The sequence below is a fragment of the Epinephelus lanceolatus genome, chromosome 13 (genome assembly GCF_041903045.1).
Source record: "Epinephelus lanceolatus isolate andai-2023 chromosome 13, ASM4190304v1, whole genome shotgun sequence".
Lineage (NCBI taxonomy): Eukaryota > Metazoa > Chordata > Actinopteri > Perciformes > Serranidae > Epinephelus > Epinephelus lanceolatus.
Genome location: NC_135746.1, coordinates 14818983 through 14891071, shown reverse-complemented (window position 1 = coordinate 14891071; position 72089 = coordinate 14818983). Strand labels below are relative to the sequence as shown.

The window sequence follows — 72089 nt, the reverse complement described above, 5'->3', positions numbered from 1 at the left end:
CTCATCTCATTTTAGATCCCATGTCCTGTCAAGTTTCCCTCCCTTGTGATTATTGCCCTGCCCTAATGTGTTTCACCTGTGTCTCGTTGTCACCCTTGTCTTTGTTTATTAAAGTCCCCGTCTTCCTCTCCATTGTGAGATCATCTTTACCTTTGAGTGAGAGTTTGAGTGTGTTTTTGACAGTTTTTTTTGCCTCTTGACCACCCTTTTTGCCTGTCTGCGTTTCTGATCACCCTTGTACTGACCTGAACCTGATTAAAGATCCTAAACTTTTATCTGAGTCTGAATCTTATATCTGAGCTTTGTCAGTCCCTCTCCAGTTTGCTTCTGTGTTTTTTCTAAACTTAACCGCAACCGTTTCACAACATTTATCACGTGTTGCAATGTGTTTCAGCTTTGAGGTCTGTGCAGGTGTGACAATTCGTTGGTACTTTACAGCCTGGGATGAAAACAGGTTGGTCAATCACTGCTCAGGAACTGTGGTCAAACTCGGCAGTGCTGATCAATTATGAATCAAGATTCTGTGACTGCATTGCCCATATTTCACCTCAGATGTTTTCACAAACATATTTTAGTGTACTGTTTAGCTGTAAAATGAGAGTTTGTGACCACGCCACCATATTGGAAACTATAACGACAAAATGAAGCACTGCAGGCACTGTAGGACATGCAGTCACAGAATCTTGATTCCTACCCAGATAACACACATACATCTGGCCGACGTCGGCCCAATGTATCAAGTTTAGATCATTAAGACGTAGCATGGAGAGCGTTTGCTCATTGCCAAGATGTCGCTGAGACGTCGGCCTTTAATTGAAAATGACCACCATGCCACGTTCAAACGATCAATAAAAAACTGCACTCAGTGGGCGCTCCTTCATTAATATTCATGCTTCATGCAATGCTTCGCTAACTACAACCTTTATTCATTTAGGTCGGACCTTTCAAACTACAAATATTTCACCATTCAATGTGAGAAATTAATGTTAACATTCAAAAATAGCTGACTGTTACCCTATTTCGTGTGTAAGTGTGCACAATGAAGAGACAAAAGTCAATTTGACAAACTTTGACAAATTTCCACAAAAAATATCTGATGGCCAGTCCACTTCTCCTGGCAGCCTGCAAGAGACAGAAAAGACGATGAGCACGTAACTTCAAGAAACAAATCCCAACTTCACCACTGTATTTTTTTTTTTTTAGCATTTCAGCTGTCTTTTAGCCAGATTGAAGGCTTTGGGTCCGTCATTCTGCTTAAATTAGTGTTGAAAATGTTAAATAACGGGACCCTGCGTTAACTCCGTTAACTGTTCACAGCAGCTCAACAATCAGTCCTTCATCTCGGAAAAACCTGTAGCCACCGGGTCAGTTTATTTTGCAGAGGAGGAGACCTCGACTGATAAATTGCCCATAAAATCACATTAACAACATACCGAAGGCATCCTTAAACTTCACTATTTGACCTCCGCGCTCCTCTCTGCGCCTGTCACCCACACTTGAGCACCCGTTCTGGGATACACAGTGTCAGCCCACCCTGCCTGACCTCCGTAGTCCTCTCCGCTCTTCTCACCCACACTTGAGCACCCGTCCAGGGCCCCGGAGGTCAGGCCGGGGGGCCGCGGTACCACGGGTGGCAGCTCCGGGCACTTCCACTTTAACCCAAAAGGAGTGCTCACGACAACCAGATGAGCAGATAACGTCAACTAGGGAAAATAAAATGAAAACACCACAGTTGTAGCCTGTTAGCTAACATGAGCTAAACCGCTAAACTAAGTTAGCCATCAGCTAACGAAAAATAACGTTAGCTGGTGGGGACATGTGCTATATACACCCAGTTGTGCCTCGCCACTCACCAGAAACCTCTTTTAACATTCACAGAAGAAACAACATAGCTATTTTCTGCCAATTTATTCCAATTAGCTTACCTGAAACCAACTGCGATGAGATGCTGTGTCCTGTGAGCTCAGTTCCAAACAAACACCGCAGAGATGAAATTCCGCCTTCAGTGGCGACTTCCGTATGTGGGCAGACATTCTACGGCACTGGGCCGACCAAAAGCTGACGTAACAGAGACGTTTGATGAGCTGGGACAAAAGAGTATTAAATTTAAAGATATCCGCCCATGTGGCTGACGCTTGTCAGACGTTATAAATTCAAGGCCGATGTGTCGTCCTCAGGCCGACGTCGGCCAGATGTATGTGTGCTATCTGGGTATTTGATCAGTGCTGCCTAGTTTGACAGTTTGACCGCAGTTCGTCAGCAATGATTGACAGCAGCATTAGAGACTCCTCGGTTCTGATTGATTGTGCTCATTCATGTGTGGTAATACTATGAGGAGGCAGAGGAACATTATATTTTTATATGTAGTAATGGTTTCAGGAAACAAGACAAACTCATTTTCATAAATGTTACTAACTGTAGATTTAAAGTAATACAGGCATGCACTGTTCGAAAGTAATACGAAAAGTAACAAACCAGAATTTGCACATATCTGATGTAATAATGAGCCACGTAACCCACGAATCAGGGAAAGCTGCGATGACGTGACCCCTAGGAGACTGGTGTTGTGAACTCTGTGAAACCAAGTGAGCTTTAGTTTTCTTAAGGAACATTATCACTATGTTTCTTAACCTAAATCTAACCTACATAACTTTACAGTAAGTAACATAATTTGTAGGGCGCAAACTTGTTAGATATCGTACGAATTGTTGTATGAAGATACGCTGACAGAAGAGGGTTTATCCCATAATTTAGTTCATCCTTGACCTATAGTGACATTACAAGGGCATAATCATCTCAAACACACACACACACTGCAGGGGAGCCAAGTGTAACCAAACCCACAATGATGTCATGTGTTCAGTAGCTGGTGAAGTGACTCGGCGGAGGAGATGACCTCATTTCCTGTGTGGTTTCTATTTAATAAAAAAGAAGAAGTTTTAGGGACTTTTTCTGTTGGCCTCACTGTTGTCATTCAGATTAAAATTATACAAAAACAACATGACACATGCATCAGGCACTGAGAAATTGTGCAAAAGCAAAGATACAGTGTGTGAGCTGTCTTTGTGTTAAACTGTAACAGTGTGTTCCTGTGAGGCACGTTACTGAACATAAAGAGAAGTGTCTGAAAAATGGCATTCATGCATATGTCAGGGCTGTACCCTACAGAACATCATTAGATTGGATGCCATGAATGTATTCTATGCATGTCATGAAAAATAACACCCAAAGCTATCTTGTCTTGTAAGCAATGGCTTTTTTCAAAATCATTATCCACACCAAGCTGGTTCACACACAACATATCAGCATTGGAAAAAAAAGCCATTTGCCTGGTTTCAGCAGCATTCACGCTGTAACCTTCATGGCTCATTTTGTTCCTTGAATGATTTCGTTCATTGTTTGTCTGCTGAGTCTCTCTGAATAAGCATGGCGCCCCACCCCTCCCTGCCAGCGCCACCGCCACGTCTGGTAGCACAACTGGTGAGGGATCAAAAGAAGTCGTGTAAACAACCCATGAAAAGGGTTATGTTACGGATGACACCATCACTTAATTACAGTGTCTTTTACGCAAAGTCGAGTCTTGCTTGTTGCCACAGAGGGATGGATACACAGCCGTGGATCCAGATGATGCCTGCTGTTACTGGGCTGCATATGATTTCATAGTGAGGTCAGTAAAATGTTTAAGGGAGGATTAAACAAGCACAGATCTCAATTGTTGTGCATACTGTAGCTCATCACAAAACCTCTGAGTGAATACAAGAGCCTGCCATCTATTTAACCTCCTTTGATGTCTGTAAGTCCAAGATTTAAGTCATAAGTATGGTTTAAATACTGAAGGAGGATTTGGAGCCTTGAGGTCACATGCATTATATGACCTTTGACCTTCTTTGTGTGATTGTCGCCCATGGCACAGGATGAGGTCAGTAACCCTGGGACCCGTTTGGTTTCTGCACAAACCAAACAACTTCTGAATTCCTAAGAGCTGTTTCTTACTCATATTGACCAAAAGTAAGCACAAGCAAACACTGATGTAACTGGATGGCCATTAATGACTGGATGACTCAAAGGGCCAAGCAGGCACTGACCCAGGAGCCCAAAATGTCAGGGGCCCCCTGACCTTCACCTGCAAAATGTCCCTCAAGTTAACACATAATGACCAAAGAGAGAGACAAAGAGAAAAGAGTGACTACAAAGAGACACAAAACAAGCACAAGGAGACACAAGTAAAGAAAGGGGGAAAAACAACCACAATAAAAAACATTAAAAAAAACAGTAACATGTAGAAATATTAGCGCACTTACGCACAATGACAAGAACCTTATGAGAGCCTTTAAGTCAGGCAAAGCGACCACTTCACGTAGGTTCAACTCTTTTTGAAGGTCATTCCAAGTGAGAGGAGCAGAGCACATAAAAGCTTTCAGTAGGAACAAACAACAAAACTGTGTCTTGAGATCTCAGACTATAGGTGACATTAGCTCTCTGTTCAATCAAAGTACAAATGTACGAAGGGAGTTCACCCAGTATGGCTCTATATATGAACAAATACCAGTGACTGAGCCTACGAAAGGTCAATGAAGGCCAACCAGCCCTGGAATAAAGTGTACCATGATGAAATGGGGCTAAAAACCCCACAAAGAGACACAAAATGACCAAATAAGACACAAAATCACCACAAAGAGACACAAAAAAGACAAAAAGCGACTATTAGGAGACTCAAAACAACCACAAAGAGACACAAAACAACCACAAGGTGAAACACAATGACTAAACAGAGACATACAATAACCACAAAGAGACAAAAAAGTACAACACAACTAACAAATGACCAAGAAGACACAAAATCATCTAAAAGAGACACAAAAGAGACATAAAGCGACTATTAAGAGACCCAAAACAACCACAAGAAAATATAAAATAACCACAAAGAGACACAAAATTACCACAAACAGAAACAAAATAACTACAAAGAGTCACAAAACGACTGAAAAAGACACAAAATTACCTCTGAGACACAAAACAACTGTTACGGGGCACAAAATAACCACAAAGAGACACAAAATGTCTTCAAAGAGACATAATATGACTACAAGAGACACAAAACAATCACAAGAAGATACAAAATTACCACAAAGAGACACCAAACAACCACAAAGAGACATTAAATGACCACAAAGAGACATCAAATGACAAAGAAGACACAAAATTACCACAGAGACATAAAAGAGACATAAAGTGACTACAAAGAGACTCAAAACGATCACAAGAAGATACAAAACAACCACAAAGAGACATTAAATGACTACAAAGAGACACAAAATTACAATACAGAGACATTAAATGACCAAGAAGTCACAAAATTACCACAAAGAGACACAAAACAACCCCAAAGAGACATTAAATGACTACAAACAGACATAAAATGACTACAAAAGAGACACATAACGATCACAAGAAGATACAAAACAACCACAAAGAGACACAAAACAACCCCAAAGAGACATTAAATGACTACAAACAGACATAAAATGACTACAAAAGAGACACATAACGATCACAAGAAGATACAAAACAACCACAAAGAGACACAAAACAACCTCAAAGAAACATTAAATGACTACAAAGAGACATAAAATGACTACAAAAGAGACACAAAACAACAAGGAGACACAACATAGCTACTAAATGGGGATAAATGACCACAAAGAGACATAAAATGACTATAAAGAGACACTAAATTACAACACAGACACACTAAGTGACCATGAAGACACAAAATTACCACAAAGAGACACAAAAGAGACATAAAGCAACTATTAAGAGACTCAAAACAACCACAGGAAGATATAAACTAGCCACAAAGAGACGCAAAACAACCACAAAGAGACATAAATGACCACAAAAGAAAATATACAGATTTCCTCAAAGAGACACAGAATAACTACAAAGAGATGCAAAACAACAACAAAAAAGATGCCAAACCACCATATAATCTGTGTGTCATGCTCTAATGGAGGTGGTGGGGCCTTTTACATGCTCTTGCCAAGGGGCCCATTGTCTCACAATCTGCCCGTGATCATACAATAGTGTAAATGACAAGCTATTGTCTTTGTATTTCCATCAGACACTGTTGTGAGGAAGTGAGAGTGAGAGTGGCACGAGGTTGATATCTGTCTTCTCATCTAACTCTTGTCAAGAAAGCGAATAAGCATATTTCGTACAATGTTGAAATATTCCTTTAACTCAAGATCCACTTATTTTTCCTTCTTTCCAGGCATCAGCGGAGTTAAGTTTGTTTTGTCACACTGCTGTTTACAAGTTCAAGACTGAACCCAATTTTTTAAGAACTGTTTTTTCCTGGCATACCCTGATTGCTGGGACAGTGATGGCTTAGTTGTAGTAGTTAAAACAGAAACAGTCTGTTTTGATGATTTCCACCAGTTTAATCAAAATAAAGTGTAAACTAACAAGGCTGCACAGCCAGCAAATTACCCGGCTGTCATCATTCCTGAGGTGGATTTCCCCTCATCAGGCTGACAACAGGCAGCAGGAATGCTGTGGTGAATTGCTTCAGGCCCTTTGCATCTCTGACGCTCATTGTTGTCCATCTGGGCTGTGGCCTTTCCTGCCAATGTGTGCACACGGGTGATGTTTATGAACTGCAGGTGGCTCCTGAGGGGTCACAGAGGCCCCAGAGGGAGACCGCAGAAGAGCCGCTTAGGGGATGACATCACTTAATCCTGACGTGGTGACGCCTCGATCAACACAGGAGCGGAGGCTGTGTGCTCTGAAATGTGTGTGTGTGTGCGTGAATGTGTGTGGGAGGTGATCCTGATGTCATTGTTTGCCTCTGCTGCTGCCCCAATGTCCTGTCCGCCCACCTAAGAGAAGGGCGAAAGTTTTTGGAGCTATTTCTGTCTGCCCGCATGCCTCTCCCATGACTTTCAACTGAGCAAATACTCACTTCCCCCGCTAAATCAGGACAAAAACTTCAAAGCTACTGCTAAAAAAAATATTAAATCCCAGTCTGACAACCTGTAGGGCTTTTCAGGAAAGAGAAGTCAGCTTGTGGATGTTGTGGTGGTCTTTAATGTCCGCTCTGGTCAGATGAGGTTCACTTCTGGGAATGTAGCTGCCCTGTAAGAACTTAAGGACTAAAATTATAACACTAAAAATAACACAAGTAATTATATTCAAGACATGCGAAGGATTATGAATGAAAGACCAGCTATTTTGGGGGTTGCTAATGAACACTATGAGAAAAGCTGACTTTCTGGTATAAGATGGCAAACAACAACTGTTTTAATGAGACACTTACAGCAGGTACTGTAACAGCTTCTTTGCAACCACTTGACTATTATGAGGCACAAAATTCAAATGAAGGGCGGGAAGTGATATATCCATATGCTGCGTGGATTGAATATAGAGGAAAATGACTACATGAAAGAGTTAGATGAATCTGCAGGCAGCAGGTATCGTCAGAAAATTGAAACTCATGTTGAATGTTTATCTATACAAAACAAAGTAAAGTGACTTTTCCCACAATGTTGCACAGCGTGGGTGAGCCTGGTCTCACTCCAAAGTCGTTGAAATCTGGCACTTAGGTAGTGAATTGCTGTGTCAGAGACCAACAAAAAAGGCATCCTATAACGTCAGCATGATACGCAACTGATTGCCACTAAAGTTCAGCGATGCTCGGTGGCATCAGGGGGAAACACGGCGGGACAAGGACAAAAGTTAAAGCAGCGAATGTCCAAGTGGGGCAGGCGGAAGTGGTGGTGGACCTTCACCAAACCCTGTTCTTTTTTCTGAAACCCAACCACATGCGTTAGTTGTTGCAATTTGCGGTGTTGTACCGTTGTAGTGCTTTTATTTTGAAAGAGACTTTATGTAAACGGTAAATTGCCTGTGAAAACAGAAGTGTATTTTGAAAGAAGACAATGCATGTAACAGCCAGAACCTGACACGGCATCCCAGAACATCAACAACCAATGCACCCTGGGTACCTTTCACGTCTAATCTGGATGTGGAGAGTCCATGACCAAACGTTGATATGTGACGAGGTCGGAGTGAGAATGTGTTGAACATTACTAATGTTACATGGTGAGCCCGTAAAAGTCTTGTGGTCTTTGACTATTCTGTGTGCAGTTGGGTCTAGGCTGACCGAACGTCCTCTTTTGTCCGGACATGTCCACTTTTCACGTCCCGTCCGGGGCGTCCGGGGGGTTTTTATAAACTGATGATAATGTCCGGTTTTCCGTGTGTTTGTGTGTGTGTGTGTGTGTGTGTGTGTGTTAGAATGCGGCACGGGCCGCATATTTCTGTCCGAACCCGAACCGAGCCCGACATTATTTAATGACCAAAGCACTGAGTTTGTGTCACACAGTTGTTACGGTTACAGGCCGGGCGTGCTCAGCGGAGAGGGAGACCTCCGCGTTTGAGACGGGAGCGGGAGGTGGGAGGTCCGATGCTTCCAGCGAGAGGAGAGGGAGAAATATAACAAAATAAGATAAAATAGGAAAAACCTGTCTCCCTCTTTTATTTTATTTTCAGCGTTTAATCAAGGCGGAGGCGGGCGGCTGGAGGTCCGAGACTTCCAGCGAGGGGAGAGGTAGAAACAAACAGCCAATGTGTGTCTGTGTGTGTTATGTTCAGGTGTTGTCACGTAAATAACAGAGCCCAAGCAATAAACAGGACAGACAATAGGATTTTATTTATTTTTACACTACATTTTCACTGAAAGCTGACCGAATCCGACCCGAGCCCGAATACAATTTATAGCTACATTTTTGACCAAACCCGGCCAACCCGTCAGGTACCGTCGGGCTCGGATCGCCACACTCTAGTGTGTGTGTATGTGTCCGCTATCTGGGCCTATCTGAATCTCTGTCTTTGAGAGATATTATTTTTTAACATAACTGAATTTTCTATCCATACATATAAATTTTAAATATATTAAAATTATAAGGCATCTTTGAGTAAACTGCGAGTATCATTTAAGTAGGCTATGTCGTGGCCGGCCGAGTGTCCTCTTTTTTGGAAATCAAAATATGGTCACCCTAGTTGGGTCCACAGATGAAATGACCGCCATCTTGTTTTTGTCCAGGTGAGTAAATGTGCTAGAGTTTTACTGTTTCTCATCTCATGACATGGATGCACCGCTGTCAGGCTAATGCTACTGTCACAGCTCAAGTTTCTTAGGTTGTGTTTTTTTATTTCATTCATTCATGTTGTTTCCTGTTTTACTTTGAAACTCACATGTTGTTTCAGATCACTTCACTTCCTGCCCCTGTATGTTTTCCACCTGTGTCTGATTGTCTGTACCGCCCTGATTAGCCTCACCTCTGTCTCCTTATCCTTCCCCTCACCTGAGTATTTAGTGTGTGTCTTGTTTTCTCTCAGTGCCAGTTCATCTTAGCTCTTTGTGTGTCTAGTGCGCCAGCATTTTGTTTCCCTGTGTCCTTCTCTTGGTTTTTTTGGATTTAGCCTGTTGATGGACTCTGCCTCATCCCTTTTGGATTTGTTTTCCTCCACTGACTGTCCTTCTGTGTAACTAACCTACCTTTAAACAGTAAAGACTGTGTTATTTTACCTGAACTGTTTCCAGAGTTGCATGTGAAAACAGCATGTGATCTTACTGGTTAGAGCTGAGATAACTGCTGTGTCTGAAATCTCATACTATGCACTACATACCTAGAATGTTGGTATGCCCATTTATTTTCTTCACACCAAAAAACTCTCACGCGTGTATGAGCCCCCCTAAAACAGCAGAACATCACCCTAAAACTTTCTCTGCCCCACGGCAACTCAAGAGACACACAATATAGAACATTCTGTATGCAATTCATGTAATACTGGTCTCATACTAAGGATGTACTAAAATATCCCACATGTTGTTTAAGCGAATTAAGTAGCATGTTAGTATGGAATTTTGGATGCAACAGTGACTTTCCTGGAGTCTCTGCTGGTTCCCTGGCCATCTCACAATGATGACAAGACTCCAGGAAGTTACTGCAGCCAAAAAATAAAAAGCATTTAAACTTTAAGCTGTTTAATTTAATGTCTGCAGCCTGCATTAATAAACTCAGTGTTGGACCTCTCGTGGAGCTGCAAAGCATCTCAATCAAAATCTTTTTACTAACATTTTATTCATTTATTGACAGTATAAACATTTACAACTGCAGACCTCATGGCTTATTCTATGCTGAGAAACTCACAACCCCTCGTTAATGACCGCCTCGTAAGCCATCAAGTCTGCTGTTAATAATGTTTACAAGTCATTGAAAAAAAGGTTGTGGCTTTCTCACTTTCTAATAACCATGAAGATGAATTAAAGGGACAATAAAAGAGGAGGAGGAGGAGACACCACTTAAAGGAGCAGTGTGTAGGATTTAAAGGGATATATTGGGAGAAACGGAACGTAATAAATCCTAATTCTTGGTGTCATAGATTCAACAAGGTGCTGGAAACATTCCTCAGAGATTTCGGTCCATATTGACATGATAGCATCACACAGTTGCTGCAGATTTGTTGGCTGCACATCCATGATGTGAATCCCCCGTTCCACCACATCCCAAAGATGCTCTACTGGACTGAGATCTGGTGACTGTGGAGGCCATTGGAGTACAGTGACCTCATTATCATGTTCAAGAAACCAGTTTGAGATGATTTGAGCTTTGTGACATGGTGCGTTATCCTGCTGGAAGTAGCCATCAGAAGATGGGTACACTGTGGTCATAAAGGGATGGACACGGTCAGCAACAATACTCAGGTAGGCTGTGGTGTTTAAACCATGCTCAGTTGGTACTAAGGGGCCCAAAGTGTGCCAAGAAAATCTCCCCCACACCATTACACCACCACCACCAGCCTGAACCGTTGATACAAGGCAGGATGGATCCATGCTTTCATGTTATTTACACCAAATTCTGACCCTACCATCTGAATGTGGCAGCAGAAATCCAGACTCATCAGACCAGGCAACGTTTTTCCAATCTTCTATTGTCCAGTTTTAGTGAGCCTGTGTGAATTGTAGCCTCAGTTTCCTGTTGTTAGCTGACAGGAGTGGCACCTGGTGTGGTCTTCTGCTGCTGTAGCCCATCTGCTTCAAGGTTGGACGTGTTGTTGGTTCAGAGATGGTCTTCTGCAGACCTTGGTTGTAACCAGTGGTCATTTGAGTTACTGTTGCCTTTCTATCATCTTGAACCAGTCTGGCTATTCTCCTCTGACCTCTGGCATCAACAAGGCATTTTCACCCAGAGAACTGCTGCTCACTGGATATTTTCTCTTTCAGGGACCATCCTCTGTAAACCCCAGACATGGTTGTGTGTGAAAATCCCAGTAGATCAGCAGGTTCTGAAATACTCAGACCAGCCTGTCTGGCACCAACAACCATGCCACATTCAAAGTCACTTAAATCACCTTTCTTCCCTGTTATGATAGTCGGTTTGAACTCCAGCTGGTTGTCTTGACCATGTCTACATGCCTAAATGTTTTGAGTTGCTGCCATGTGATCGGCTAGTTAGCCAAGCAGCCCTCCACAATGAGCAGTGATGTAAAAACACATATTTTTCAGTGTCTTCACTAGTTTAAATCACCAGGTCCGTTTGTTTTGGAGAGGAGGAGACCTCTGTGGATAATTGGGCACCTGGTAAAAACTTCCTGTGTAACATTCTGGATTTTGTTATGATATTTCCTGTTTTATTTTGAAGTACTAACCTCTTGTGTCATTGCAGTTTCCTGTGTTTTCCCGCCTTTCATCAACCACACCTGCTGCCACTTACTCACCTGCCCCTGATTATCCTCTTAGCCATCCCTGTGTTTATAAACCCACCAGCTCCTCATGTCTTTGCCAGATTATCTTTGTTCCTTTGTGTCATGGCTTTCTAGCAGTCTCTGTGTTTGATTCCCTGGATTTTATGAACTTTGCCTGTTTTTTGCCTACTCCCTGTTTTGAACATCTGATCCAAAAACATTAATAAGGGATTTAATAATCATAAGTAAAGCCAGTAGTTATTAGAGAGCCGCACCATTTTTTTACTGACTTGAATTGATTACCTGGAAAGTTTCCCCAGCAGCTCTGCAACTTATTAATGAGGAACTAAGTACGGGAACCCTGAGAGCATTTAGTATTACTGTAGTGACACCTCAGGTGCTGGAGAATGTCTCTGCATCTTAATTAGTGTTTCTACTATCCATCCAGTGAGGGGAAACTGTGTCGCAAACAGCCCGGGGGTGATAGAAACAAGCCCACTCCTGTACAGACATTGATGCGTGTCTAATGAGTCCATCAGCCTGGCAGCACGGTGTCCTGGGAGACCCTCGGTTCATGATTACCAGTGTATCACAGATGAATGTTCCTAGATTGAGAATGCCATCTGTCATTACATCTGAGTGTATGTTTTACCAAACAGGAGTGCGTGGTAATTCATGTGCAAGTGCACCTGTTTGTTGTTTTGGCAAATTAAAACAACTTCCCATCACATGGCGCAGCTCTTTCATTTCCTCCATATTCTCCACACGTCAAACCTGAGTGTGTGTGTGTGAGTGTGTGTGTGTGATAGACAAGGTTCAGTGCCCTTAAAGTTTAAGTGTATATATGTCAAAAGCCACCAAGATATAAATGATTTACCATCCATACCTCAAGAGCACATGCAGTATATTAAGGTTTCAATAATTGATGCTGGTCCCCAACAGAATTTTCACACATCAGGTGAGGCAATCAAACTGAAAATGATGTACATCAACTTAACTTTGCATCGCAGGATTGGAAAGGGGTCCCCAGGGAGACGCAGCAAGGTGGAAGTACTCACATCTTATAAAAAAGCTGTTGCACGCACATCAGCAACCTCTTCTCATGGCTCTTCATGCTGAATGGTTTTAACCTTCACATTCTGTCAACACTCGGAAAAATCAACTTCCTTTCACTCTGAGTACAGTAAATATTTTCACCACTTCTTTTCTGCCATGAATCCTCATCCTGAAGACGGAACGCTTTTCATCAGTCGACATGAGTAGCTAGCATGTAAACATCACATGACATGTCATCATGTGGTAATTTACTTCTATCTGGCGCTATGTACAGGTGCAACTCTCTCTATAGTGGTGAAGAATCTTGAAAACCAGGTCAAATGAGATGAGAAAATAATGCATGTGTGGGAGTGGGTGTGTTTGATTTGCCAAACATGATTTAAGCGAGCACACTTGAGCTCTTTGACACCTCACATAAGCATGAATTCATTAGAAACTCTTTGAAAACACGAGTTTGTTCTAGAGAAAGCTAATCCTGCAGCATTGTTATTGATGGAACAGTTCACCCTTGAATCAAAAATAGGTATCTCTCCTCTTACCTGCAGTGCTATATATCAATCTAGATTGTTTCAGTGTTTCGTAGAGTTGTCTGCCTTATCTCTAATATAGCAGAACTAGATGGCACTTTGCTTGTGATGCTCAAAGCACCAAAACAATACATCTGAAAAACTCAACAGCAATGTCTCTTTCCAGAAATCATGACCTGGTTACTCAAGATAATCCACAGACCTTGATGTGAGCAGTTTTATGTATCCTCCTACAGCGGTTTGTATGATATCTAATTAACGCCCCATGAAGGCCCTCACCATGTTACATACTTATCAAGTTATGTAGGAAAAGAAATGTGATGATGTTCTTTAAAATAACTTTACTTGGTTTCAAACACCTGCAGGGGTTAAAGCAAGATCACGAAATGAAGAAATAGAAATGTATGTGTTGCAAAGGAAACGTGTTTATTATCAAAATGAACAAAAATATTATAGCTTTAGTAGTTACTTTTCAGATTAAACTTTTATAGCATAATGAGTTCATAAATAATGATTAAACTTTCAGTGGTTACCAGACGTTTTGACTTATAGCTCCTACATCTTTTTTTTTGCCTTGGTGCTATTTATTTTTAGAAGCTAAATCATTTAGGCTGTTTGCAAAATTGTATCATGCTTGATGGGAATTAAACAGGCAGTTACGTTGAAATTTCTCCTCTGGGCAAGCATGTCATCATTGAAATGGATCATATAATGTTGTGGTGGTGACTTTAAAACTTCAGCATAGAGGACTTTTATTGCAACTTTCATTTCTGTCTGGTTTCTGTTACCTTACCTTCAAAATTACCGCTGGCTTACCGGAGCCTCTCCTGCTCCTCTGAGCTCTGTGTCTCAATGTGACATGATGTGAAAGCATGCACAGGCATCAGTGTTGATTGGCTATCACTTGTGCCGTGTAACCAATCAGAGGGGGCTGTAGGCGGGACATTGTTACAAAGCCCAGTGCAGTGGGGACTGCAAGCAGGGAGCAAGACGGCTGTATCAGAGCCAAAGGAGCGAGTTTTAAAATACATTCATTTGATATGACACAGTAGGTTGTGTTTACTCGCACACTGTGCGCCTAAATCATTTTTCCGGTTCGCACATATATTTTTAGGGGCCAATGCGAGTGAAATGCTCGCACTGCAGAGCACCTCTGCCCGTGCTGGACAGAAACTTTGCCACGCCGGAAATCCGGCGCTGTGCCGGAGAATTTTAACCCCTGCGCCTGTCTCCTGGGTGAAAGTCCTATGACCCATTTGCCACCCCAACCTTTGTCCTAACACAGATTTTCAGTCTTTAAACTACTTCCTTACTCCTGTCAGCGCACTAATCACACAATTTCCTGATTATGTGGGTTATACATAATTGCTGACTAATGATTACGTGAGTTATGTACAAATTGTGGTGCGTTAATTTTCGTGGGAATACGTATGAACAACGCATGATAACAGCCAAGGCAGTTTCATGTTGGAGCTTTTTTCTCTCTACCAAACTACAACCGCCAACCATATGACTGTGCAGAAGGAAGCGTGCATGTACTCATCGATGAGAGGCTTGTGACCACGACAGTGCAAGATGTAAACATTAATGGCATTGTCTTCGGCTGAGCTTTAACATTAGCTAGCACAGCAGGGCTAGGTGAGCTAGCCGTAGATGCATGCTTCCTCCAGTTGGCAAGAAAATAGTTCCTACTTGAAACCACTCACAACAAAGCATGTGGATTATCTTGAGAAGCCAGGTCATGATTTCTGGGAAGACCTTCACGGGCTGTCTTTGGGATTGTTGCAGCTTGAAATGCTTGATTTCATGGTAACTTTTCTAAAAAATGCTTGATGAATGTTGTGAAGTTTCTATCGCAATACAATTGCAGGGGCAAGTGGAAATTGTAAAAGTAGTCGCAATGCTGTCTCGGATTCAGAGCCTTAAGTGATCTCCGATGAGCAGCTGTTGCTGCCGTTGGAAGCAGCGCTGAAGGACCTTCTCCGTGAGCCTCTCTCCTACTGCCTGGTTAGCACGAGCTAACACAGCAGTACCAGCTAACATTCAACACCAAGCCCTTAATGGTCCCAACAATCTCACACAGAAACAGCTTGACGGGCATGAAACTTAGCAGTGATCAGGTGGCGTTAGCTGTGTGATGCTAACAGTTAGCCTTGTCACTGTGTGTGCGTGTGACTCTGCCCCACGCATAAAGCTCATAGTCCTGTAGTTGTTGAGCCTAGCTAACTGTAGCTAACTTAAAGCTAAATCTAACTCAGCAAATGCTAACAACACTTCTAGCTAATGTTACGTCTGATTACACCGTCAATGGTGATTTCTGTTGTTGAGACACATCTATGATATTTGACTAAACATCACATAGAGTAGCCCTGCGTCAGCATACTGTAAACAACAGGAAGAGCCACTGACCCTGCAGACCTGAAGATGATGTCCAAGAAAGTGACCGAGTTATTTTATGATGTGGTTTCTCTGTAGAGAGAGCGCGGGCAAGGAGAGGCTGAACAAGTCAATACACTGTCTGCAGCTCTACAAGATGAAATTTCACCCATTTTAAAAAGCAAAATTTGTGGTAAATGTTGCAAGGTCATGCAGAATTACCAGGAAGTGGCAGAATCTGTGTAATTGTTGTGATTGCAACACTACAACATCCTGGAGGGACGGCATTGTATTCAAGAGAGGACAATCTCTACCCCTGGCAGCTCACACAAAAACAATCTAGATTGATCAATAGCACGACGGGTAAGAGAAAAAACATGTATTTTTGATTTTGGGGTGAACTGTCCCCTAAGATTTAGTCTGCCATTGGCTAAAACTCAATATCACTACATTCGCAACACGCCTTAAAAATGCATTTCTAAAGCGTCACATGTGTGCTAATGTTTCCAAAGATGGAATTCAAATGTTTATTGTGACTTCAATAAAAACTCGATGCTGTTGAATGCACTGTATCAGGTCTTGAAGTGGTGTAATATATGAAAAACTGCCACACAAAAAGAAAGAAAAAACATTGTTCCATCCTAAGTTTCCACAGCCACAGTCTGTGAGTTGTAAGAACTGAATAACAGCATACCATGTGTTACATTTCCACAGTGTTTAGCTGCCATGCTGCCTTGTTATTGCTCATGTTCATATTCTGCACACATTCGCGGACAGTTGTTCTTTCTACGGCTGTAACATGTGCTCTGGTTTCTGGTCGACTTCCTCTAGGTGTGAAGGGAAGCCTTCTGTGCCCCGTGATTCAAGTGTGTGACATACGAAAAGCAATCATATGATAACACAGATGCTTATGGTTTCAGAAAGCTCTTTTTGCCCAGATACAGCCTGACTGTACGTGTGTGTGTGTGTGTGTGTGTGTGTGTGTGTGTGTGGCGGTGTGGGTGGGGGGTGGGAACTTGTTTACAGCTCACACACGCTGCTTTGAGTCCTCTCGACAGGGGAAGAAAGACAGCGTACCAGAACTTGGCAGAGTGAAAGTGCAGCACACTAGCGGTGAGTTTTCAGGGATAAAAATACTGTCGGTGAGCAGCCTCCAGCTCAGCGGTGAGACTAGAGGTACAACAGCCTTTGGGCTTTGAAGCATCACTATCTGTGGCAATCAGCCCAGTGCGCTGAAGTAGGTTAAACCAAATCTCCATAAAATGCAAATGCACGGTAAATCTTGGGCTTTAACTTTCTGGGAAGTGAAGTTGCTCTTATATACCATAAAGAAGTCTTTTTGTAGAAGGTATTTTATATGTTTTTGCACACGTGTCTGAATCCTCTTTGGATAAAACTACCCCACAGCATGCACATTTCCACAGCGAGCATAAGGCTGCGGAGCGGATAAAAACACTTAAGCCTTAACCACTGACTGTAAGACATAATATGAGACATTTCTGGAGAGAAACAGGGTTTCTGTGAAGTCAGGGAAACCTTAAATGAGCAGATCCTCAGGGTGAGGAGCTCAGCGAGGGACTCAGTGCCAACCAGCCCTGCAGCCTGGCAGCTCTCTGCTTGATTGGTCTCAGTGGGCAACTGGGATGGAGGGCAGAAATCCCATCAACATGCACATAGACATGCAGGCCGTGTACATGCTGGCACATAAAGTGATGCGCGCAAATGCTTTAACAACATAAAAATGCCAGTTAAACAGTGGCGAAAGAAAGCACAGCCATACCCAGGCACACACACACCCACATATTAAAACACATAACACCCACATTCAAACACATGACACCCACATCACACCCACACACATTAAGAGTCTCACACATCACAGCTATGAGCACAGCGCGGGGGGCTGGGTTCACATTGCCTGCATGCTCAGAGCCTATTCAAAAGCTAATTCTTGTGCGCTGTGATTCAAAGAGCCTGGCCAGCCACCTGCACCGATGATGAGGAGAGGAGGGTGGAGGACAGTAGGGGAAAGAAAGGGAGGAGGGGAGGCAGCAGTGGAAGAATGACATCACCTTCCCTGAAATGTCACCATTATCTCAAGCCTCGGCTTAGCCGTCTACAGAGGTGACATCATCCTCTCTTTGCCCCTCCCCCCTCTGTTCTCTGCAAGGTTGAATGTGGTGAGGGAGTGTGTTTGTTTGTGTGCATGTGCAAGCAGGCGTGTGTGAGTGAGAGAGAGTGTGCGCAGGAAATAATTTCCAAGGGAAGCATGAGTGGATGTTTGTCTGCGCTCCGTCTTTCATGCCTTTAAACTGACAGAAGATAAAGCCCACTTCAAAGACACTTAAATGGTATTTGTCTCATTCAGAGAGGATACAATTATAATCAGCAATTTTATACTGACAGAAATGTGATTCAGTTTTATAATCATTTGCATGTTGATTTGCACATATTAGTTTAAATCTACAGTACGTAATCCATGTAAACGATATATGAAGTCACACAGTTAAATCAATTATCAAACAGTCAGTTCATCCGAATTATGGAAACCAAATTTACTCTCTTACTTCAAATTCAATATTTCTTTCTTTTCTTTCTTTCTTTCTTTCTTTCTTTACAGAAACAGAGACAATGCACTATGGCATTTTAAACATGTCAGGGTTATCTCAAGAGCTAATAAAAAGGAAAAAAACACAACCTGATGTCTATGAAAATGTCAGATCATTCTTGAGCACATCTCAGTAGATGTGAACCATAATTTAAAGGTCCAGTGTGCAGGATTTAGTGGCATCTAGTGGTGAGGTTGCAGAACTGAAATGTCTTCCATGTGCCATGCTTGTAGGAGACCTATAATGGCCTACACAAATACAAAATAACCATATCTGGAGCCAGTGTTTGGTGTGTCCATTCAGGGCCATTAACATGCAGCAGAGCAGGTCCATTATAATCGACTGAAGCTGCTACACTGACCACCATTGTGAGGCTCTTTTGTATTTTTACATGGCTGGTCAATTTTTTCTCCCCTGCGTGTGGCTCCATAGCCCTCCAAAAGGGCTATGTAAAAAAGACAATTCAATCTGTGTAAAAAAGATAAAAATGAATACCTCATTGTATCAGAAAGCAACGTGTCATATATGCCTCCAAACCCTCCATAACCAATTGCCTTATGACTTCGCAGATTCAATGCACACACAGTGAAGCTGTAGCTGCAGCTACCACACACTGCAAAGACAGAGTCTGATTAAAAACCCTGTTCTGCTCCATCTATGTGATGTGTCAGCTTATTCTGATTCTGAAGTTGTCAAATACCGCCGCTTTGTGAGTGATTGTGGCGTCAGACACCTGTCACCGTGGTATGATATGCTGCCGAGTGGCGTTTGTTGGTAACAGGGCTGGACAGAACCTTTCGCAGTGTTACAATTTGTCGTCTGTACGCCAGACATCACCTGCAGGTGGCAATATGATACGCAGCTGGACAGCATCAGATTGAAACAGTGACAACAAAGACGTAATATAAGGAGCAGGAAAGTCCACATAGGGCGGATGGGAGGGGTGGTGGGTGGGTCCAGCTAACTCCGGACTTTCACCCAGGAGGTGTTTGCTTTCAGTATAAATGTAGAGAAAAACCATGATGTTTCTTTCTAAACCTAACCATGTGCTTTTGTTGCCATCCTGGAATTGATAGCGGCATCCTGGAAAGCCAACAGCAGACGCAGAAGGATATCTAGCATGTAATTTGTTGACTTGAAAAGCGGTAATGTGACGACCTTGGATGAGAATGTGTTGGATGTGTTGCATCCATGCAAGGCCAGACAGAACCTTTTGTGGTGTTACGATACATCACCAGTATGCCGGACAACACCTGCTGGTGACAGTATGTCATTAATTCATAATGCAGTCAGATGGCACCTGTCATGGTAGTATGATACGCAGCTGGACAGCATCAGGTTGAAACGCTGCCAATAACGAGGTAATATAAGGAGCAGGAAAGTCCGCTTGAGGCGGATGGGAGAGGTGGTGGATGGGTCCAATAAACCCCGGACTTTCACCCAGGAGGTCGGCGTTTACTTCCCCTATGAATGCAGAGCCAAACCATGATGTTTTTTTCTAAACCTAACCACGTGCTTTTGTTACCATCTCAGCATCAGTAGTGGCATTCTGGAAAGTCAACAGCAGGCGCAAAAGGATATCTAGTGTATAATATGTTGACGTAAAAGGCCACTGACAAAGCGTTAACATGACGACTTGGGAGGCGTTGGATGTGTCACATCCATCCAAGGCCGGACAGGACCTTTTGCAGTGTTACGATATGCCACCGGTATGCCAGACAACACCTGCTGGTGGCGGTATGATACGTGGACACGGGGCATTAGTTCATAATGCGGTCAGACGGTACCTGTCATGGTGGTATGATACACAGCTGGACTGCATTAGATTGAAATGCTTCCGATAACGACATAATATAAGGAGCAGGAAAGTCCATATAGGGCAAATGGGAGGGGTGGTGGATGGGTCCAACAAACCCCGGACTTTCACCCAGGAGGTCAGTGTTTGCTTCCCGTATGAATGTAGAGCCAAACCATGATGTTTATTTCTAAACCTAACCACGTGCTTTTGTTGACATCCTGGCATTGGTAGTGGCATTGTGGAACGTCAACAGCAAATGCAGAAGGACACCGAGCATGTAATATGAAGACATGAAAGGCCACTGACAAAGAGGCAACATGTGACAACTTGGAATGACAACGTGTTGGGTGTTTCATCTGTGCCCCATGTATTTCAGTTGCTAGGTAACACAAACCCGACGATTCTTGCTTTCGGGGTATTATAAATTAGTCAAAACAGACTTATGAGTATTATACACCATTTCTGCCAATAGGTGCCCCTAAATCCAGCACACTGGACCTTTAATTTATTTATTTCGAAAATATTGCGTGCAGAGCAGTTCCTTATTTACAGAGGTAGAAAACTCCAAAAGTTTGCTGCACTCTTGTGGAAAATGCTGATTTTGTTGCATCTAAACAGCATTAAGCCGTACAGGTGGCGTAGAGGCTGACTATAAGCCCTTCTCTGTTGCATGTCATCCCCTGTTTCTCTCTTCCCTCGTTTCCTGTCATCTCCCCACAGCTGGCTGTCTAATAAGGGCTTAATATGACCTCTGAAGTTTATGTTTCACCCTCTATGGTTTGTTAAAAGGCCTCAGTAATACAAGTGCCTTATAATAATGTCTCACAAATCTTATTTACAGTTTACGGCGGTGCACAGATGCACACAAACCACCTAACAAATTCACTCCCACCCATTAGGCCACAGCCCCTGCCTTCATCATGTGTCTGTGCGGACTGACCTCTGTCATGTTATTACACCATCTGATGCCATCGCCAGCTGACGCTCATGAAATCCACCGAAGCATGCCAGCCATGCCATCACTGCCCTTTGTACGTGTCTCAACACTCCCCAACTAAACTCACTCTGGACGACATCCCACAGATGCCTCGTTTGAGAACGTGGGTGACAGGTAAATGTGTCATGTCATCATAACACATCTCAAGGCTAACTGGAGGTGAACAGGTTATAGTTGTGTGTCCTGTACATTCTGTAAAGTTGCCTCACTCTACTACAAATCCGAAAGAAACCGCTGACCTTGTGGTGTCACTGCAAAGTAAAATAAAGATCTGAAAAGGGCGGTGACTTTGTGTACCCAAGTCTTGAGTTACCACACCAAGAATAACTTTATATTCAGGCATTTATAACAGGTGTATGACCTGGAATGTAAACCTCATTTGAGTGCGAGCCATCCCACAAAAATCTTATGGGTCAACAAACTCAACGCCCCATTTACGTCACGTCTGTGGAGCAGTGCCATGTTTCATATCTCCCTGAAAGCAATGTTTAGTGTACAGCTTCTAACTTAAAGCTGCTGTTATCAATACTTTTATATTAACAGAGGATAAATTGACTGTGTGTCATGTAAAAGGTGTTGCCTTTTGGGGTTAAAAAAAAGAAAGAAAAGAGCACTCCGAGGGCCACGGGCTCTCAGGGAGTGGTAGTATGGGAATACTTTAAAATGTCCTCATATGAGTCCTGATAGGGGTTGGAAGAACCCCATGAACCTTACAATAATTTAAAATTTGGGGTAAAATCTGATGCTACTGGGCCACTGCACATGTGGGGCAATGGGAACTTTTTTATTTATTAACGATGCTCTCGTCCCCCAGGGTCTCTGGAGAAATAACCTGGTGACTGCTGATGAGATTTATGAGATAAATAAATAGATAAGTAGGTCCATGGACACATCAATAAATGAATAAATAAATCATTAAGTAGGTTTAATTATAAATCAGCTGAGCTACGGTAAAAGATCTTATAATAAGTGTTGAACTGAATTAAACTGATATAATGATGCATGTGTAGGGGCGTCGGTAGCGTAGTGGATAGTGCCGACGCCCCATGTACAGAGGCATTGCCTCGGTGCAGCGGCCACGGGTTCGAATACGGCTCGCGGCCCTTTGCTGCGTGTCAGCCCCCATTCTCTCTCTGTCTCCTCATTTCACCCTCTGTCCTGTCAATAAAGGCAAAAAGCCCATAAAAATAATCTTTAAAAAAAATGATGCATGTGTGGGGTAAAAATAGGTTAAAAAACAGAGGGCAAGCAAACACAACAGAGACATACAGACGTACGTGCTTGTTAAAAAGAATAAGTGCTTCAAAGGTGTAAAAACTTGATTTAAAACAATTTATATACACACGAGAGAGAGAGATATCAGAGTTCAAAGAAAGTTGTGCATCATTGTATTTATATCAGTTTAAGTGCTGTAATTCAAGTCAATAGGTATAAGATCGTAGGTAAAATAAAAAAGCAAGCCAATTAGATTAGGGTAAGGGTTTGGGTTTTTCTCTTTTCTGTTTTAGTTCACTCTCACAGCCGAACAATTTTATTTTGTCTTGAACAACTTTCTTGTCTCCTAACTTTTATTGGCTTGTTTTGTCTCTTTTGTCTTAATAAATGTTGGTGTATATGGTAGATTACTTCATGGGTCTACTCAGACCCTAGGACCTGAGATCCAGCCCAGGACCTGTAGCCTACGGGTCGAATCAATTGCTGTCAATCAGGTCCTGGTCGGGTCCCATTCTATTACTGTGGGTCCTGGATCTGTTTATCATTATGTCAAATACCTACATGGATCTAAGAAGACCCTTGATGAGTGCTAATCGTGATAGAAATAAGAGTTGTATGTGTTACTTGCATGATGATTACGCCGCATTTCCACTTTCATATGTGACTGGTGTCTGTAGATCCGTAAATACACAGATGATGCCTCTCATGTCCAACGCACGGAAGTGCATTTCTTTACAGATGGATAGAAACCTGATAGAAACTTCCTGTAGCCGTGGGGGAGAGGCTAATTTTGTCTGTTTTTTGCCATACAGTAGTTTGGAATATGAATCTGGAACATTACCGAGACAAAAAGACGACCTGCCAGGTATGTTTTGTGAAATATTTAATAAAAAGACGCATGAACGGCTGAATGAGTCATAATGACGATCTGACTGTATGTATAACCATATTTAAACAGAATGACATGACTCGGATACACAATGTGTTATAACTAGATAAACTATTTTTTTTTAATCAAACAAACTTGACGATCAATACAGGCAACTGAATTCAAAGTAATAGCCTGTTAGCTAAGCTAGCACACTGTCATTCAGACTCTCGAAAATACACCTCAAAAGTTAAACTTCTTTAACGTACTTGAGGCAAGTTCTGGACCGAAGTATTGCGGAGGTGAGGAGTTTCCGGTTGCCTCGTCTCTGTACACCTACGTGAGTGGAAAGAAGGCATTAGGCTGACTTGGGATCAGACTCCAAGAGTGAAAGTATGGTGAAAAGACACTGAGCTGCTGTGTCAGTGAGCTGGAGGCAGAGCAGAGGAAAGATGGATGCCTTTTTCACTGAGGTGAAGAAAAAGCAAAAGGGAAACGAATATAAAAAGTTAAACCGAGCACAGGAGGCAGTAAAATCAGGAACTTTTCTGATCCCTGAGTTGCGAAAATTAAAGCGGTAGTTTGCTGATTTTCCAACCAGCTTTTTAATAATAACAATGTGGGTAGTAAATGTGTGCAAATGAACTTTGGTAAACTTCCCTCCATCTTACCCAGATCTCTGTTGTCAGTGACATATTATAGCTTACTGTTTAACTTTAATACTAGACTGATTGTTACTAACCAGCTGCTGAAAGCAACTCCTATTAGGTCATTCACCAGCAGGAGAGTCTGTTGGTGCATTCTGGTAATCGTAGGTTTTCTACCTCTTGAGCAAAAGCGAATGTCACAGCTCTTTCTCTGTTTTCTCTGGTCATGTAGCACCAATTTCAAAAGTATTTGTATTTATCTTTTGCATTGACAGTCCAGTTTCATGAAGAGACCATGTTTCCAGCAGTGAGATACTTCTTTAAGGCGTGAGAGCAACGCACATTACTACAACAACAAAATACGTAACTCTGGAATAGAATAAGATAAAAATAGAGATCTCAAACATTATTAAACATTGAACATCAGAAACAGCAGGATGGGTGAGAACAGTATGTTGTGTCTGACATGAGAAACGTTTTTAGTGGAGCTGATTTTTTGGTAGCAATTTTAATTACCAGGTTTGTCGGGTCCATAGATTCAATTCAATTCAGTTCATTTCAGTTCAGTTCAGTTTAATAGAACTTTATTTATCTTGAAGGAAATTCTTGTGCCAGAGATAGTGTCGAATTACAGTAACAGTAAGTACAGTAACCATGATTTAACGTTCACAACTAGGAACCACCACAACAACCAGTGGGTTCCCCAGGTCAGGGTCACTCACTGGGTCCAGTTTTAGAAACAATAAATGTTAAATATCTGGCAAAATATAAAAATATACAACATAGAGTTGTTTTCAAGGAGCAAAAGCAAAACCAGTGCCCGATAGAGTAATAGCAGGAGTATGATAAGTACAAGAGTTACTGAAAATGAACTAAAATAGAGGAAAAATTGTGCCTGATAATTAATGTTACATTGAATATGATACATTCTCGGAAACCATCAGCTGTATTCGGCGTCTGACTTCCGGCAGACGGCGATACAGCCTCTGGGGGCAGACCCCCGATTTTTGTGTGGAGGAGGCGAAATTCCGTTTCCGACTTCCGTTTATATAAATAAATATGCTGAACCATTGCGATGGATTCAGAGTTTGCAGTGACGCCAATTACGTTCCGCCTCGTTAGTTCACTGCACGGACCATTTAACCTGGCAACAACTGCAGCCGGCTCAAACGTGATTGGTCAATATCACGCGGACTACAAACAGCCTACAACTGGAAACCAGGGCTCTTCTGCTCTTCTTCTAGAGGCAAGATCTCCGGGGTTTACCTACTGTATATAATGACTAAATATGATAAAACAATGAGAAGTAGTGTTGCACATGATTTGAGAAAATTATATTGCACTACACTGACAAGTGATCATGATGTTGAAAAGTAATATTGCACATAATGTTGTGAAAAATATTCCACAAGATATTGATAAGTAGTAATGTACATCATATAAAGTTGTAGTGCGCCCGACAATAAAATACCTATCTCAGGTCTTGGACATCCACCAGGTCGAGTTTGTAATATCTCAGGCAAAAACACATCTGATATACATACCTTATTTGTTTTTTGTTTGATTTTGTAACCTATCTTTACCCAGCAATTTGCATATATGATGACACAGTAGCACAGTTTCATGTTTTTCTTTTCTTTTTTTAAAGAAATGTAAACCTTTTACCCCCCACAGCTACAGACAGAAATTTATTTATCTTTTCCAGTTTCAGAAATGACATTAAATCCAGCAGCCAGGACGTATTTGAGGGGGGGGAGTGATTTTTCCAAAACAGGAGGATTCGATGGCAAGCTACTAAAGACACATGTTTTTGAAAATTATTGAGTCCAATCGGACCTCAGGTTCACGTCTTTGGGTTGGACCCATGAAGACCTCTAGTGTGGTATATAGTGTTTACTGATTTTTCATGCTTCACTTTGTGAGCATCTCCTCATAGTTTATCTGGTATTCAGTTTATTTAAAGTTACTTATGTAAAGTCATGCTGTACTCTGTATGCATCTTTTATTCTAAATTTCCCTTCATGAGATCAACAAAGTTTATTTTATGTCATTTTTTTATCTTAATCACTATGACAAGGCTTTTTCTGTCACTGAAAGTCAGACCTAAGATCAACATTGTTCTACTTCATTGTGTGACTTTGTGAAAAACCAAACAACTGAGACACCAATTTAGCATTTCACCCATTTAACAATAGATTCAGCTACTTAAAAAAGGCTTATGATTTAACACTACAATTCCACATCATTTAAGCATCTGTGTGAAAATGTAAATAGCCCTTAGTGATGTTATCAGCCTCCTATAACCTGCGGTGTTTACCAGTCTAACCTGTCTTTAATGACCCGCTGTTTTCTGATGCCTTTACTATCATTAACCACCCCTGTGACCTTAATTCTTTCCTGCAGGAGCCTTAATTGTATATCATTTCAAACAACAGCGCTCCAGTCAAACTACCTCTTTAAGGATACGCATGGGATCCTCTCCTGCATTTTGTCTTGTTTGCTGAGCTGTAATGTGGGGCCCCTGCTGCTTCTCACCTCTATTATAATGCAGGCCAGGTTTATAATCCACTCCTGGCCCGGGCCACTTCACACCTTGGTGAGCGCTGTGGACTCCCGCTGAGTTTGGATGGGAGTCAATGACCACCCTTTTACAGGACTCACACTCACATATAAACACTAGAGACCTACACACACCTGCTACCCAAACCAAATAACTCCCCCGGCACTCCTCTAGCACTCTGTGTCCCATCTCTTTGTCTTGCAGGTGGCCGTTCCACGAGTCAAATGGTGAGCAAATAGAGAAGGGGGGACAAGTCAGAGCTGACCATTACTCAGAGAAATGATGTCAACAAACTTTTGACCTCAGAGGCCGCCGCTGTAAGAATGTGGACGTAATGACCATCAGTGGGAAGATAAATATTCAGACATTAAACAGACAGAAGGTGGGGTAAGATTTCTATAATGAGTCAGAGGGAGGTGGAGGGGAGCAGACCTATAAGATCAAAGCATACCACGTCTCTCCGGGTGTGGACTCTGGTCATTAGGGTGGGGGCTCGGACAGGAGAGGGAGTCAACAGAGCTTTTATAACGCTTCATCCCTCATAAAAGGGCAGTCTCTAAAAATAACTCAAAATCATTCGACCGTGGCAGGTTTACAAGCAATATTTGCTCTTGAGGGGCAAAAGTGTCACAGAGGTGGAATATAAACATTCATTAAGGTTTTTAAACATGACAAATCATATTTTAGGCTTCATCAGATAATTTGTGTTATGAATCCTCTTGTGGACAGAGACAGAACTGCAGCCAGATACAACATATGAACTCTAGTCAAGGTCTTGCTGAAGTTACTTAAAAATACTTTAATTTTAAATGGGGTTTTTCCCCCGGCCTTCACCTGCAAAATGTCACTCATCTTCACACAAATCAACCACAAAGAGACACAAAACACAACAAAAGGATGCAAAGGAACAGCAAAGAGACACAAAATAACTACAAAAAGCGAGCAACATAACCACAGAGTGGCACAAAACAACCACGAGATACAAAATGACTAAAAATACACAAAATCACCCCAAAGACACACAAAATAACAACAAGGAGGCACAACATTATTAGAAATACACTAACTTAATTCATAGAGACACAAAGCAATCGCATAGATACACAAAATTACTTCAAAGAGATACAGAATGACTGAAAAGGAGACAAGATTACTTCAAAGAGAAACAAAACAACCAAAAGGAGACACAAACTGACTAAAACATACACTAAATTATCTAAAAAAAAAATACAGAATACCCTCAAAGAGACACAAAATGATTAAAAAAGAGACAGAATTACTTCAAAGAGACACAAAAATGACCAAAAAAGACGCAAAATAACCACAAAAACCAGCAACATGACCACAGAGAGGCACAAAACAACCACAAGGAGACACAATATGACTACACAAAGAAACAAAATGACTAAAAAGACATTAAAAAACTACCACAGAGAGACACAAAATAACATGACACAACATGACTACAAACACACTAACTTACCTCAAAGACAATCATATAGGGACATGAAAAGACACAAAATTACCTAAAAAGAGATACAGATTACCCTAAAACAGATGCAAAATGACCAAAACTGAGACAAAATTACTTCAGAGAGACACAGAACAACCACAAGAAGACACAAAATTAATAAAAAGGAAATAAACTAACCTCAAAGATACACAAAAATGACCAGGAAAGACACAAATTTACAACAAAGAGATACAGAATACCCTCAGAGACACAAAATTACTTTAAAGAGACACAAAACAACCATGTAAAGACAATTTACAAATTCACAAATTAAAAATTTACATCAAAAGCATACAAAATGCCGTCAAAGAGACGCAAAATGACCAAAAATACACTAAATTTCTTCAAAGAGACACAAAAATGACCAAAAAGACACACAATTACATCAAAGAGATACAGAATACCACCAAAGACACATGAAACAACATAAAGGAGACACTAAATGACTAAAACATACACAAAATTACTTCAAAGAGACACAAAACAATCACATAGACATAGAAAAATGACTAAGAAAGACACAAATTCACATCAAAGGGATACAGAATACTGTCAAAGAGGCACAAAACAACCACACAGAGACACAAAAACAGATTAACCTTAAAGAGACTTAAAACCACCACAAAGTCTGTGTGCCTTGCTCCTATGTAGGGGAGTTTTTGGGGCCCTTTGCATATCTGTATCCAGGGGCCCACTGTTGCATAACCTGCTCATGCACACAACCAAAAGTACTGTGCATGAGAGCTTATGACTTTTTTTTTTTTTACAACCAGAAAGACAGTTATCACTGAGTTCATGGGTATTTTTCACTGTGTCATAAATCATCCATTTCTAACATTTACTAACAGGTCATGTTTCTCCCTAGTACACACCTCTCTTACAACTATCGCAGAGGATTCAGTCTTATACCAGCTTCATGTTATTGGCTTCTTTCTGGTGATCAATAATATCATGTTTAAATATCTACCATTATCAGTTATACAATCATTGATATTTTCAAGGTACATCACTGTGCATTTCTGAGGTACTGCACATCCCATAATGTCTTTAATTGTTACGTGCACATTTCCCCAAAATGGGTGTATGACATTCTCAAATAATGTGTCTGTATCTTCCCTCTCTGTGTTCTCATACAACCCGCCAACATGACTGTTCTGAGCCAGTTTGTTTACTTTTTATTTCAGGTGAAATGAAGTAGCAGGTTGTATTTTTCCATCCAAACTCCCTCCTCGTCCTTGAGTCTGTAGTGATGTGCTGTATTTTGAACACGCTGAGCCGTTCCTCTGTTCACATCTCTCCCATTCAGCCTTTGTGTACACAGAAGAGGAGGCTTCACAGTCTCTGAGATTTTGGTGTAGCATTAAGATTGCTGCTGAATATTGTCTGACTTTATGTCTGTGTTATTACCTCAAAGGTCCATTTAAGGTTTAGCTTTTTCTTTATAAAATAATCCCTCAACTCTGTGAGCCCTGTTTGAATGATATGTATTGTGTGTTCTACTGTGAAAAGGAAAGAAAGAAAGTAATAACCGCTTGGTTATCGTTAGGAAAAGATCATGTTTTGGCTTATTTGGCACCGTTTAAGAGGCACAATCCTAGGTCACTTTCACACCTGCCCAGTTTGGTTCGGTTCAATCTAACTCAAGTTCTTTTCCCCCATAAGTGCGGTTCATTTAGGCAGGTGTGAACACAGCAATCACACTCAGGTGTGCACCAAAACAACCAGACCGAGACCTTCTTGAAGAGGTGGTCTCGGTCCGGTTACAAATGAACTCTGGTGCGGTTCGTTTGTGGTGAGAACGTGTTCCGACCTGGATCTCAACCAACTGCAGTCACATGACCCATTGTTTGGGTTAAACATGAGCATGTTACAGTCCTGGAGGATTATTAATGTGCACCTCCTCCTGTACTGCCTTAATATGCACATTCAGCACATCCAATGCATCAAAACATTGTTTTCTAGTTGGAGCCGCGCCTCGTTTTCAAACTGTATGCTTTGACTAAAATGAACAATGACAGCGATATAGTCCATGATGAGCAGCGCTAAAATCAACCTGCGTAGTTGTCCCTCCATTGTGACATTAGAAAGTGTCACATTTATCTTGCAAGTGTACTCTTCTTCAACGTTTGGTTTACTTCCTGGATTTTTACCACATGGAAATTCTGACCAATCAAGAGCAGCTTTCTCACACAAGGCATTTTGTAAATGCTGCCGTGAGAACACGAACCAACTCTGGGCAATTATGTGGCTTTGTAACAACATAAGTCCCTGATTCAGACCAAAGCAAGACAAGTCTGGGTTGGAAAGCATGCTAAAGAGCCGTTTGTTGTAGTCTGTAACTTGGCAGCTGTCTCGCCTTAGTGACATGCCATCCTCCATCTTCTCTCAGCTTCTGTCACCTCACACATTAGGCAACTTTAAAAGCGTTCACATGAAACGTGCTAATGCAACATATTCGTAGGTTGCACAAACCCTTATAATGCTAACATTTTCTTCTGGGGCCTGGGCTGTGACAGAACATAATTCATGTGACACCCACAAGGTGCAATCCCAACTTGACAGACACCTGTTAGCGGGGTGCAGTTTGACGCAGTAGCTGAGTCATGTATTAAATGTAAGCTATTGATAGTGCAAGTATTTAAATGGATTGTGGATGATTTAAATGCAATGCATGCCTTTCATGACACGATCGGGGGATGCACAAAATATCTCTGAGGGCCACCGTTGGTACGCGGGCTGCACTTTGAAAAACCATATCTTACACAGTACTTGCTTAATTTTAATTAATACACCAATATGCTTGTTCATGTTTTAGTTTGCTTGTCCTCCCAGATATCAAAAATAAAGCTGAAATAATCACCTAGGTATGAAATAAATAAAACATCAGACACAACACAACTGTGCCGTCTGATGTTGCCTGAATGTTTTCCATTATTTCATCACATTATACGCCCCCAACGACAGAATGACTAGAATAACAGTGAATCATATTATTAGCTCCTTTGCCGCGCGCTGCCACAACATATCTGATACTCGTCCCTCAACACCTCAGACTCCCTGGAGAAGACACATTCTGCATGCCACAGAGCCACCTGTGTGCCCCCAGTTTATGTGTCTACATACTGGCACAGCTCATGCAGGACGCAGTGAGGGCACAGTGAGGGGGGGTGAGGATTTAGGGAGTTTCAGGGGCAGGAGGGGTCTCTGAAAGTCGGTGTTAATGATCACACAGAGGCCAGCGAACAGTGAAACCATTGTACCAGCTAAAGCTCACCACTGTAGAGCCCGTGCCTGCTACTGTCTGAGTGCATGCAAATCCGAGCTGGACGGGCACCTGTTGTGGATTCTTGCCCTTGACACTGGTCTGCTCTCTGCTGGGTGGAGGGTGTTGTTTGGTCTCGTTCTGACCCAGACGTGAACTCCCTCACAGCTGTCACTGCTCCGCACAGCTATGCCAAACTGCTCTGGCATAGAAAGCAGAACTAGATGCTATGACGAGGAAAAGGGTGGACTGAGTGCATAACACACACACACACACACACACACACACACACACACACACACACACACGCCACTGACAGGTCTAACTGTCAGGGCATTTTATATTTCACATGAAGATGACTCGTATATGATGTCAATAACACACAGGCTACATGTTTATTAAAGATATATTGAATTTCAGCTGTAAGTAGCTGTGTCTGGGCCAGTTCATATCATCAGTTTAAAGTAACGTTTAAAGTACATTTACTCAGGTACTTGAGTGTTTCTATTTCATGCCACTTTCTTCACGTCAACAGCTGTAGTTACCATTTACAGAGCAAAATTTTACTCACAAACCAAAACATATGATCAGTTAATAAAATATGATGCAGTGCTCCAGGTTAAACAACCCAATTGTATCTAAAATGATAAAATAGCTCCACTTCATCAGCTACAACACTGAATTACTGTTTACACACTGTAAACACAATGCAATCCAGCAATATGATACATATAAGTATATTTTGGTAAGGACCCAAACACTTCTTCCACCACTGGTTTATAATTGTGTCTTCATACACTCATAGGCCTGAGCCCAAGTATCCTCGCAGAGACATGAAGGGTGAACAGATGTGCCACCACTTTTGTTTTATTTTCATTAAATTTCATTTTATTTCATTTTATTCCTTTTTTTTTCTTTTATTGTATTATTTTTTAATTTATTAATTATTATAATATTTTTTTATTTTTTAAATTTAATTATATTTTATTATTATTACTACATTTATTACATATATTATATATATATTATATTATCATTATTATTATTATTATTATTATGTATTTTTCTCTAATAATTAGTCTCCTATCTCTCTTCTCTTATCTCATTTATCAGTAACAAATATACATGCAATCACACACATACACATTAATATTAATATTTAATACTAAGTTGATTGATTAAATATAACAAAGGGTACTATTTGAGTCCAGTCATTTCACTTTTTCCCACTCCTTTTTAGACATGAAATACTTGTGTTGTTTACAGAATATGATTTCTGGGTATTCTTGGTTTCCCGTTTTCTTACTTTTAATTTTCTTTTTACTATTTTTTAAATGATTTTTGCACATTTGAAATAAAATCTAAAATCTAATCCAAACATAGGCCCCACAGAACAACCCTCAGTAATAACAACTAGCATATTTGTAACATATAACATTTCTTTTTTGTTTGTTTGTTGTTTTGTCTATATTCCCATCTCTGTTTATGTATGTTGCCATCTTGGTTTTGTGTACCAGCCTTTGCACCAAAAAAACACAAACAAACAAAAAAACTGTCAGAGAGATCACAGCTCATGGTTCTGTTGCCATAGTGCTTAAAAAATGTAAACAATGTAATGTAACAAAGGGAGCCCTGCCCACCAAACCACAGCCTCTGTTGGCTAAATTGAAATATTAAAGCAGATCATCTAGTTTCATCATGTCATTGCAAACAAATGTGGTCTTAATCATACAGTCTGACATTGCAGATAACTATAAAGTTATTGTCTTTGATGTAATGAACTATTATTATTATTATTATTATTATTTGGTATAAACTGGATACTTTAACAGTAAAATCTTTTGGACAGACATGATGAAGAGGAAGTAAACCTACTGATTGGGAAGGATGATTTAAAATATAGTTATATATCCTATACTTTACCATTCTGTATTCATTTGAACATATTCTGAGACCAAAAAACAAACCTAACTGCATTCATCACCACTTTTAGTATCAATCTGGAACTGAGTCAGAGTTGCTTGACCATAAAAACTGTAGACTATATGTATATGAAAGATCATACATCATGTAAGGTCATCATAGAATTATGTACTTTCTTCTTTTTCTTTATTGAGTATTTGATTGCCTGTTAATGAAAGAAATCGCACCAGTTTGTTCAGGGTTCAAAGGTTAAAATACTTGTGAAAGGCATCAAAAAGCAGCACAAGAAAAGTGGTCGCTCCAGGTTTCAAAGGGTTATTAATGTCTTTATAGGATTCTTTTACTGCATATTTGCTCTTAATTCTGTTCTCTGAATAAGGTTTTATGAAAATAAAATGTAAAAGATGTACAGACAGTATTTTGAGATATTGTGTGATGCTGATGGGCTGTTTTTTTAATTTATCTTGGCTTGGTTGAGATAACGTTTGCATATTTAATATCTAAGACTGTAGTTAATTTATCTATATCAATGGTTGTAAACAACTTTGGGATAGTTGTTGACAATTATCTTTTGAAATGAGACACAAACACTGAGAAGGGAGTTGGATTATATAAGTGTACACTTCTTCCTACTCATTTTTGAGCATGTCTGTTGATGTTGTATTTTTTTGGTTTGCTCAAAAAAATGTCATTCATTCATTACATGTAAATATTTGTGACACACACTCAAGACATTTGCTGTTATTTTCAGTCATTCATTCAATCATTTATGAATCTACCTTCAAATTATGTAGTTAACATAAAGATGGGCTTTAGAAGTTAGGTGGATTTTTTTTAAGCTTGTGGCGCCATCCGCTGGACAGACGATATCATTACATCACCATGACGCCAAAATCAGTTCAGTGAAGACGACTGGAAATAGAGGACAACTTGTAAAAGGTAAAGTGTGGATGAAAGTCCCAAACTTAGATTAAATACGCACAAAGTGTCTTATTCTTTCAAGCCAGGACTACAGTTAAAAAAGTAGCCACTCTGTATATTCAAGTCGTCATTTCTTATTAAATAAACTTAGTTTTACGACGTATTTGGAGTGTTTTCCAAATCTCAAAGTTTTAGAATTTACCACAACACTGCAAAAATCATTTGCAAGACAAGAAACACACACACATTTACTTTGGAAACATTTGCGTGACAAACAGGAGCCGATCCGCCATACTCCCAGAAAATGCGTCTGGTGAAATGAGGAAGTGAGCCCACCTTACCGCACAGTTGCAAAGGTGAGGGAGTGGCTACTTGCCACCTCCTGCTCCACTAACAGTCAGAGACGAGCTGTCAGGCCTGGACTCTCCGTGAGGAATAACAATCTGTCAAGCTTTTATCCTGAGAGGAATTAACCCAGAATCAGGTAAGACACAAGATTAGTAAATACTTATGTTCATGTCAGCAGAGGGGTTTCAAACTTTAGCTGAGGTGAGCTGAAAAAGTCAATACAACTAATACAAGTGCTGGCAACAGGCCCACATTTATAGAGGTTAAGGAAATACCCAAGTAGAGCTGCATTTAAAGCTTTACATGAGCTTAAAAGTTCTGATTATTTTGTTATCTGGTTATAAACAACATGTTTTTTCCTTTAAAAAAGACTTTGACTCCTGTTGGGATCATGCAGAATGTGAATCTTGGCTTTGTAACTTGAATAATTGTATTTTTTTAAGGCGATGATCTTGATCATAATGGCACAGTGTGAAGTACAAGCTGCCATTTTCCTCCAGAGAGAGAGAACTTTGTTCATTATCAAAGCAAGTCTGTGCAGGTGAAGAAGCAGCCAGCCACATTCCAGTGCCTGGGGTCATGGCAGAGCAGTATGCAGACCCTCGGCAGCTCAGCACTGTGCAGAGAGCAGGCCTGTCTGAATACCTGCCTGTGTTGACAAGCACCGTACAGGGAAAAGATAACTCCTGCGCTCACTTTCTCTTTGTAAGAAAAGAAGTTCACACTGTTTGATTCAGTGATTCGTCAACAATGCTCAGATTTCCAGTCTATGTATTAGTATAAAAAACATTTTTTCACATAACCTTTGACAGGAAAATACAGTCTGATAAAAAGACACTAGGTCGTAGTGTGTGATGTGATTTCTAGGAGTTTTCCTATAATGCTGTCAAGAACCATCTGATGACACTTCTTGAAGGAATGGGTTTTAATACAGTCAGCTGTGCATGTCATGACAGATTCTCTATCTTCCATTTCACCACCGTGCAGTTTACTCAGAGAGACAGTTGAAGGTTGAAGCTGTGTGGGAACCAGGGCTGGAAATTAACTTTTTGGCCACTGGCCACAGTGGCTAGTGAATTTCAAAATTAACAAGCCAGTCAATTGATTACCATTGTTTCTTTGTGGCTGGGTAATGAGGAAAATCTAGCAGAGATAGAGACACAAAGAGATTGTGAATCAGATACATACCTACTGAGTGCGACATTTCGTGTTGAAAAGTCAACCTGTTAGGGATGCACAATATTTAACTTTTTGCCGATATCCGATATCCCGATATATAACAATAACAAATAACAACTCATTTGACCGATAGCCGATACCAATATATCCACTTTTTCCCCGCCTAATGATCATCCAGTCTGCTCTGTAGTAATATTCTTATCGTGATGGCCCACCAGCAGTTGGAGACATGAAATACCTTTCAGTGTACTGTAAGTCATATGTAAGAGCCAAATACGTTATTCACTCAGCAGACATTGGTTGTACTTACTCTGCATGTACACTGGGTGGCACTGTGTTGATATTTGGAGTGTTCGTGTGTAAAGGTGGGAACAGCATTGTTGCCGTTGGAGCAAAAGGTTTGTGGCGCGGGACACTGTGCAATGTGCCGTGAATTTGGTTTGGATGAAACAGAAAGAAATTTGACCTGTGTTTGGTGGTATGAATAAACACGCTGATTGTTTGGCAAGTGGAACTTGCAGTTAATTGTCTGAACTCAACACAACCAAGGAAGCTGTGGCATCAACCGTGAAAAGTGCGTCAGCTAGGTCAGGCCGGGTAAACATCTCATGTAGCTGGGCATAGCTCCTACATTACTAGTGCCAGTCACGGTAGTTATATCTGACGCCGTAGACCCCACATCATATGACATGCCGATATTATTGTGCATCTCTACAACTTGTTAATGTTCTCTGGTGGACAAACTATGTTATGGGGAAACTGTCTCTAATTTACTCAAACCTTGTTTGATTGTTTTCTTGCGTAATTGTTTTGTCTTTAAAATGACAGGAAATTGTGAAACAAGCACAAATTTGTAAGAGCTGCGACCATGTTCGTGCATGCATCCCAACCCAGTCACCAGAAAAAATGTTGGCACTGTACGTTTTTCCAAACCACGGATACATTAATTCAATTCAATTCAATTCAATTTTATTTATAAAGCCCAATATCACAAATCACAATTTGCCTCACAGGGCTTTACAGCATACGACATCCCTCTGTCCTTAAGACCCTCACAGCGGATAAGGAAAAACTCCCCAAAAAAAAACCCCTTTAATGGGGAAAAAAAAACGGTAGAAACCTCAGGAAGAGCAACTGAGGAGGGATCCCTCTTCCAGGACGGACAGACGTGCAATAGATGTCGTACAGAACAGATCAGCATAATAAATTAACAGTAATCCATATGACACAATGAGACAGAGAGAGAGAGAGAGAGAGAGAGAGAGAGAGAGAGATGCAGGTAATGACAGTAGCTTACAACAACATTAATGAAAGTAATAATATTATAGTTATAGTTCTGGCTACTGTGGTACAATATGTTGAAAGTATGTATTAATATCTGACAGTATACATGTGTGACAATAGTCATATGTGTATAATAACAGTAGAAGTATGACTAATGACTAATGATGGCAGCAGCAGCAGGAGACATTACATTTATTATGTTTCAGATATGTTGATACATTGTGGTTAATGTTTGGTTAGGTTTAGGCACAAGAACCACTTGGTTATGGTTTGGAAAACATCATGCTTTGGCGTAAAATACCCAGTGTTGGGGCACAATCCTGGCAGGAGATGCAGTGATGTCTCAGTAAAAAACAACCACTTTTTGGTGGCACTCCCATCTGGCAAAACAGTGATGGGTCACTACAGAACAGTCACGTTTGGTGCCTAAAAAGCCGATGGAAACTCAGCAGTGACTCACTGAAACACAACCAGTTTTGTTGTTTGTTGATCTCGATCAGCTGCAGGCGTCTCGCCTCGATGACACATCATCCATTCCACCTCCAGACGACAGTCAGCTCATATACTTTGTCACTGTAGAAACATTGATATGATATGTAATGTGCAAATGTAACATATTGTGGGTTCCAGAAATGTACAATGCCAACGTTTTCTTTTGGCGACTGGGCTGCGCATCCACTCGTTTCCCCCGTTTTGCCGTTTGGCATGAACAGTTAATCAGCTTCATCTTCTGGCTCATGAACAATCTTTCCACATAATCTTGGGCAAGTCTGTGAATCCATTTGGAAATTATGCACCTTTTTGCAATAGGCCACTCCCATTGCTCCCACACCTCCCCAGCCAATTGGCACGAACACAAACACAAACACGCAATTAACCTCCAAGCAAAATCTCAGCCTTCTAGGCAGGCTTCCTGTGGCAGCCAAAGGGTGGGGAAACCGACCAAACAACCTGCCGGCAGGGCGAGTAATAGAAATGCAGGTCACAGCTAGAAATGTACGTTACACTATCTCAAAAATCCAAGGTGACATCTTTTAAATCTCTTGTCATATATGACCAAAAGTCCAACACCTAAAGATATAGACTAAATCGCAGTGTCCGTTGACAATAACCCACACGCCAGGTACAAATAATGAAACAGAGCTGAGCAAGCGCTGTTCAGTTCTTTAGTTTTAAACCACGTAAAAGTAAAAAAAACAATCAGTTAAAGTCTACGCTATATTTAGAATATTTTGACTGCTTTATTGCACTGTCAGACAGCCCTTTTGGGTGGAGAACTGAAGTTGTTATCTCAAAGCCTCCAGACACCAATAACAAAAACAGTAATTTTGCTTTGAGGACCATGGAGTTGCTGATCTACGGCTGCCTCAGTTGGTTAGTGTGTATGGTAAAGCAGGGAAAATATTTCAGATAAAGCATACACATTTTTAAAGAGGCCGCCATCCTCAGCAGTACATCTTGTAGCTCCAGTTTGATAGATTGGGCACTAACAAAGCAACATGGTACATAAAAAGGCACAGCAGCTACGGCTAAAAATGACGACAGAAATAAGTTTGCTTATTTCAGGAATCTCTGCAAGTCAAACCAATTCTCCAGTTGTCTACACAGAAGTGATTGTTGTTAGCCGTCTGTCACAGTGAATCAGTTTGCTCAGTTTACATTGCGATAAAACAGAGAAAATCAAATCCTCACTACACATCTATGGAAAGTTTGGCATTTCTTCTTAAAAATAACAAACAATTAATTAACAATAAAAATAGTGGCAGATTCTTTTTCTTTTGATTGACTAACAATCAATGAATTGTTGCAACTCCAGACATAGCTGTAGAATTCGGGAGGTATGCAGTGGACAGGTCCCCCTCAATAATCTTAAGTGCTATATCGTAGGCAACTGGGCTTGCTTGGGTTTCTTGAAGACGTTTCACCTCTCATCCAAGAGGCTTCTTCAGTGTGGAGTCGCAGGCTTTAAACTCTGGGGGGGGTGAACCCTGAGAGCTTACATGTGATCCCAACAACACATTCTTACTCCGACCTTGTCACATATTGACATTCAGTCATGGACTTTCCACATCTACATACGACATGCAAGGTACCCTGGGTGCATTGGTTTTTGACGTTCTGGGACACCGTGTCAAGTTCTGCCTGTTACATGCATTGTCTTCTTTTAAAATACACTTCTGTTTTCACAGGAAATTTAAAGTAACATACAGACTCTTTCAAAATAAAAGCACTACATCGGTAGAACACTGCGAATTGACTGTTTTTCCCTTCAACAACAAACACACATGATTGGGTTTAGGCAACAAAAGGAAGTGGTTTGGTTTAGGAAAAAAGAACAGGGTTTGGCTTAAGAATCTTGTGAACGCAAACACTGCTCTCTCAGGTGAAAGTTGGTGTTTGTTGGACCCATCCACCACCCTTCCTTCCCGCCTGCCTCACTCGAACTTTCGCAGCCTGAACCTTCGTCCTTGTCCCGCCGCGTTTCCCCCTGATGCTGCCGGGTGCTGTTAAAGTAAAACAGCAAACAACCTTTTTGTGTTGGTTTCTGACGCCGCAAGTCACTGCCTAAGCGCCGGATTTCGGCGCCTTCGGAGTGAGAGCGGGCTCACCCCAACGACTCTGTAAAGGGTTCACACCAACACACTGCCAAAGTCTGCGACTCCGCAGCAGTCTGTTAGAACTAAAGAAGCCTCTTGGATGAGAGGTGACTCGTTTTTTCAAGAAACTCAAGCAAGTCCTGTTGCCTACAATATAGCACTTATGATTATCATGACCTGGATGACTGAGAATCTTCACTAGCATGTCCCCCTCAATATTTAAATCATGTGTACTTGTCTCCCCCAATTACATTAAATACATTTACATCATAAATTGATGCAGAAAAGGCAAAAATTGGTGCAGAAAACTTCACCAGGAGGCAGGAAATGAAGTGTTTGTTGCTCAAATTGGCCTGGGTAAGGGAACCCAATCCCCTTTTCATGTGTTATAAATTGAAACCACACCCACACCCTGAGCTTTAGACATATGCACTAATCTGATTTATCATCTGTAAGCTAATATCGGTTGATACATCAGCAGTGTCCTCTTTGTCTCCAGTGCAGCCTTGTCTACGTACGTTTGCAGCTTCTTCACCGGCTGCTGTGGAATTCCACTCTCATTTGTCACAATCCGTCACCCTGAATCAGTCCCTGTCACTCACCTCCTGGATACTGAACATTTCTAACAGAACACGGAGATTTACTGGCAGCAGTAAATGCTCAGGACGTACTCCTAATCTTGACAAATGTTTGGGTACTGAGTATTCCCGCTGCAGTGTTTGTTGTGACTGAGCGTTCAAAGAGTCAGTTCACTCCACCTTGGTCTCAGTTTGTGATAAAAATCTCCCTCGGGAACAGTTGTTACCATAACAACTCAAGTGCCAGCATGACAGTGTGTGAAGGAGGCAACAACACTGTGTGCCTGGAAAGTGTCGCTTTTGTTCACTTAAAAACCAGAGTTGTTAGGAACATGGAGAAGAAAGGACTTCATGGCCGTCAGTGATTTTAATTTGGGGCTTTTATCACTTAGCTGGTAATATTTGTTTACAGTGCTTAGTTTGACAGGAGGACCTGTAAGCTTTTCTTATTTTGTCATATATGCAAAACTGCTCATGTCGTATGTTCATATTAAATATGGCTAAATGTGCTCTTATGGAACTCATGAGCTCATGTTTACGTCATGGGAAGTCGTGAACATGAGCTCCTGAACTCAGAGCTTCTTAGGAGGTCATGAATACCACCAAAAGGGGGGCGTTCATATGGACTCTTCTCATTAACACGGTAAACACGACTCCATTTAAATGCAGTACAATTTTCAAAATGTATTCTGTTTCCAATATATTTTCTACTTTTGTGATGATGTCAGCTCATGACAGATTACTTTTTATGGGCATCTGTGTCAGGTACGCTACTGCAAGTGTTTACATTACATACACTGCTACATGTAGCAACATGCTAAATCTTTTTATTATTGATGTTTCCAGCACCTTGCCAAGACCAAGCTGGGTGGAGCAGTGGTTGTTCTGCATCAGTAGAGGGGCTTAAAATGACAGGCGCTAAAAAGCATTTCAGCCAGGTGTTCCAGCACAGACAGTATGAGGAAAGAAAAAAGATTTTTGAACACCGAAGCATGTAAATATGTTCTAGTAGAAACCCAAAATAAAAGTACTGTATGAACCTGAAAATGAGCATTATAGGTCCCCTTTACAGTCACTGTAAGACTATTGTTCTGCAGCATTACAGTATAAATATGAGTTCATATTGTTTCATGAGGTCACTGTTGTGACTTCCCACTAGATGAAATTAAATGTCCACATTACAGAAGAGCCCTGGGCCTTGGCAAAATTATGAATTAAATCCATGATTATCTGATTAAAAAATAAGTATTCAAGACTGTGAGTCTGACTAGGCATTTGATGGAAAGCTTTTATTTATTAAACTTCTACAAATACACTTACTAAAAGAGCATGAGCAATAAGTAGCCCAGTCACCAGAAGAAACTGTTGGTATTATACGTTTCTACAAACCATGAATGTTACATAAGATGACTTTGTCATCAGGAGGTGGAGGGAATGGTGCATGGTGTGTCATTGTGGTGAGACGCCTGCCAAGCTGCAGACCACTGCAGACCGTTTGAGACCAACAAACAAAACCGGTTGTGTTTCAGGGAGTCACTGCTGTGTTTCCAGTGGCTTTTTAGGCTCCAAGTGTGGGTATTTTGTAGCGACCCTTCGGTGGGGACAGTGGTGCAAAAAATGGTTGTTTCTTACCAAGACATTGCTGCGTTTCCTGCCAGGATAATGGCATGAAAAGTGGTGGCTTTTTATAGAGACCACTGTGTTTCCTGCTGGATTTGTGCCTCCAAAACCAGGTATTTTAAGCCAAAACACGATCTTTATCCAAACCATACACAAATACTTTTTGTGCCTAAACCTAACCACATGTTAACCACAGTGTTGTTGATGCAGGATGTTATGGTCCGGCTCTAAGACCATCACAAATAAGGAAACACATGGGGAGTTACATAAAAATAAATAATTTATTTTAACAAAAATTCAAGAATAAACAATATAACCAAGTATTATAATGCAAACTAAACTATACAAAAACTCAAGTAAATGTAATCAACGCAGCATGGTGCCAGGGGGAAAAAGAAGGAAGCACCAAGTTCCCAGGAGGGCGGGTTTTAAAGGGCTGGAGACAGTGGCCAGCTGCCTCCAATCACCACGACCAATCAAGCCACCAGCACTCTGAAACAAAAGAACATAACACAACACCAACACCAAACCCTAGTGGAGGCCCTGGGGCCTGTGCCAACCACTGCTCCACCCAGCGTAGTCTTGGCAAGGATCCGGAAACTTCAATAAGTCGGCAGTAGTTCAGTCAATGGGGACTTGGGTTGGGAACTGTAGGGTTGCCGGTACAAGTCCCCATATGGACCAAGTATGGAGCGTGGACTGGTAGCTGGAGAGATGCTAGATCGCCTCCTGGGCACTGCTGAGGTGCCCTTGATCAAGGCACCAGACCCCCAACTGCTCGGGGCGCCTGTCCAAAGCAGCCCCCTTGCTCTGACATCTCTCCATTTAATGCATGTATTGGTCCTGTTTGTGAATGTGTGTGTATTTTGGGCCTGTGTGTATGTGACAACAGAGTGGAAAATTTAAAAAAAAAAAAAAAAAGTCCAAACTGGTAGAAAAGATTTCCACATACTTATCTATCTATGTAGTGATTCACTTTGAAGTGAAGAAAGTGTGCGGAAATCTTTTCTACCAACCACAGTGTTGTTGAAACAAAAAGTTTGAACGTGTCCACTACATAATAAATCACCGGTATCTGTGGTTTGCAGAATCGTACAATGCCAACAACTTTTCTGGTGACTGGGTTGCAAGAAGACATTTATCAAGCTACATACTCCTACTTAGAGCAAAGTGAAAGAGGAATGTCTCAAATGATTAAAAAAGATGTACATTTACAAACATTTTACTCAGCAATATGTTTTTCTAGTCATTTTTTTAAGTTTATTTGTGTGAAATCTGTGATATCTCCAATTAATAGTAATCTAATAAATGTATAGATGAGGATGTTGGCTCAAAAGGAAACTTATCTTTCAATACATGATGTCTCTAAACAGATTTTCTCTATACCCCATTGTTCTTGGTTTTAGTGTTTAAGTGTGAAGAATTAAAACTAAACAAAAATCAAGTCTCACGCAGTTGTTACCTGAACTAGACTGAAGGTCACAGGAATTCAACAGCAACATAAAAAACATTTCACCACAACCAGAGCTATTTATGGTGTCAGTCATCATCAGATTTTTGTCTTTTTTTACATATTTCTTTCCTTGTTTTGTTCCACAGCTGACAAATATTTTGGCACGGCAGATTTTCGCAATTCTGTCAGAGCATTCGCAGCAATCTGTAACTTATATATGTCGCTGGGTTGACTCATTGTTTCTTCCACATGAGCCAAGGAATGTATTTGTGTATCCACAGCCCCTCATTCTTCAAACCAGGGATGTTTTTTTTTCTTTATCTTAAGTAATCTTAAACTTCACCCTGTGCCTCCTCACTCCCCTCCTGTCAGGCCTCCCACACCCAGGTGATGGTGCAACATGCCGGCCATGCTGCGCTCTCATCTTCTCCCTCTTTCCCTTTCTCACTACACACACACACACACACACACACACACACAGTTACACACAAACACACCCACACAGCCCTGCTGGGGAATTCATGGCCTCAGGCTAACAAAACACAACCCTGTCCAACAGCGGCGGAAGGCCCTGCAGAAACTAACACAGCTCAGCTCCCTCGCAGCAGACTCACAGCGTGGAGCTTCGTTTATGAGAAAACAAGTTACAACCGTTTTCTGACGGACAATGTTGTGAGGTGGGTGACCGGCAGACATGCCTCGCAGCTGGGTATGTTGTCAGGGTTGTTTTAAAGTATTTAGCTTGCTCTTACCGTGTTTGCTGAGTCAACATGCTCTCAGATGTTTGATTGGCAGGGCAGAGTATTAATGTGAGGAGTGGAGAGTCAGACTTGTGTTTGGCTGCTCTAAGATGAGAGAGTATTTTCAGATTTTTGTACTTGATGCATGAGTCGCTGCCCCTCTCAATGTCAGATGTAGCCTGACAGTTCAATCAAAGTGAGTGCAGCTGGCGTTCAGCTTTTTCACTCAGTGAAAAGATTTTAGTTGACCTTTTACAGGTGTGTAGATGTGACTGTGATTGTGGCTGAGGGCTGAACTTTTTATGATCTTCAGTAACCGTCACCATGTTTATTTAACGCTAAGTGGTTGAAGCAGGATCTCCTTTTGCTTGAATGTGTTTTTGTCAGGTGTTCATGTCTTAAACAGGGTTCCCATGAGTCCTTATAATTGCTGAAAGTTTGTGAAATTGACATAAAAATCAAGGTAAATGGACTGCACTTGTATAGTGCTTTTCTAGTCCTCCGACCACTCAAAGTGCTTTTACACTACATGTCACAATCACCCATTCACATACAGAGTCCTGCAAGTGGCCGAGGCTACCATACATGGTGCCACCTACTACTCTGAGCCAAGGCATTTAAAGTTTTTGAAAATAGCGTCATGGAAAGTGCATTAATTTATATATATTTTGTGCAAGAATAGAAATGATCATTCTTTTGATATTGTCTGCCATTACTGTAAATGCCCTGACACACCAAGACGATGGTTGACCATCAGTGAGCATCAGTTGCCCTTGTTATTGTGGTATGTCCCGCACCGTTGACATTACTTGACCCTTGCCAGCTGTTTTTTGGCCGATTCAACATGTTGAAACTGCATCGGACTCATTGGTGAGAGAAATCCCTCTGATTGGCAGTTCAACTCAATGCATAAAAGCAAGGAAGTGAGGAAAGTAAACAAAAAGCTAGAGCCAGGAGGGCACGAGATCTTTTTTTTTGGTCATATTAGGGAAGATTATTTTTTAGCAAACACTTCGTGATTGTTTGTATTACTATTGACTAATGTCGGTAAATATCCTTTGTTCTCTCAGCGTCGGGTTGTGTTGTTAGTGTGCTAACTGGCTAACTAGTGTCTTGAATCCTTGCTGTGGGTCTTCTGGTTTCCCTTTTTGAATGATGAATACAGACTACTGCCGCCTGCGGCTATGGAGAGGTATTTCGTACATGCCAGTTGGCCATTGACTTTAGTCTTGACTGACAACAGTATTGGTACTTGCAACGTGCAAGTACGTGCAAAGGCTCCCAGCTGCCATGTCAAAAGTTGAGAAGTTTGTAAGATGGCGACCGTCCATCAAGTGTCCATCATTTCACAACCAACTTTTGGACCATTTTAATGCACCAGTAGTATAGTGCATTTTACGGTACCATGCAGTGTGAACGTACTTCAAAATAGTAGTGTTGATAGTTGATAGTAGTTGATAATAGTGTTTAGTATAGAAGTATGCGATTTGAGACACACTGTGTGTCTCACACAATGCTGTGGTTAATCTCTAAATTTGAAGAATTTGGTTCAGGAAAGTCCTTGAACTTCATGCTCAAAAAGGTGTGGAAGCCTGCTTCAAGGATTAGTTTGACATTTTGGGAAATATTCCTAATCTGCTTTCTGCCAAGAGTTAGATGAGAAGATTGATACCACTCTCATGTCTTTATGGTAAATATGTAATGTATAGGTGGAGCTAGCAGCTGGCTAGCTTAGCTTAGTACAAAGACACAGGAAACACAGGGAAACAGCTAGCCTGGCTCTGTCTGAAGGTAACAAAATCCACCTACTACCACATCTGGTGCTGGTGAGCTGATATCGTTGTCAGGCTAGGTATTTCCCTCCACTTCCAGTCTATGTGCTAAGCTAAGCTAACATCTTCTGGTTCGAGCTTAATATTGAACTTACATACATGAGAGTGGTGTCAATCCTATTTAAATCATGGAAGGCAAGTAAGAGTACTTCCCAAAATTCCAAATTATTCCTGTAAAATGGACAAAAGAGCTGCTTCCGTGCTACATTTGAATTTTTCCACTTCAGATTCTTGCAGGATGAATCAAGGTGCATAACAGCCTACAGCAAAAAGGTTACTACACAGGTCAGTTAGTCATCACTGTGTGGTTTCGGACAGATTTAGATGTTCCAGTTTGCAAAATTTGTGTATTCACTCTCAGACTGTAGATTGGTAATTTTTTTCAACGTATATGCGTTTGTAATAAAATCTAAGTTATGTTTACCATGGAGGGAATATTAAGGAGTTTTCTTCGTTGATGTAGATGATAAATACAAGTCTCCACACTGTCCCAATCTTGCTGTGTGAATCACACAGGCCCTCACTTGAAATCACGGTTAGGGAGGAATGTAATCGGTGGATCTCAGAATCTAATGATGTGAGTCATAGGCACCACATGGCACAAGATCACAGCATGAATGAAGCACCGCATGACTACAGCACTATGATGAAGCAAGTCACAGAACAGTGTGTACTCATTGTCACTACATTGTTCTTGGCTTGCACCTTTAGCAGGCTTTCTTCTTTTTTGTTTCTAAATCTTAAAGTATTTTTCCTTTGTCTGTCAAAAGGATGATGTGGATATGATGGTGCCCATCCAACTGTGAGAATGTATGAGGTGATGTCCGGGGACACCCTGGCCTGGAAGGCGTCCAGTCCAAGACCTAGCAGCACAGACTCCACACCTGATTCAACTGGGGATGGAGGGCCCGTCAAGATCCTCAAAGTGTGCTTCTGCACCAACAACTCCTTGGGCAAGAACTTCAAGCTGGTTAAATGTGACAGCGCCTGGCAAATTAGGGTGAGAGTGATCCAAAAAATCCAAATATGAGAATGGGAGGGGATGTGTCAGAAGACTTTGAGTAAGAGGGAAATGGTGTTTATCTGATATAGCTTGATAACATAGTGAAGAGGAGCTGTCAAGGTTGAAGGTGGTGCGTTGTATTTGAGCCAGAAATCAGTTTTGTTTGGCCTTCTTAACGTGCAGGGAAGTTATAAATCTTTTATCAGCGCACAAATAATCTTACACTCTTTGTAGCAACAGGCAAAATAAAAGCTTTCTCTCCTTATTTCTCTTACAGCTAATTGTTGGCCCTTATATGTAAAGATGAAATAAGTGTCAACCACAATGTGCAATACATTTCAGAGTATTATTATTATTATTAGTTTTTTGATTGGCATATTCTGTCTCTTTCAGGCCATCATTCGTTCGATTCTGAACAGTGGTCGATTGGGACCGAATATCACACATGCAGGATGCTACAGTCTCCTGCTGAAGCACCTGAAGTCAGACGAAATACACTGGCTGCATCCAGATATGACCATTGGGGAGGTGGAGCAACGCTACGAGAGCCATCATGTGGAAGCTGAGTGGAGGTATAGATTGATTAGCAGGTTGTTTGTATCTGATTCGATCTTGTAGAGTGATTGTCTGAATAGGGCTGGGCGATATAGAGAAAAATTCATATCTCGGTATTTACAGGCTGACTGGCAATACACGCTCTGTATTTTGTACGAAATGAGCTTCATGTTTTAAGTTGCAAGTCAAAGCCACATTTGAGATATCACACGCACTTTTATAAAAATAGACTGTGATCAAAGTAAAATGCAGAGACAGGAATTTTATTCCCGTTTGAAAATATGCAGCTGCACAACAGTTATACCTCTAAAACACTAGTTGTCAGCAGAAGTGCTGTAAATTTTAGTTGATTCAAAACACACCTAAAACACACATTAAACATGGCTTAATAGAGACACTTTCAAACACAAATACACAAATTGGCTTCACTATAACTTGCAGCATTTACAGACAAAGCACTTGTGTTTTGCTGGACACATTGTCCCCACAAATACAACATGCTAATGTTTTTAGTACAAGTCTATGTCATTTTACATTGTATAAATTAGCCTAGTGGCTAGCGAATTTTTCCTCTACTCATATGAAGCCAGGGACAACAGCAACATTTAACAAAGGTAACGGTACAAAATTTGTCTCCATTACAGCTCACAGGATCACCGACAAAATAATTGTCTTATACTAAACACGTTTTCCAAACAAACATAACATGCTAACGGTATTAGCACAAGCCTATGGCATTTTACATTGTCTAAATCAGCCTAGCAAATAGCGGAGAATTCTTCTGCTCATATGAAGCCAGGATAAATCACACACAAGACTTAAAATGTTATCTTGTGGAGGCTTTATTGTCTTCACAATTTATTGTTTCTTATCTGTGAAATTAAAGTAAATAAAAGCTTCGTTTCCACTGAAGGAAATCGTTCCAGCTTACAAAAACAGACAGGGGGTCTGCATCGCTGCGATGTGTGGTTACATTTCTAGGGGATTGCACGTCAAGCTACGGCTCTAAAAAAGTGTGAGAGATGAGAGATGCACACTGGTATGTGTTATGTAACGCAACTTGACCCTATATGATTGTAAATGGTGTTGGTGTTGTTATATTGTACATAGTCATTTTATTGCCCAGCCCTATGTTTGAATGTTATCTGCTGGCAGACATCTGCAGTGTTTTGATATCAAATCTTGGCATTTGGTAATGATGCATGATGTATCTGTTTTCTTTTTGAATGCAGGTATGACCTCCGCATCAGATACGTTCCTGTCAACTTCTTGGAAAAATTCAAAGATGACAGATCAACTTTAGTGTATTTTTACCAACAGGTAACAAGCTACAGTGTATTTTGCGGTTGTTGTTTTTTTTCGCTTTCTGGCTGGTGTAGTATTAGATTTTTTTTTCCAATGGATATTTGGCAATAAGAGGTGTTGTTTTCACACAGCATAAGAAAGCAGCTGTCAGTGTGTCCAGTGCTGTAATGATATTTTCCTTGACTGATTTTGTGTTGATATGATTTGATTTTCTGGAGGTGGGACTTATTGTTTTTGTACAAATCTACAAATACAAATGTGAAATCTTCAGTACCTTTAACGGCGGTAACAAGCCCCCAATCCATGAACTGCACAGGCCACAAAATATTATACATCTGATTTCTCTGTTTCACTGAATGACAGGTGCGTAGTGATTACATGCAGCATCATGCCTCTAAGGTCAGTGAAGGGATGGCGCTGCAGCTCGGGTGTTTGGAGATCAGGTGAATCACTGCAGTCCTCTTATTCTTTATGTTCTAAAACTTTTCATTTCATTTGTTTTATTGAGTGCATTTTATAGAAAGTTTTAGTTGCTGAGATGTTTTTACTCTCTTATCACAGGAGGTTCTACAAAGACATGAATGCTAAAGGTCTTGAGAAGAAGTCCAACTTTGAGCTGCTAGAGTAAGTTTTTAGTTTCCATTAATCTTGTAACTACTCATAACTTCACTCATTGCTGGATAATGTTGTAAATAGCTTGAAGCGATTTGACCTCCATTTCTGTAGTTTATTGAAAGATGACATTCAGAAGATGATGTTTCAATCTGGTAGCAATATTTTATTTTACTGTTTTAATTCCTATGTTTTTGTTTTCTTCTAAATTTTCCTTCACAAATGAAGAAAAGAAGTGGGCCTGGACCTCTTCTTTCCTCAAGAGCTTATTAACAGCATGAAGGTAAACCATCCTAACAGTGGTTTCGATTCTTAAAGGGATACTTAGACGATTTTCAACCAGGTCTGTGTCAAACAGACCATGGCAAACCATTCATCTGCACACACTCCTCCCACAGTGGTGAGACAGACCTGGTTGAAAATCGCCAAAGTTTCCCTCTAATGACTAGAAAACCCCAAATTAATTTTCCTAATTTACTACTGGGTGGTACCTTAATCAGAGTGAACATAAAATAATAATTTAAACTTCCCTGCTTGTGATCCAGTCAAGGCAGCTACGGAAGTTGATCCAGCAAACATTTCAACAGTACGCAACACTCAAGGAGGATGACTGCATGATCAAGTTCTTTGAGACCTTCAAAGAGTTCTCCAGTTACGATGAAGAGGTTTTCCCATGTGAACTTGTGGTGAGCAGCCTCCTTAATCCAATGATAGCCATTGTTACAATTGCCGGGAGCTTTAAACGTAATCTGCTCATATTCATATTAATATTTTAAACATTTAACCACTCGCACTTGTGAACAGCAAGGTTGGAGTCTAGCAGTGGAGCTGGTCGTCGGTGGGAGGGGCATTCGCCAACGCACACAGAAGGATTCAGCGGTAAGCAGGATGAAGATGTTGATAGCTTTAACCTTTGACCTGGATTTGACCTTTCATCAATTTAGTACGCTGTTGTGTTATCTATCTAATCTATCTAGCCAATTTCCTGGATTTTTGTGAAAGGAATATTTGGCCATTTTGGGAAATGCACTTATTGGCTGCTGAAAGTTAGATGATAAGATTGATAGCACTCGTGTCCAAGAAGCCAAAGCCAGCAGCAAAACTAGAAACAGCTCACTTAGCTCTTTCAAAAGGAAACAAAATTCATTCAGCAGCACCCCTATAGCTCACTAAAAGACTGACCCTAATGCTGCAATTCATTTTCAATGTAAGCTGGTGACATAACGTTACAAACTGACGCCCGACACTTGTCACTGCTGACAGGCATGATGCAATACTAACGAAACTTTTTTCTCCAGTGGCCCAGTGAGGCGCCAGTCATATAGTTTGTTTTTAGCTGTGGTACTGTGTTATTTAGCTTAGTTAGCTGACATTATGCTAGCTTTAAGTATGTTGCAGTGCATACGGGGATGCAATGGGGTAGCTAAATGTGATGTTAAAATAGCGTCCAGACACTGATCATAACCATAGATATTTTATGTCTAAATACAGACTTAAGATGACGTTCATTCGAGGTGATCTGTGGCAAGTAGCAGACACACACAAGCCTGTGACGATATAGGTATGGTAAAGAGCACCTGAGAAACACTTCCACAGTGACTCGGTGAAAATGTAGCTAGTAACGCTGTTACCATGTCGCTTATAGTGTGAACGCAGCATAAGTCCCTCCCCAACTTAGTTACTGTTACTAGGTCTGACAAGCTTGACGGAAATAAACGTGGCAATGCCGGTTCAGTGTAGACGGGTGCCCCAGTATCTATTAGAGGCAATATAGCTTCAAGAAGCCGACAGCAGGACTACAGTATGTGATGGAAGAATATGTTAACGATGGAATGCTAGATGTTGTGTAGCTATATGCAGATAAATAACACCAAAAGTTACTTTGGGGCAGGACGTAGCCTTCCAGAAACAACATAGACAAAGCAACATAAGCCTTGGTCTTTTCTGGCTAACGCTAACTCATCTCAAAAATATGTCAGCAACCAACCTGTCAGTCCTTTCCAAACGTCTTTAACGTTACCAAGAAAATAAAGAGAAAGCAAACCAAACATTAGGCTAACTCCTCTTAATGTAGCTATACGTTAGCTGGCCAGTTGGCTAGTGTTTTGCTAACATTAGCTAACCTAACTTAAGATGTGACTATACAACACAATGCATAAAGATTGTGACAGCAGTCTTTCAATTTTCAAAACTGGGTTTTCTTTTCAGCATAGACGAGCCTAGCACATAGTAAAATAAAACGGGAAAGGGGAAAGCTGACTGAGGTTCTGTCAGTTACTTAGCTTAGCTTAGTTCAACTGTTACTGGCACTGTTGCCAACTCCTCAGTAAGAAAAGTAGCTATTGGCTGTCCTAAAAGTCGCTAGAAGTCGCTAAATGACATCATCGCCTAATTTGCATAATTGTCCATATGCATGTAATTGTAATGGCTGCTGTAGGAGAGAGGAATAACATCGTGGGAGAGACAAAAAATGAGTAAAAAACACCCTGAATATGTTTAGAACTACAAATGAACCTTCTTTCAGTGATTTATATTAGACAAAGAAAATTTAACATTTACATCCCGCCCTGACTGTAAGCCAGGTCGGGATCAGCCAGCGGCGGTTCCGCACATGCGCTATTCACTGGCAGTCTGGACGTGGAGGGGTTAACATCTCCTGCTCTGACTGCAGCTGGGAGGGAGGACTGGGCCGTCTGTGAGTGCTTTGGGGCGAGAGAGGAGCCCACGGCAGCATCCGCTGCTCGTTGAGAAGAATAAGAATGATATGTGCTCTCACAACAGAGTCTCCAGAAGTCTTCAATAACATCAGAAAAAGTCGCTAGATTTGTCGCTAGTCACTTTTTTGAAAAAGAGTCGCTAGAGGGGTCTGAAAAGTCGCTAAATATAGCGACAAAGTCGCTAAGTTGGCAACACTGGTTACTGGAGCACAGAGCGAAAAGGGGCAGGGCTTAGGAAGGGTCAATAGAGTGCTGCAGTGATGACCTTTTTTTGTAGGCCAATACGGAAGTTAGCATTGCACTGGTTCCCTCGTTAAAAAGCCTATGGGATTTTCTATTGGATTTTGAAGTATTACAGAAAATAAGCTCTGTGGCAAACAAACGTTTATGATACTTACAGGTTTTGTTCAATAAGGTCATCTTCACAAAGGAGCACTGCTTTTATTAATTTAAGAGCGTAAACCCAATCACCAGAAGTAGAAAGATTAGCGTCACCACCACAACAAGGCTGTAAAGCTGTGTTCATTCTGTAATATCATTTAGCCACTTGTTAGCAATCACCTTTTTAAGACACATCAAATCTTCAAAATTCACGAGTGGGCTTTTAAATGATGTATTTCATATTGTAGAACAAAACATCAAAGTTTCTTAAGCTTGTGTTATCCACAGGCATCTAACCAAAAACCCATTCAAAAAACGACTTCAAGGCGAGGGAACCAGGAGTGCTAAAATGCTAACTTATTTCTGAGTTTTAGGACTCGTTCCTGCACCATCCTGGTTGCTAACTGATATTTACCACACAATCATGAGGGGTATTAATTTCAGCGAGAAAGCAATTAAGCATATTTCCCAAAATTCATATTCTGTTTGAATTTACTGTATCCATCTTTAAAGTATTCCTATATATTTCGGAAAATACCATTTGAATTCTTATTGTGAAAGCTGTATGAAATAATTCCTGCTGGACAGATTATGCAAAGAAACTGGTCTTTTGCTACATCCTTTAATATCTCACACAGCTTATCAATTGTAATCAGCTCCAGCTTAGCTCAATTAATTACATACCTATTTTTTAATTTTTAGTTTTTTGTTTCTCAGCCTGTTTTTCTAGCCGACTTCAAACAGATCAAGAAAATAAAATGCTTATCTCGGAGCGACAGCAAGGCACTCATAGACTTCAGCATAGAGGGGGCCAGACAAGTAAGTACCACAACACTATCTACCTATGACGCAGTATTACTTTTTACAGTGTTAAGAATCAGAAAAGTTAAAATAAGCAAGAGAGTTTACTATAGAGAGTGTATGCACAGGAAATTTGACCCAGTACATGTGCTTCATGCCCTTTTTTCTTCTTTCTGATAGCGTCTATCAATCAATGTGGCCACGATGTCTATGGCAGAGAACATGATGGACCTTATTGATGGCTACTGTCGCCTGGAAAATGACACAGAGGATAGTGTTATCTACCGGCCAAATAAAGGTGTGTACAGCTCAGCCACTTTTCCTATTACTTTCTTAACATCACCATGGTAAAAGCTTACAACAAAGACATTGTTTTTAAGTGTGGAGCGTAGTTGGAGGCCTTAAAGGCTGCACGGAAGACTTTTAAAATGTATTAATGTATTAAGCTTAACTGTAATTATCATGACTTATTTCTGTCCTAGATGCCAGTGCACGGAGCGCTCTACCTGAGCTTCCTACAAAGTGAGTACATGTCGGCGGTTTTACAACCCTGAATGATTTGGGCCCTCTCTAATCCTCGGCGTAGCTGCAGAGTCCAAGCTGTACTAATACCCTTTGGTTGTAATATGAAATGAAAAGTTAGAGTTATTGATGAGAAAGGCTGTATTATCGAATCATTCTGTCAGCGCTCTGAGGAGCCATAAGTTGGAAATTTATGAGCCGGGCTTTCTCTCATTCTGTCCTCTCTCTGGAGCAGCAGAAACAGCGGCTCGGTCAGACACAGTATGGGTGAGCTGACACTTTTCATTGTTCTACATCACCTCCATGTATAGTACAATACACAGCATCTTCAAAGCCAAACCTTTCTGTAATTATCTCACAAAAACAAGTGAAAGTATATTGATCTCTCTTTTGTATTTTCAGGGTCAGACATCTATTGTGAGATTCTCGATGAAAGGCCGACATCAGGTCCGTTGAAAGTTTGTATTCATGTCTTTTGCAGAATAATAACTGTGTGAACTTGCTTTGAAATTTCATAAACGCAAACCGTGTTGTGTAGTTGTCAAGTACGGGATTGACCGGAGTGACATTGTTCTCGGCCGAATCCTTGGTGAGGGTTTTTTCGGGGAAGTCTATGATGGAGTCTACAAAAAAGATGTAAGTGTATCTTCCTAATTGAAGTATATTAATACTAACAGCAAACACAGGATTATTTATTAACTGCCTATAGATTATAAAGGTAGGAAGCTTGCTGGAGAAGTATAAATTGATTAAATATCTATGCTGCCAGGAGTCACAATTGTTTCTGTTGAAGCTTAAATATGGCATATTTGCTGTTGCCATCTTCGATTTTTGGAGCCAAAAGTGACAATATTTGGACGAGACGGTGGAGGTAACCCTCACATTACCTGCTAGCTTGGTGTATTTACAGCTATGGTTAACTGTGATAATGCTAATGCTAATTTTTGCAAGCAACAAAACAGGCTTAAAACCATTAAAACAAAATGTATTTACCAGAAAAACTGAATATCCAACTCCTAAAAAGGTCTATTAGATCAACCAAACATTGAACAAGAATGTACGTGCTATAAACAAATGTCCATCCAAAACATCACAGTTAACTTTCATGAACTGAAAACACACTCAAGTAGCAAAAGCTATGCCCATACTTTGTAATTCTGGGGCTACGCCATCGTTGTTATCTAAGCAACGTTGTCATTAATTACATTAAAAATTCACCCCCTGTACAGTTGTCATGAAGGGGGATATTGACTGTAGAGACCAAAATAGTTTTTTGTATCAGGCTGTAAACACGTTTATTTCTGCTGGGGGCCTGTGCGGATTGACCTGCTTTTGGAGCCAGCCTCAAATGGCCATTCAAATAAATGTAGTTCAGTTAGGACCACTTTAGTCAAAGAAAACTTTATTTTCATTTGCAGTATTGTATTTGGCAGTATGGCTCTGTTCTGTGGTGGAGAGAGCACACCTCCCTGCCCTTCCATGCGCCTACATGGAAAGCCTAAGGCAGGGAGAGCAGCAGCAAAGACCCCCCAGGAACAGAACAGAGCAACATCAATGACAAACAGAAATGACATTGATAAGTCAGACACAACATGAAAAGGAGGAGCTGGGGTGGAGGCAGGTTGCAAAGCAGCTTGCAGAGGAAGCAGCAACAGTCGGCAGGCCAGAGCAGTTTAAATGGGGCGCCTTGAATGAGATTCGCCATTTGGTTGTATAGAGAGGAATCATGTGATCTATCAGCTGACTCCCTTCCATCAGTCAGCTGCTCCATCATTTGATTGGGCTGTTTGAGATCAGCAGATGTAGCTGGGATGTGAGCTGAGCTTGAGCATGTCCTGCCTAAACTAACGCTATGCTCAACTTTTTTGCACTTCCGCACTGGCTTCATTTTGTAGCCCTGGAGGTTGCCACCAGGCCCCCAGGAAGTGCGTCGGGCTTTGAAGCCAATTTTGGTAGTTGCCAAACTACTATAAACTACAACTCCCGAGTCTGTCAGGTAATGCCATTGGGCCCAAAAAGACTTCCCGTAGACTTAAATGGTGACAGAAACATCTGAAAAATCAGTGGATACATTTGTGTGTATACGTGTAGTAGGACTGGGAGTTATTGTCATTATTATTAACAGAGTGGTGAGAGGATCAATGTGGCAGTGAAGACCTGCAAAGACTGTTCACCTGATGTGATGGAGAAGTTCATGAGTGAAGCAGGTAATTTAAAAAAATGTGTAGAAAACAGTTAAATAACTGTTTTAACAATAAATTAATATTTTTGAACTCTGTGTTTGCCAGTGATTATGAAGAACCTTGATCATCAGCACATTGTCAAACTGATCGGAATCATCGAGGACGATCCCGTGTGGATCGTCATGGAGCTTTATCAGTATGGAGAGGTTGGTGCTAGTCTTAATTTCCTTGTTTCAGTTTTAATCCAGTCATACTGTGTAACTGAACTGAAATCTTGCTCAGTTCTAGAATGGTCTGATTTCCCTGCTGCCACATACATGCATCATAGTATGAAAGAAAGACAGAGACTGTGTGTGTGAGTGCAGATGTCGATTAAAGCGACACTTACCTTTCTGGAAATTTTATGCTTTTCTTTGTTTAGGTTAAAATGCTATTAATAAGCTGATGGCACACTAAAATGTAAGTGAATTCCACCAGAGATAAAAACTCATAATTGTACCATTCTCATATGGTTCTAAGAAAACTCTGACCAATCATTGCATTCGGACCGATGCGATTATTGTCCGAGCGTCCTGTCTGTCTTCCCCACGTGGAGGCCTCCGACTGACGTAACCACTCGCGTAACATCCATTTACTAGTGACATTAACGCTACTATCTTACGTTGGCACTGTAACCTTATTCTACAACTCATCAGTCATCACTGACTCCAGTTGAGTTTTAAAACTCTGGGGTTGCGTTTGACTGTCTTGGTTGTGACGTTACACTTGCTCTCCTCTTCCATGTATCTAACGTTACCTTGCCAGCACCTACATCTATCATAGACGTAATGAGGACGTAATGGAGGAGGGGGGAGTAGGCCTTTGGAGGGAGGTGGAGTTGCAGGAGGAGGAGGTTGGGTCTTTGGAGGGAGGTGGAGCTGTGTGAAATGCAAGAAAGGTAAGAGTTGCTTTAGGTGAAATCCTGTCTTACTGAAATGTTGACGTTACAGCTCGGCAACTACCTAACTCAGAACCAGAACAAGCTGACGAACACAACTCTGGTGCTGTTCAGCCTGCAGATCTGCAAAGCTCTTGTCTACCTCGAAGGAGTCAACATGGTACACAGGTGAGAGATTCCTTTTATTTTTTGTGTTGTTACCCAGAAATGAAGATATAGCTGTTGTCTTCATGTCTTGTGTATCTACAGTTAGATTTAGCCCAAGTGCCAGAAAAAAAGTTGGCATTGTACGTTTCTGAAAACTTCGGTTCTGTCTTTCCTCTGTTCCAACAATCATCAACTCTGGTTTGGTTAAAATAAAACCTTAATTCACCCAGTTGGATGTGAAAATATGCTAACTCTGTACATGCTAAAATTTCTGTTTTTTTAAATGGAGTCTGGGGGCTAAAGAGCTGATTATTTGCACGTAACAAGATCTCAGAGCTGGTTTCAAACAATGGCCAACATGTTGAAACTGTGGACATTTTTAAATACTTTGATGGATAAATACAGCATAAATACAGTTATGGACTCCCACGTGAGCTTCTTTCGTGTTTGGTGAGCCGAAATCAAATTTCCACCCCAGGTTGACAATAAAGATTTATTCTATTCTACTTCAGAAGCGTTGATATGATAAAAAGTACAAATGTATCATATCTGTTTTTGCTGAAACATATAATACCACCAGTTTTTTGGAGATTGGGCTGTTCAATTTCTTATCCTGGCTTAAAAATGATCAAATAATGATCTTAATTTTTCCAATCAACTGATAAATCTTCTGTAAATTGATGTAAACCATAGTTAACTTAGCTATCAGTTCCCCTTAAACGTTATGCATCAAACCAAGGTCTCATGTTTAGAGTGTAACAAACCTTTTTGTCCTGAGTGATGACCAAGTCAATTTGACAGCACTACTAAGTCACCATGACCAGCTAACGAAGTTGAAGTAGCAATGTTTGAACAGTATGTCTGTGCTAAAACTCCTAATTTCCACAGATAGGAGCGTATAATAAATAAGATCTTTTGTTACTGTCATAAGAAAAGAGGCACAACCTGTAATGTTCTGGGCAACAAGTTACAGTATGTCCTTGAAATAATTTGACAAATCTGAGTGTGATTTACTGCACAGTGCTGATTCACAGATATGGTGAGGAAAAAAGCAATTTGACAGTCTTATTGATGGATACAAAGAAAAAAAGCATCTGAATATAAAGTGGAGTTATATGACAATAGAAAACTTTTTTTCATTTAAACTTTGAATATTTATACTAAAACACAACATTATATAAAGCTGATGTGAGATGACAGAAAAAACATGTTCAGTCAGTTGTTTCTGTAGAATCCTATCAACAGGTTTCAGGCAGCGAAGCAGCCGCTCTGGATTCAATCTCCTGTGAAGAAAAAAAACACAGACAAAGGAAATGACTTTCTGCCTGTGTGGAAAATGCAAAGATTCCTTTTGTATTATTTTCTGCTGCAGTAGTGGAAGCACTGCAGTGATAGAGAGGCAAATTTAAGGGCCATTTAAGACACTGTGCTTGTCTTATCTGCATTTTTATTATCTCCACCAGTACCAACATTAGGGTGAGTTTGGTATTTTTCAACCTGGATCCTATGTTGCCATATTTTCATGTCAAAGTGACTCATGGGAAAAACTAGTTTTGTGACATCCACATTTTTATGTCACATAGGCACCAATGAAGAGAAACTATTTTTTTGGTGTCAGAGGCTCTAATGGACAGGTACAGCTGTGTATCATCTGCGTAGCTATGGAAAGAGATGTTGTGACGATGCATTATCTGTCCCAGCACGTACAGGGTGAACAGAACAGGTCCCAAAACTGATCCTTGTGGTATTCCATCTTTTGTCTGAGCAGTTCTTGAGGAATATTCCCCAACGGTGACTTAAGTAATGATATGACTTTATTGCAATTTTAAGTATGTTGCGATGTGCTGAGTGTTGCGATAAAATATATTGCGATTCATTACCTTTTTTTCAACCATAAATATTTCTTAAAAGAAAAACTTTGTCAACATCTGTTTTATCTAACAAGATAAAGTTTTCAGTCTGTTTATCTCACTCCAGCTGTTTTTATTGCAGCGAAATGTATGTAGTGGACTGAAAAAGCAATGATTATATCATTATTATTCTAGTAGACTACCAAAAGCTGATTTGTTTTGGTAATATTAATAATTTGTATAATTAAAAAAATCAAGACTTGGCACTGTGCGACAATACAATATTGCCACACAAAAATATTGCGATGCTGTACCAGAATGCAGCAGCGGCCTCGCCCAATACTGGACCAGTTTTAACAATTGTTGTCTCCACTGGTCACCTAGGCACAAAAACATGGGAAAATAGGGTCCAGGTTAAAAAAATACCAAAGCTGCCCTTTAACTTTTCTTGTTGTCTATATTGTGTTTTGTCACAGAGACATTGCTGTGCGGAACGTGTTGGTCGCCAGTCCAGACTGTGTGAAGCTTGGAGACTTCGGTCTGTCGAGATACATCGAGGATGAAGAATACTACAAAGGTAAGAGAGGCATAATCATCTAAATTTTAAAGCATATATATGTCCTTGACAGACAAGTCAAGAGGGAACATAAATAATAAAAATGCACCTCTTTATGTTCCTGTTCAAAAATGAAAAGTGTTAACTACAAAATAAAATGTCTCCTGTTCCTTTGCAGCATCTGTTACCCGTTTGCCAATCAAGTGGATGGCCCCAGAGTCCATCAACTTCAGACGTTTCACCTCGGCCAGTGATGTCTGGATGTTTGGTGAGTTTATGATACACTGACCTACAAACGGTACAACAGCTCAGTGCAGAGACAATAAACATGCTCGGGGCACGGGACAGGAAGGCACAGTCACTCACACATGAGAAAAAGCATGTGGCTGGTTAATCTTCAACCTAAACAGCACTGTGTGGTTTTATGAGATGGTAAAAATATATTTGAACTGATATCAGAACAACATGGAGCACTGTACACACACAGACTGATCTTTATTTTAGGCTATGAGAGATTAGAAACCACTTTATGGACATTTGTTTAGAGCATGTACAAGCTCTCCTAATTACTTGATGCAACAATCAAGTCTACATCTGTTATCACCGGTCTGTACACCTCAACCAAATCAGCACCCTCTTGTGGTCCACTTCAGAGCCACACTGTAGCCTTCTGTGGTGCATTTCATACATCTGACTTACTACAATCGAATAATTCATACTAAGCATTTACTAGAAAAAGTGACCTATCATAAAGACGCTGGCTTTTTGAATGTGTTGCTCATAAAAAAATACCTGAGCTCGAGTAAAGTCCACATGGCAATTGTAAGGGCCAAATATGTCACTCAGCAGACCTGAATCATATTTACCATTGGTGCACACTGGGTGGCGCTGTATTCATATTTTGAGTCTTAGGGTATGGTAGGGTTGCTGTCGGGTGCATCAGCCCCAGAGGAGCAGAAGGTTTTTGACTGCTGTGGCGGGGGACAGTGTTCAACGTGCTGTGAGCTGTGTGTGTTCGGTTTGAATGAAAGATAAAGAAATGGACATTTCTGGCACAACTGGCACCTGCAGTTTATTGTCTGAACTCAGCACAACCAAGAACGCTGTGGTATCAGCCGTGTAAAACGCATCGGCCAGGTCAGGCTGGGTGAAACATCTCATGTAGCTGCAAGTAACAGGTGTAGCTCCTACAGCAACAACGTGTGTATGAATATAATATGAACTATATGTGAATATATATGAAGCTTCTTTGAAGCATTGTCTTTTGTCATGGCTATACATTAGTCTGGACAGACGTGGATGTAGACTGTAACTGCACCGTGGCTGGTTTGTGGTGGCATAAAATCATGAGGTAGTAAATTAAGTTTATTTCTCCTTTTAAAGGAGAAATGAAAAACAGACATGTCCAGGAGCACGCTCCAAAAGGAGAACAGAAACAGCCTTGATCAGTAGCATGGTGTCGTCATGAGTGACACAAGCCTGTATTGTTGTACTTTGCACATATACAATGAGAAGCGTAAAGGCCCTAAACTCATGACTGTTTATTTTGTTTCTTTGTTTGCATCACTCGATAGCTGTGTGTGTGTGGGAGATAATGAGTCGCGGACAGCAGCCGTTTTTCTGGCTTGAGAACAGAGACGTGATCAACCAGCTGGAGCAGGGAATCAGGCTGCCCAAACCAGACAACTGCCCTCCTGCCCTCTACTCACTCATGACCCGCTGCTGGTCCTATGATCCCAGAGAGAGACCCAACTTCACTGAGCTGGTGGTCAAGATCAGGTATGTCTTTATTCGAAGTAAAAGGAGATATACTCTTACAAAATGATAGAGGCACAGAATGAAAAGACCTTTTAAATAAGGCCCAGATGCACACTGGATCTGCGGTGATGGTATTTTTGTAATGATGAAGTTAGAGCCATCGATGACTGGTTAGTTTTTAAATTGTAAGAATTAAAATGGGAGATCAGCATCGCACTTAATTTGAGAAGATTCAGAGCACTAAGTAGTTACTTGCAATAACAGTTAATAGAATGTGTTTTTGTACCTCTCTTACTAAAGCATGATATAACTTGTCTGAAATCTGTCAGTGATGTCCACCACATGGAGAAGGAGCAGGAAGTGGAGAGAGAAAGGGACAGAACACGCTCCACAAAATTTTTCGACACCAAGTTTAACTTCAACGAACCTCCACCCAAGGTATGGGTCACTGTCATACTCAGCCACTGACATATGTTTAGCCCCATTTTCACCAAACACTTTCAGTATGGTACCTTTGGAAAGTAAAAAACAGTAACCCTTCAGACATGGTACCTAGACTCTAGCATTTCCACCACAAACAGTACTGTTATATGTGGGTGGTGCTGTTGTCACTCACTGCTCCGTCCAGCACTCACTTTCCTCCTTTATTGCACCTCGTTTATCGTCCACAGAACGAGGCTGCACGCCGACATTTTCAGAACAAAATATAACAGGCTGCAGTGAGAGTCTCTCTCCATGGGATATTTAAAAATAGCGGGTTTGTATTTAGTCCTGACGCTTTTTTTTTCCTCAGTGAGATTAGAATATATGCCGTTCACAAAACCCGGCCAAAATTAATACATATAAACCCTTGAAGATCCACTCATTACTAAAAGTGTGTGTCATATAAAAACTAAAGTAATGGTCAAAGTTGTCACAGTGAAATTTAAGGTGTGTTGATGGATTCACGTCGTTAGCTCATGCATTGAGTAACATTACAAGTAATCGTTCCACCTTAAAAGTCGCCGGCAGTCGGCCCAGTGAATTAAGTTATTTTTTCCTCAGACTCCAGCTGCTGTGAGAGGCAGCAAAACATCCTTTCATTTTACAGTGACAGTTTACTAATTAAACTCTCCACGGTATGAACAGTGGTTACATGAGCCTCAAAACCAGCCACAACTCAGCCCTGAGCAGAGTGACCATCCTCTATTGACCAATCAGACTGCAGTGTTCACAGCTCCACCTTTTAGTACCAGATCTGTGTGCTAGGTACCCCAACAGAGGGGGGACCAAAAATGGGGACAGTATAGAACGGTTCCATTGGTACCATCCACAACTTTTGGACACGTGAAAAAAAGCGTACCAAACTGTACCGTACCGTACCGCTCGGTGGAAATGGGGCTTTACAGAACAGCACATTATTCAAATTCAATGTTCTAATGGATCCTCTGAATATTTACTGTAGCCTTCAAGAACAAAACCAGGGCGGTTCGGGAACACGCTCAGTATTGGTCTACACATTCAGGTACAGTAGCTCTAACCTGTTTCGTCCAAGATGGCTTAACTTAAAAGATATATTTATGTAAATGATGTGTGTGTCTGCAGCTGAACGAAGCTTTGTGTGCCAGCTCACCTGACCTGGCCAGCCCATGTGACTACCAGTCCCCGGTCGACTCCACCAACAATCTCACGTTGCCATCCTGGTCCCCCCGGCGTCGAAGCATGGTGGTAAGAAGGGCTCAGCAATTTGTCTTGAAGTCTAACATTTCTGTGTGTATGTGGGTCATTTTTCTCGCCTTTTAAGTCACGTGTTACAATGTTAATGAAGTTGGAGCTTAACGTGAATGCGTCAAAGAAACAGTTCACCCCTCAAATGACCATTTATGTATCAATTACTCACCCTGTGTTACGTTGAATTTGTAAGTTAAACTTTATTTTTCTCATGTGCCTCCATGGAGAAAGAAGAATCCAAAAAATTCTTGATTAATTGAAATCAAAGGCGACCGTGTTTAACCACCGCAAAACTATATTAAAACATCCAATTACAAAGTCCGCACAACTCGTGCACTCATGCAGTATAATCCAAGTCTCATTTATCCAGTCGTATGCTCAGTACTTCCCAGACAGACAGCCCTTTCCAATGGGGAACTGAATTAAAAGCAAAACTTTGCTATACTCTCTTCCCAGCCAGACTCCATTGACAAAAACAGTAATTTTACCTCGCTGAACACAGGAGCTGCTGGTCTGCCTCTGCCTTGATCAGATAGTTACTTTGTGTTATTGTGTGACTTTGGTGTTTTAAAGGGTTAGTTTAGACTCACCAAAGTCACACAAAAACAGAAACAAACTCACTGATCAAGGCAGCGGTAGACCAGCAGCTCCTGTGTTCAGTGAGGTAAAATTACTGTTTTTGTCAGTGGGGTCTGGCTTTGGAGAGAGCGTAGATGGAGTTTCACTTTCTGTTTAATTCCCTGTCAGAAAGAGCTGTCCGGGAAGTACTTAGCATACGGCTGGAGAAATTAGACTTGGATTATACTGCACAAGTTGTCTAAGATTTTGTGAATGGATGTTTTGTTATAGTTTTGCTGTTCTTTAACATGGACCCCTTTGACTTTGGTTCATCAAGACGTATTCACTCTGTTTTTTGGATTCTTCGTTCGTGAAAAAAACGCTTTCTTCACAAATTCAGCACAACACAGGGTTAGTAATTGATATACAAATGGTCCTTTGGCAGGTAAATTATTTCTTTAGAGACAAAAAAGGCATTATGTGATGTTAATCCATCATTCTCCTGATCCTAGGAGGGCGAGATCTTCCGCGTGGACCCAAACAGCAGGGAGGACGCTACGCGCCTGTGGCAGACGGAGAGACGGCAGATGCAGGCCACTCTCCGCCGGCAGAAAGAGCAGATGATGGAGGATGAAAAGTGGCTGGAGAAGGAGGAGCAACGCTTGGTGGGAAACAGAGCTTCATTAAGTTTTGTCAACCCCCTCTCTGTGTCTCTGTGTCACCCTACTCAGTTCAATGTGGCCCTGAAGGCTACGCTGAACGAGGCATCGTTTAACAATATCAACCCACTTGTTCACTCTCGACGCCCCGCAAGTCTTAAATTAAATGTTCCCCTGATAACAGTTCCAAAGAGAGGGTCCATGTCCATATTGTATAAAATGAACCTGCCTGTTCTTTTGCAGGACCCCATGGGACCAGAGGACCCTACCAGCCCAGCGGTAGGTGTCTGCCTCTACAGACTGTGACATCAAAGTCAGATTAGAGAAAAAATCTACTTTAAAACAAATTGTAGCCAAATAGATCTTAGTGATGTATCTCACATTTCTGAGCTCAGTTTGATTTCTTTGGTAACATGTTCTTCTTATTCCCATTGGACATGTGGCATAATGCAATCAGCATGCCACATAACATTTGATAGTTTATGTACCCTGCATCATTCATGTTTTTGCATCTAAGTGACTAATGGGAAAGACAGTTTTGGAAACTGGTCCAGTATTAAGAGAGAGCGCTGCGTCCAGCATCCACAACTAAGGCTACAGTGTCAACACTCTGGGCATGTGCACATCGTTAATTTACAGCCACTGAAAGTGCTTGTTTTTGTCACTGACAGGATCGGATTGTTATTATAAGTGTCTGACAACATTATGAAAAGGATCCCTACAGAGATAGACCTTTTTGTTTAAGAGTAAGATCCTTTTTGTTAAAGCAGAAACAGCCTTGAAAATGCTATCGACAAACCCACCAAACTCTGTTCAAATAAACAGTGCTTATATCATGTAAGACACACTTTATTCAAAGTCAACTGAGGAAAAAGAAGACTCACAAAAAAATGTCTTAGTTTGTCTTTTCATTGTTCCAACAATAACTTACTGTGGTTTGGTTGAAGTAAACCCTTAATTCACCCAGTTAGATGTGAAAGTATGCTGACTCTGTACACGCTATAATTACCTTTTATTTAAAAGGAGTCCGGTGGGTTTGGTGATAGCAATTTCGGGGCTGTTTTATGGTAAACAAAAAGGTCTATCTTTGTTTGGATCCTTCTCATAATGCACTGTTTCCCATTAATTAACGAAACTATGGCGGCCCGCCATAGTTTAATTTGACCCGCCATAGTTTCTAAATAAAAGCTTTAGGCTGCCGAAAGTATTGACTTCTCATGATATAAATCATATCTCGAACGCCGTAGCATTTTGTGCCGATGTGCTCAGGCTGTCAGATCCAGCGCTCGACAGTGCGAGCGTTTCACTCGACAAAAAATACGTGTGTGCGAACTGTAAAAAATATTTAGGGGCACATGTGCGCATAAAAAAAAATCAGCCGAAGCAGCCTATATTTCTGTCAATAAAAATATATGATAATCTAACCGCAAATGTTGGAGGAACTCCAGCCGCCTTCCCTCTTCCCTCTTCCCCGTGTGACACGGTTATGGGCGGTTTTCCAAGCCACTGTCGGCACAATGAATATAAGTCCCACTGTCGGCTGAGTGGAAATAAGTCAAAAGGCTCTAGTTTCCCGGCGCAGCGCAGGGTGGCAAACCCCGTGCAGAACTAGTTTCGAGCAGCGCAACCCGAGGCGCGCTCAGTTTGGTAGTTTGGCAGACCGAGGTGCGCTGAGATGGGTGTGGTGGCGCAGCAGGGGGAGGTGTCAACAGATCCAGCTTGGCGCAGTGACAGTTTCGTGCCAAAAGGCTTCGCCGAAGGTGCGCTTAAAGCTCGCCATCTGAAACCAGGTCTACTGTCAGCGCAGGGGGAGCGCAGCCGGTGTAAGCCGAAGTTTGGCTGACCGGCGGACAGTGCACGCACGTCACCAAAACCTCACAGGCAGGTTTCCAGAATATCAGGCACATTAACGATGCAATAAATAGCCACAAAACCACTATTCAATGCAACTATCTGCAATCAGCACATAAATGTATCTCTATATCGACTGTCCCGTCACATCTGATGTCAGATCAAAGGGGATTGGCACCGTTTGTAATGGTGTCAGAAATTTGTGATAATAATCTGAACCTGTTAGTGGCAAAAAGCAAGGACTTTTAACGGATGTTTACCAATGGTGCACAAATGCCCTGAGTGGTAACATTGCAGCCAGTTTCAGCACTGCCAGCTGCATCCCCTCTCACTTAATACAGGACCAATTTCAAAAACTGTTGTTCCTATTAATTAGGTAGAAACAAAAATATGACAAAATCAGGTCCAGGTTGAAAAATACAAAAGTAACCCTTTAAATTTCAAAATGCAAAAAAGATAAGAAGGTGAATTTTTGTCTTTCTTCTCCACAGAGATCCAATATATGATCCAATGAAAGAACTTTTCCTTCAAGCTTTGTATTAATTTTTTTTTTAGGCATAGAACATAAGTTTTATATTCAATTAGTTTTACCAAAGAGCCAGAAAACTAGCTTAACGGCATGGCCAAACACAAGTTTGACACTGAATATATTAAACTGTGTGGACCTTGCACTAATGACGTAGGAGAAATCTGGACCCAGTGGCTGGACCAGCTGGGAACCACTGGTCTGCAGCATCTTGACAGTTTAGACAGCAGCATTGTTTTGTTTTCTAGTTCTCATCAATTCATCTTTTTCTTTCTCTTTAGGCCCCTGAAGCTGACACAGAGAACGGTAAGTGCTCAAAAGATATTCACAAATTCATGTTTTATTCCGAGTCAGTCTCAGTACTATAGTCTCTGTTTAAACCCTCCTGTCTTTCTTGTCTCTCTCTTTCTTTCTCTGTCTCTCACGTTGTTCATTTTTCTGACCTGCAGCACCCCCAGAGAAGCCCCCACGGCTCACAGCACAGGTAATTTTATCGGTTCATTTCCTGGATTGTAATATCTTCTTATCGCACCAAGAAGACCATTTAATTTTATTAGCTTTGATTTTTAGATAAAGAGAATTTATAATGAACTCAGTCATCTCAAGAAAGTAAAACTACCCTTCAATTGAAAGGGAATTAATGCCACCTTGCATGTAAAATAGAGCCCAGTTATCCTCTGTGTGAAGTAATGAGGATGAGTATATTAATTATTAAAACACATTGTTCCCTCTCACTCAGCCTGCACCCACAGCTGAGCTGGACCGCTCTGATGACAAAGTGTACCAGTACGTCATGGACCTGGTCAAAGTCGTTGTCCAACTCAAGAATGACATCACAGAGTTGCCACCGGAAAATTATATCACCCTTGTGAAGGTACAGCAAGACAAATGTCAGTTTTTCACTTCAGTTTTACAGCATGTTGCTGCTTTAACTGCAAATTGAAGGCGTGTGAATTGTAATAGAAATCAACCCTCCTGAGTCATACGGCTGATTAATCCTCTGCATTAATCTCTGCCCACAGTCTGTTGGGATGGCTTTACGAGACCTGATTCGCAGTGTGGATGACATACTGCCCACCTTACACGAGTCTGTCAGGACTGAGGTGCAGTATATTGTCTGCAGCTTGTTTGCTGTCTTTTCTCATCACGTTACTCTTTCTCTGTATTGATTTTTCTTCCCCGCAGCTTGTTTGTCCCTGAAACAAAAAGTGACAGAACTCCTCCTCAGACACAAAGAAGCAAAGAGGAAGTGACCGTGTCATGTATACTATTCTGAGAAATCCAAAATCCATAGCTTGCATATTAGAGCAGTTTCTACAAAGCTGCATTTATCAATTTATCAAATAGAGAACAAAGATATTTTAAATTTGATGCAACACCAGCTGATATACACACATGCGGCCAACAGAATGTGTGTTGAGGACCATATATGTGGTGTATGTGCTCTGTATAAATAACAATATAATGCAGACTGGTTAAATCAACACATCCCTGTAGCAGTTTCAACCAAAACATTTATAAGCTTCACTAAGACAGTGTCCATGTCTATTTATTAGGGGTGTAACGGTTCTCAAACCAAACCAAAACAGAACACGCAATACCAATGTCCACGATCACTGTGTCATGGTTATGTCTTCCATGTTGCATTTTTCCCCACGCCTACCCAGCTTGCTGCCCAGGTTAAGCCTGTTCAGCTTTCACAAACTCACGAGGCAGAGCTTTCAGAATGACTGCCAGTAACCTTGAGATCGCAGACCCCCCAGGTAGAAAGTACAGTAGAAATTTGGGGCTCGGGCCCAAAACTGCTGCTGGGGTTTGGGCTATAGTAATAAGAAGTAGGTTTTCAGTTCCTTCACTCATTTTCCAAAACATGTCCCCTCGAATTCTGAAGCAAACTGTGGATTGGGTGAATCGTTACACCTCTGCTGTTTATTTTGATTACACAACATTATACATGTGTTTACAGGCATTTCTAACAGCAGACATTTTGACTTAGTAGGAAAAGCTCAGGTGTTACTAATAACACGAATGATGGTCCTCTACATTCAGATGTCCCAGTAAGTCATGACAGTATGACCGAGTCAGTATTAAGGGGTTATCTCTGGGGGAGAACTTCTGCACACTTCCTGTGCTTAAGTTGTGATCTATAAAAACAGACTTGATGGGAGAAACTTTGACCCATGCCTACCAGTATTTTGGAGACAGGAAATTGGAGATGCAGATGATGAGGTGGAAGTACATTTTTAGTATGGATTCTACATATTGTTTTATAAATTAAACCCTGGGTCTGAAAAGAAGAGCCAGTGTGGAAGTGCCTTAAACCTGAATTCTTTTTATCGGCCAGCAGGTGGGGACTCCAGTGGATGTAAAAAGTCTAATAGCACAGACAAATCCAGGGAAGTATTGGAAGAAAATGAGTCACCATTCAGGCCCCCAAGAAAGTGCGCCAGGGTTTTTCATTGTGGCCAAACAGTGGAATTACAATTTATGGGTCCGTCCTGTAATTCCCTGTGGCCCAAAATGACTTTTTCCCATCGACTTATGTGGCAAAAGAGACACCTGTAAATCAGTGGATAAACACCTTCAAGTCCCATAATATATTGAAAGTCTAGATGAGCTCGGACGTAGTGCTGATCATCCAAATAATTATATGCCTCATGAGCCATTGAGGAACTTTCATTGGAATGAATGGTTCACGTTTAAATGCGAGCTGCCCTAAGAAGTGTATGATTTTCTACTTTTACTTTCTATGTAGTGTTACTTTTGACAACATTTGGATGAACCTAACAGCTCTCAGCTGCTCTCACCAGTGGATGATGTCACAGTAGCTATGTCCACTTCTTTTAAACTGTCTATGGTCAGCATGTTCAATACCAGGATCCTGAAACTGAAGCAGCCAAATGAAATTCAGCCATTATTCATTCATTCATGCTTTTCCAACATGTCTTCCATGAAAGCAGCCACCTAAACCCACTCATTATGTTTGTTTCCCGTCCCCACAGATCGAGGGCACCCAGAAGCTGCTGAACAACGACATGGCGGAGCTCATCAGCAAAATGCGGCTGGCACAGCAGAACGCCATCACCTCTCTGAAGGAGGAGTGTAAGAAACAGATGCTGGCTGCCGCACACACTCTGGCTGTGGACAGTAAGAACATGTTGGACGCTGTTGATCAAGCCAGAGTCAGGGCCAACTTAGCCAAGCCGGCGGAGCCCTAGTAGACTGTAAGTTCTCATGTGCAGTGTCAGGTTTTTTATGCAGATTATTCAGTAGTTTCCTGGACTACTGGAGTACATGTAAAAATGTATGTGTTTCCAGACGAATGCCCTGTTCTGTTTTCTAAAATATAAAACTCAGAAATTCTATAAATAAATTGATCGTAGTGTCTTTTATGGCATTTGGATCAGCCAGCACAGCCAAAATGTTCACCACTGTATGAGAGAGCGCAGGCCAGAGTGAGCTTGATGTTATCAAAAGCAAGTCAAGAAGTGTGGCGTGCAACTGAACACACTCCCCTATGCAGAGCTGCCTGTACGTCACAGCCTGCAAATCATTTCTGCCTGAAGTGCCTTATAACCGAATCAAATCCCAGCATCTGCAAACAAATTTGTTTGAAAGAAACTGCGTCAGTCTTTGAATTGCAAAAACATAGCATCACAAAATGCCAAACGTTGAGCTTTTCTGAACATTTATGAGTTATGCAGTGATCAGAAAAGTAAACCGACTTTCTTTGTCTTTCTTTTTTTTTCATAAGGAAACCTGTATAACTGCGGTCACGTCATTTCCATGGGCACAGTGAATAAATGAGGCTGTACAGACGCTGTGAAAATTAAATTATTCACCTTTTTTTCAACTCATCCTAGCTATTTGTGCTCAGATGTCAAATAGGGTCTGAAAAAGTCTACAGACATCTGGAAATTTGAGTCTGGAAACGTGAATATCTGAAATGGAACATGTCTATGAACCTTTACACATTAAGCAAATGATTCACATCTGTCAGTCAGAAATAACATTTGCACACAGGTGAGCATTTTTGTTGTGTCAAACTGCTTAAATTAAGGCTGTGACCGTTCTTCATCATACCTGTAAATGTGTCTTGTTAAGTTTAAATAAGATGCTACAACTCAGTGGATACAGACAACTTGGAATTAAGTGGTTGTGTGCTCATTAAAGATGTATGTATACTGAAATCGATGATGATCTATTGGCAACACATTTACAGTGACAGACACTTTTCATTCAGTGGAAACTGTTCTCATTTGTGATTGGAGAGTTATTGACTTACTTCAGTATTTGTCAACCTAGACCCTATTTTCCTATGTTTTTGTGTCTAAGTGAGTAATGGAGACAACTATTTTCTAATCTGGTCCCATATTGACAGAGAGCGCTGCAGCTGGCAGCTGCCAAACAGGCTGTAAGTAACCTTTTGGGGCATGTTTGCACCGTCAATTTATGCCTCCTAAAATGCTTGTATTTGCCACTGACAGGCTCAGGAGTGTCTGACAACATTATGGAAAGGATCCCGAGAGCGATAGCCATTTTTGTTAATGACTAAGATCCTTGTTGTTTGACAAGAAACAGTCGCTATTGCCAAATCCACCAGACTCCATTCAAATAAATAGTAATTCTATCATCGTAAAACACTTCATTCAAAGTCAACAAAACAAAATAAAGCTAAAAAGAAACAGTCTTGGATTGTCTCTTCATGGCTAAAACAATCACCAACACTGGTTTGGTTGAAATAAACCTTTAATTTCCCCAGTAGGATGTGAAAAAATGCTGGCTCCACACACGCTAAAATTACCATTTATTTAAATGGAGTCTTGTTGCCTTGGTTTTAGTATTTTAGTATTTGGTTAAACAAAAATGATCTTACTCTTTAACAAAAAGGTCTGTCTCTGTAGGGATCCTTTCCATAATGTTATCAGACACTTACAATAATAATCTGAGCCTGTTATGGGACAAAAACAAGCACTTTTAGTGGATTTAAATTGTTGGTGCACAATTGCCCTGACATTGGGCAATGGTTACATTGCAGCCTGTTTCGTGGCTACCAGCTGCAGCGGTCTCTTTCAATACTGGCCCAATTTCAAAAATTGTTGTTCCCATTAGTCACTTAGACACAAAACATAGGAAAATGGTTTCAGATTTTAAAATATTGAACTCACCCTTTAATTATCTGTTCAGAAACTGAATCTTTGTAAATATAAAATGTCGTTTTTACGCAGAAAAAAATAATGCAGACTAAAACACAATTACATGGTTTACTGCCTCAAACCTGTCAGCAGTGACCTGAGTGAAATGTAAAGATGACAAAATTGCCATTCAACTGTTCAAAAGTGTTTTATAGTAAATATATATACAGTTCCTATCTCAAGTTTGACTATGATGCATTATGTTAAAAAAAATGATGAGATGAAGACGACAGTGGTTTGGATAATGGATTGTCGGATATGTCACATACTCTTTCAAGAAAAAGGTTTTTGTATCATGTCCATTATCATTATTATAAAATATCAAATTCTAGTATGTAAATCAAGTGATATGCAAATAAATATCATAATGTATATACAACTGTACATGCCTGTTCATTTAAACATATCTTCTTGTTGCTGTTGAATATTTAACCCATTTAATCCCACCGGTCACCATAGCAACCGCAAAAAAGTTTTCGGTCATAAGGCTCTGAAAATGTTACTGAATGATGTGTCAATGCATTTCCAACAAATACTAAAAATAACAAAGGGTCTCAATCACATATGTGCAGTGTCACATGTTTAAATTGTCACATGACCAGAGCTGTTTAC

The 72089-nt window shown here is 41.0% G+C and overlaps 1 protein-coding gene across 4 annotated transcripts; it reads left to right on the top strand.

Moving 5' to 3' along the window:
• The first annotated feature begins 34370 nt into the window (after positions 1 to 34370).
• ptk2bb (protein tyrosine kinase 2 beta, b) lies at positions 34371 to 70171 on the top strand. 4 transcript variants are annotated; one of them, XM_033648824.2, is made up of 31 exons: positions 34371 to 34504; positions 46422 to 46651; positions 47048 to 47226; positions 48442 to 48529; positions 48878 to 48957; positions 49076 to 49138; positions 49355 to 49409; positions 49672 to 49812; positions 49931 to 50005; positions 52942 to 53043; positions 53206 to 53323; positions 53508 to 53547; positions 53783 to 53814; positions 53950 to 53994; positions 54086 to 54183; positions 55673 to 55754; positions 55836 to 55936; positions 56720 to 56835; positions 59141 to 59241; positions 59399 to 59488; positions 60795 to 60999; positions 61308 to 61416; positions 62423 to 62482; positions 62563 to 62685; positions 63759 to 64184; positions 66564 to 66588; positions 66732 to 66766; positions 67022 to 67156; positions 67305 to 67385; positions 69285 to 69506; positions 70037 to 70171. In XM_033648824.2, the coding sequence occupies exons 2-30, from the start codon at positions 46460 to 46462 to the stop codon at positions 69498 to 69500; spliced, it is 3213 nt and encodes a 1070-aa protein (XP_033504715.1). In that variant the 5' UTR covers positions 34371 to 34504; positions 46422 to 46459; the 3' UTR covers positions 69501 to 69506; positions 70037 to 70171. The 4 variants fall into 4 exon arrangements, with proteins under 4 accessions (XP_033504715.1, XP_033504716.1, XP_033504713.1 ...); XM_033648825.2 differs by lacking the exon at positions 70037 to 70171 and having other exon boundaries at positions 63759 to 63911; positions 64149 to 64184; positions 69285 to 69642; XM_033648822.2 differs by lacking the exon at positions 70037 to 70171 and having other exon boundaries at positions 69285 to 69798.
• Positions 70172 to 72089: the final 1918 nt, after the last annotated feature.

What these genes read in the sequence shown, in the direction of transcription:
- ptk2bb (XM_033648824.2), top strand. Translation starts at nt 46,460, where the DNA reads ATGTATGAGGTGATGTCCGGGGACACCCTGGCCTGGAAGGCGTCCAGT. An exon ending in ACAGCGCCTGGCAAATTAGG is followed by an intron (nt 46,652 to 47,047) that starts GTGAGAGTGATC and finishes TGTCTCTTTCAG; the next exon opens with GCCATCATTCGTTCGATTCT. An exon ending in GCATAGAGGGGGCCAGACAA is followed by an intron (nt 53,044 to 53,205) that starts GTAAGTACCACA and finishes TCTTTCTGATAG; the next exon opens with CGTCTATCAATCAATGTGGC.